The sequence below is a fragment of the Dreissena polymorpha genome, chromosome 9 (genome assembly GCF_020536995.1).
Source record: "Dreissena polymorpha isolate Duluth1 chromosome 9, UMN_Dpol_1.0, whole genome shotgun sequence".
Lineage (NCBI taxonomy): Eukaryota > Metazoa > Mollusca > Bivalvia > Myida > Dreissenidae > Dreissena > Dreissena polymorpha.
In genome coordinates, this window is record NC_068363.1 from 44,426,923 (window position 1) to 44,499,011 (window position 72,089).

Genomic DNA, 72,089 nt, shown 5'->3' on the forward strand with positions numbered 1-72,089 from the left:
TTACACTGGGCAATAAAAGAGAGAACACCGGTGTGCACTGAAAAAGGTTACATTCTACTAGAAAACGGCCGAAAAAAGTTGCACAAACAGTCGATTTTGACTTTTGACAAGTTCTTTCTTGGAAATCAAGATAAATTTTACGAAGAAAATTTAAATTTGATGTTAAGAAGTTGTTGTTTTTTTTCTATCTTTTATATATCCCAATACATATATCATGTACCCTATCAAGCCTTTTCTATAGCCAAGTTGGCTACTTTTCATGCGGGTAAATAGAATTTATAAAAAACTACCGTGAATAATATATTTTCATCAGAATACAAATGCAAAGAAAACGTTGTAAAATATACAAAAAATTTAGAAACAATTATCTTAATTGATATGATAACCCCTACTGATGAATTTCATAATAACACATTGAAATAAAAAAAGTAAAATCTTTGCCTATTATCGAGGTAATTAAAGTGAAAGCAATTCATCAAGAAAAAGTAGAAATAGTAAAATATAATACGATGAGAAAAATGTGTAATACTAATAAGGCACTACTAGATCTATACTGATAAGTGATATATATTATATATTTCTATGAATATATTTAGATAGCTGTAGCGGGAGCTGTAGCTTTAACTATAATTAACCCCGGACTTATCTAAATTTGAAAGAAAAAAACTAACTTAAAATGAATTGACAAACATAAAGGTATTAATCTATTTGGACTATTAAAAGTTTGAAGAATAAAACCTTACCTTAAAACAATTAATTATTGACATTCGTTATTTTTTCTTGTACATTACGTAGATCTAGAAGGTCTAAGGTCTTTAACATTAAAATGAATTGTAAAATCTGAGACCGAAATGAGCACGTTTATTATGAATTCATTTGTTGGAAATCACTTTAGTTTCATTTCTTGGCCAGAAACTGACAGATATATACATAACACTAACTTCCCCACATTCTTCATACAGCATTACGCCTCATGTCGCCACATTACGTAGAAATGTATACATTGCTGTATTTAGGTGTACACGCCGCATTTTTACGCCCCTGAGAATGACTAGAACAAAAGGATGTAACAAATTATGGCAGTATTAGCCGAAAACCAGGGATGTAACTTTCATATATTATAATTATTGAAAAAAATAATTTTTAACATCAAATTTAAATGTCTTCGTAACATTTATCTTGATAACAATTTCCTGTTGCTGATGGTGCTGGCGTGCTACTGTGGCTTGTATGAACTGTATCTCTACCACCAGTTGCTATTTGTCGCAACCTTAAGCGATCCCCAATGGTCTCCACTCCGATTCTACTAAATTCACAATCAGACATTTCTTTCATTATCTTGAAATCAATTTTTTCGCCTATCAATCTCGGTAAAATGGCGCTAAGGCCAACAGCTGCGAGAGCGCCTTCCAACGTGGTTAGGCCACAATATACTAAATAGTTTCCCTATATAATTCAATGTAAAAGCGACATCTTGAGCGAAAATAAATGCAACATTTTGCACATAGAGACGCCCATAACCATACCTTTTCTTAAAGGCCATTCTAAGCGGAGTCGATTTGTGCAATGAAAAAGATATGCCATGTACGAACCAAGAAAAAACTTGTCAAAAGTCAAACTCGACTGTTTTTGCAACTTTTTTCGGCCGTTTTCTAGTGGAATGTAACCTTTTTAGTGCACACCGGTGTTCTCTCTTTTATTGCCCAGTGTAACGTATCCGAACATGATAACGACGTTGGCACATAATGAAATGATGTATGCACAAAACATAATGTCGTTAGTACAGAACGAATTAGTAAATGCACACAACAAAATGACAAATGCACACAACATAATGACAAATGCACACAACATAATGACAAATGCACCCAACATAATGACAAATGCACCTAACATAATGACAAATGCACACAACATAATGACTAATACACACAACAAAATGATAAACGGACATAACATAATGACAAATGTACACAACATAATGACAAATGCACCCAACATAATGACAAATGCACACAACATAATGACAAATGCACCCAACATAATGACAAATGCACACAACATAATGACAAGTGCACACAACATAATGACAAATGCACACAACATAATGTAATGACAAATGCACACAACATAATGACAAATGCACACATCATAATGACAAATGCACGCAACATAATGACAAATGCACACAACATAATGACAAATTCACACAACATAATGACAATTGCACACAACATAATGACAATTGCACACAACATAATGACAAATGCACACAACATAATGACAAATGCACACAACATAATGACAATTGCACACAACATAATGACAAATGCACACAATATAATGACAAATGCACACAACATAATGACAAATGCACACAACATAATGACAAATGCACAGAACGAAATGATGTTTCTACGGGACAAAATGTAGTTTACACAAAACAACTTGGTAAATGCACAGAACATAAAGACCAGTGCCATCAGAAGGCAGCATTGGCGTTCCATAGTCGATTCTCATGTGAGCGTTTTAGTCAAGTGTCGTTGTTAGTAGAATTGCAGGCAAAACCCACTGAAGAGCTAACATAAATAAACTCCACAATGGTGTCTAGAAGTGGGGATAAGTGAAAATTGTGTTTAACGGTTAGGCTCATTCTTTTCGAAATTCGGCATCCTGGGTTTAAAGGGGCCTTTTCACAGATTTTGGCATTTTTTTAACTTACTCATTAAATGCTTTATATTGATAAATGTAAACATTGGATCGTAAAAGCTCCAGTAAAAAATCAAGAAAAAAATTAAAAAAAGGAAAAGAACATTGCCCGGAGCGGGTTTCGAACCAGTGACCTCTGAAGTCCTGCCAGAGTCCTGAAGTAAAAACGCTTTAGCCTACTGAGCTATTCCGCCGAGTACACATTGTTGTCGTATTTTATACCGTATATAAGCAATCTTCGTAGTTTCACAAAATTTAACGACAAAAACAGAACTCTCCAAATTATTCAATCGTTTCGCGTTGCAACGCTTTATAATTTTAAGGTTTTAAAATCGTCAAAAGATGCATATAATGGCTATATTAGAGCATGGTTAATGTTCAGTATTACTGTTTCCTCACAAATATCATAACTAAAACGAAAACTTACGAATCTGAAACAACTTTTTTCAATTTTGTCAATAGAGGATATCCATGAGAGGTAACAATTTTACCCTAACACCGGTTGGAGGCATTCGGACTGCAGCACCGCTTATCGATCGATTGTCAACAAAGGAACAAAGGAATTCGCTAGCGTATTAAGACGGTTATTTGTTCAAATAGTGATAAAATTTGATAGTGTGCTTTTGTTGAGATGTCTAAAAGTCGTGTTCCATACAAAGATGGACTAGATTCTGTGGCAAGGAAGCGCTACGAGGAAAAATTGTCGCTGATAAATGGGTTAGATCCATACGAGGAAAAGGAAGGGTGGTCGGACGAATCCGGGTCCGTTCGCCCTAATTTCTGTTCGCCCTAAATCCTGTTCGCCCTAAAACCTGTTCGCCCTGGGTCCGTTCGCCCTAAATTTTATTATCAAAGCAGGGAAGCAATAAATAAAACGAAATTTGTTATCTTTTATAACATTTTAATATATAAATGACAATTTAAGCTACAAACTTGCCTATATGTGTGAAAAAACAAGAAGGTGCTCTTTAACGTGTAAGCGTGTTTGTAACAAAGCCGTCGAATGCCAGTAATTTTCTCTTATTGTTTAGTTATTTAAAAACGTAAATGATTTATATATCATTCACGTTCCATAAATACATCAGTTCTCTTTGTATATACATATGGAGCCTGTTTTCTGCGGACGATATATACAAATTTCATGAACTTACAATGACATCGGCAAATTTCACTGACAATACGGCTTTATTTGCTTAAAATATAGTTCTGTTATTGGAAGTTGATCAGTTTAGTAAATTGAATATTGATGATGTTTTTTTAGATATAATGATGTTCATATGAATTTTAAATTTATTTGCCTATGCAGGGATCGACAAGAATACAAGAATTTAGATAATCCGACAGACGGTGGTTATATATTGCTGAATTAAAGAACCATAAACAACGCAAGAAGTTACACTCAAAATCTCATAATCTTAATGACTATATTACACATATAAATGTACAAATAATTTATAAATTTAATATATACAGCTTATATATAGAATAATAAATGATGCACTTTATCTTGTGTACATATTTGTAATATTTAAATTTCCATTTTAACTTATTTAATAATTTTAATTAATCATAATTAATAAAGTTTTACTTAATTTCAATTAACAAAATTACTATTGCATATTTTTTAAAGTAACTATTGCATATTGTTTAAAATGACTAGTACATATTGTTTAAAATAACTATTGCATATTGTTTAGAATAACTATTGTATATTGTTAGAAATACTTAAGGAATTGCGCAGTCCGTATCACGCATTAAGCCCATTTTTCACAAAACCACATCGGTATACTTTTTGTGCTAGGTGAGCTACAAACTCTAACATATGGAAAAATACATTGATGTTCTATAATAAAACAGTTTAGTAAGCTAAGAGAGCGAGTAGCAAATTCCAATCTAAATTGTTTACCAAATCAAGAACGCAAACGCAAGCTTCTTTAATTAATTACATCTATAATGGATCAAAGGATATTAGCGCTTAACGCTACTTCGCATAAGTCGAAGAATGGTAGCATTTAATGCTAATTGAAAATGAAATACGATAGAGACAACATTCACTAAGACCGTAATGGACAGAATGATAAATTATTAAGAACTAAATAATTTATCGTACGTAAATGAAGATCCCGTTACCAGTTACATTAGATGGAAATAATGAAATCCTTAAGGAACATTAAAATATATAGAAAAAGTACGTACGATATGTTTTATTATATGCAATTGACAAATTAAATTAAACTAACCAGTTCCACATAGCCGATGCTGCCACCGTTCACAAACGTCGCGTGTAATCGCATGTCGTACCTCCAAATTGCACGAAATGCACAACGGATTATCCATTTTTGAAATAATAGAACCAGACATTTGAGCTCCATTTTATATACTGTGATAATTCACAGTTAGGTTATTCCGAACATATCAAACAAAAAAGTGTTACCGAAATATAAAAGACGGCGCTCTTTAACTTGTAAGCGTATTTGTAACAAAGGCCAGTAATATTCCTTAATTGCTTATTATATTAATTTATGATGAAATCTAAGGTACAAACTTGCTTGCATGTGTGAAAAATCAAAACGGCGCTCTTTAACTTGTAAGCGTGTTTGTAACAAAGGCCAGTTATTTTCACTAATTGCTTACTATATTAATTAATGAAAACTTAAGGTTCAAACTTGCTTATATGTGTGAACAATCAACTGTTCATACCCCGATATGCACATGATAATATAGGGCGAACGAACCCAGGGCGAACGGACCCAGGGCGAACGTGTAACTAGGGCGAACGGACCCGATACCGTGGTCGGACAAAGAGGATATTTTCCCACCCATTACACATCCTGACATTTTTTTCTACCTTATCCACACTCCTAGCGTATACACTCAAGAAGATTTGAAGGCTTGGAAATCCTTGGAGTCAATAAATCAGGTGTGCCAAGGATGGGTGAGAGAGAAAAAGGCCCTTGTGAAAGGAGACCATGTTGTTGTCACAGCAAAGGTGGGTTTATTTTTGTGAATGAGTTTCTGCATCATACATGTATACAACTCTGTCAGCATTGTCACTTTGCCATAATTTACACAACTCATAATGTATTATTCTATTTCTTACTTAATTCAATAGAAAGTAGATTAAAAATCATGTCAATCATTGGCTACTTAACCATCTTGTTTGATTTGTAACTTATAGATCAGCAAAACTTCCTCCTCATCCTGTGTCAAGGGGATGCGGGCTGTTACCGTATCTTTATTTTTATATATCATCATCTTTTTGATAAAACAATTAAACCTGTTTAATTTTTCTGTTTTTAGGTCATGCATTCCCAGAGAATGAGGGAAAAGCCACTTAACCCATGGGTGATTGCGCGGCCAGATGGAGCCATTGCCGGGGCACATTGTGACTGCATGGCTGGACTCGGCGAGGACTGTACTCATGTAGCAGCACTGCTGTTTTCAGTTGCAACATTTGTCCAAATCAGAGACTCAAAAACTGTCACTGAAAAGCCAGCTTACTGGAAGCTGCCTACATCAATGAAGGCTGTTGAGTACAAAGAAGTGTCTGAAATAAACTTTCAATCAGCACGGTCAGCCAAAAAAGAACTGGACTCCATAATTAATGCTGCATGTGTAAGCCAAGTCGCACAGACACCAACTCCGACTAGTAAAGGAACTGTCCCCGAGGCAACCGAAGGAGAGTTTTTGAAATTTTGTGAAGGACTGAGCAAATTGGACAGCAAGCCAGTTTTGCTGTCAACAGTGGAGCCCTATGCTGACCAGTATATTCCAAAGACAGTTACAAAAGACTACCCACAGGATCTGTCTGCACTGAGAGACCCCAAGTGGTTTGACAAGGACTACGATTCATTAGTGACACACTGCCAGACAGTCAAAGTTCAATGCTCTGCAGAACAGGCAAAGAATGCTGAGTTAGAGACCAGAAAGCAGTCGGATTCAGCCCTGTGGTACCGCTTTCGTGCTGGACGCATTACAGCTTCCAATGCGAAAGCAGTATGCACAAGTGCAAGTGAGCCATCTGGATCTCTAGTGAAGAGAATTTGCTATCCAGACTTAAATAGTGCTAAAACAAAGGGCATTCCAGCTTTGACATACGGACGTGATAATGAAAAACAAGCCAGACAAATGTTATTTGACATGCTTCAAATTGATCATGAGAATGCCTTAATCTCAGATAGTGGACTGGTCATCAGCGAAGAACTGCCCTTCCTAGGAGCTTCGCCAGATGGCATTTGGTCATGTGACTGTTGTGGGACAGCATGTGTGGAAATAAAATGTCCATTCAAACCCCATACACAAGAGGAACCTATCTCCGAAAAATCCTGCCCCTTTCTTACACTGCGTGATGGAGAACTGACCCTGAAGAAAAACCATCAATATTACTACCAGATTCAGGCTCAGCTAGGTGTGACACAGAATGACTTATGTGTCTTCTTTGTATGGTCAGAAAAAAATGTTCATCTGGAGCAAATAGAATTCGATGAGGATGTGTGGGATGAAATTTGTGTAAAATCGAAGAATTTCTTCGTCCGCGGTGTTTTGCCTGAATTAATTGGAAAGTACTTTTCAAAATTGCCATGCAATAAAAAGCCAGCAAACGACAAAAATGGTCAGCCCAATGACCAATCTTCGAAAATACTTAAACCGGTCAGCACCAATACTTTGGCATCTGGGAAATCCAAAAAAAGAGGTTGCGGAAACAAGGATGATGATGAAAAATTATACTGTGTGTGCGGACAAGTGGAGTTTGGGCTAATGACCGCATGTGACAATACTGAATGTTCAATGGAATGGTTCCACTGGGGATGTGTGGGCATTGAGAATGAACCCCAAGGAAAATGGTACTGTCCAGAATGCAGGAAATTACCTGCTTTTAAAAGAAAGCGGTGAATTCAAAGTGTTTCTGAGTTGTGAGAGTTAACAAAATAGATTGCACCACTTTTTTATTTTGTCTTAGAGGTTTTATCAGAAATTTAATTATATTTGCCTCACTCTGAAAAAACAGGACCAATTGCATGCGCATAAAGTGTCGTCCCCGACTAGTCTGTTCAGTCATCACAGGCTTATATGGGACAACATTTCGCTTCAAGCATATTTTTCATTTAAAGGAAGGCTCGATATTTATTTAGCAAAATTACAGTCTTGACGGAAAGTGTAGTTCTTTGTTCCTCATTAGCCAGTGTAGATTGCATAGGCTAATCTGAGACGACACTTTACGCACATGCATTTAGACCCGTTTACCCAGAGAATGGCTCATTTGAATATGCTACCATGTGTTGAGTTTTATCAGTGCCATTAAAAACAAATGTTTGTGCAAGTCATTCTATTACTCTGATAAAATTGATAATAAACGCATTGCATAAATATATTTGTGTATTTATTTGTTGTTTCTACTTATAAAATGAGTTGTGTGACAGAAAATATGCCAGTAAAATAATTCTCAGATACACAGTAACTTGTCAGTATGTGAATTAAAATATAGTCAAATTAAAATTGTTTATAAACAAGTTGTTTTCTTCCTTTACTTCATTCAATTGAGCTACAGTTATGTATGATTGAACAAGCTTAAGGTAAAATAACTTAATAGTCTGGCCGAGTTAATTCAAATGATTGATTTGATCTTGGTGATAAATTATTTCAATCGGAACAGATAACAGGATTATTCAAATTAATCAGTGAACAACAAACAACTCCTATTTTGTCAATCATGGTCAATCCATTTTCATCTTTACCCATGATTAGGCGAATAGGGACTGTTCCATTTAATATGGGGTATTTCTGTCTAACTGTCCCAATAATGCGTTCCACATGAATCCTAACATTTGCTAGTTTTCGTGTCGACTCTATATCCGCTGCTGATAGCTGTCGCTGTCCTCTAGTAAAAGCAGGCGTATACACATGTCCACATAATGATCCAACGCTATCCTTTATATCAAATCCTCTGTCTGCTAATATTAAATTGCCTGGAAGAATTTTATCTAAGAAGCCACAATGTTCTGTGATGTATTTGTCACTTACTCTGCCACCCCATGATTTTGAAAGAAAAGACACACTGCCTGTTGGTGTAATTCCAATTAAGAATTTCACAGTATTGTGGTGTTTGTATGCAGACCATGTTTCAGCACGGGCTTTCACATTTGACGGGTTTTCAATAAAAATCTCAAAGCAGTCTATAATGACGGCGCATTTGGTGCCAAAATGTTTACGGAATTGAATTGGCATAGTTTTTACAAGCGTCTCTCTTTCAGGCCAGTTAATGCATCTCTTCAAGCGATAATACATTACATCTATCATAGAGTTTAACAAGCGTGATACTGTTGGTTGTGAGATATTAAATTCATGCGCAAGAAACAGTACAGATAAATTAAAACAACGGCATTTCGTGATCTGCCCTATGCGTACGCCACTGAGCAGGCAGTGACGAAGTTTTGTCACGGTTTGCCTGACAAGGGGGCCGGCAAGCATGTAAGCCTACAGTTACCCACATCGATGGAAGATGCAATGAACATGATGAGGATATATAGCCATGTTCAGTCGGCTTGCGCCGCGGCTCCGAGGGATAGCCAAGAAAGTGAGCGAGAAGAGTCGAGGTGTGTTCATGAGGTGAGAAGAGCACCCTCTCCAGATACGGTAAGTGGGTGGGCGGTCGACAAATTGACCCATGTGGTTGATCGGATGCTGGGTTCTGTGGGGCAATTATTGGACTCTCGTGGGAGCCAGGACGATGATTCTCGCGTCAGACAACCGGTTCAGGTGTTCCGTTCCGATGAAGACGAGGGATTGTATGGCGAGTATGCAGCCGAAGGTTCCAATGAAGACGGCACCCAGAACCGGGGGTTCAACAAGCAACGCAACGTTAGGTGTCACGAGGGTACGGATGGCGGCGGTCCACGTGGGCATCGGGACCAACATGCCTACGAAAGGGGATCCGGCCCAAATGCTTACCAAGGGAGCGCCGGTAACCGGCGAAACAACGGGTACCATAGTGGGTACCAAAATTCAAATGTCCGCCCGAGGGATCGAAGCGCGGCAGGTATGGTTCAAATTGGGGCGAGTATCCCGGGATAGCGAGGCGGGACATATCGTGCTTGTTTGGTGATTTGGAACCTTTCCGGTGTGGTTGTCGTGTGGGCGCCGGGTCCGTTGCCAACAATGAGTCGATACCGATGTCAGTTACCGAGGCGGCTGAGCAGCAGAGTAGACCGTTAGTAGGTCGCGTCAACCAGTTTGGTTCAGCTGCGCAGTTTTGTTTGAAAGTTCAGGTTGGTGACGTAATGGTTGATGCAGTGATTGATTCGGCAGCGGAGGTCAGCCTCATCTCAGATCGGGTCTATAAGGCCATGAAGCAGCCACCTCCCAAGCAGCGTGATGTAAAGCTGTTGATGACAGGAAGGGATGCCTCCATGCAGGGTTTTGTCGTAGGCCCAGTTAAGTTAAAGATTGGTAACTACTGGTATCAGCAGCATTTGTATGTAGCCCCGACAGATGTCGATATGCTACTTGGTTTCGACATTTTATTAATCCGGGCAGGGCCATCAACAACATGGCAGAGGCCACTATTATTTTTGATGGGCAGGTTTTGAGCCTCGAGGGGGGAAGCCTACAGCATACCGACCACGTGCATGACGCAGGTCCGTTTGCGTTGCCGACAGCTTCAGAAGTCGCCCGGGATACACAGATGGTCACCGATGAGAGCACTGAGCGGGACCATGGGGGTTCTAGTTATGTCGGTACGTTTCGCGTGCAGCGGGTGGCGTACCAGTCTAGAGATAGGGCCACTCCGACCGCCGGACATGCAGATCCGGCTGGCGTAACCGCGGAAGACAGCCGGGAGAAAGCGTCCAGTTGTGGTGTCATCGCGGCAGACCGTCGGAAAAGGGCTTCCGGTTATGGCGTAACATCGGAAGTCCGCTGGAACAGTGCGTGCGGTTACCGAGTCTCCACTAGTAACATCAAGCTGCCGACCGTTCAAGAAGTTGTCCGTCACATCGGGGTGTGCACCGACGAGAGCACTGAATGAGGCAACGATGAGACTGTAGGCGTCGATGATGCGGTTCCGTTGGCGCTACCAACAGTTCGCGAAGTTGTCCGTCACATTGGGGTGTGTACCGACATAAGCACTGAAGGAGGCAACGGTAAGACTGGCAACGTCGGCGGCAGAGAAGACGAGTTCACCGAAGGCATCGATGATGCGGTTCCGTTGCAGCTACCTACAGTTTGCGAAGTATTCCGTCACATTGGGGTGTGCACCGACATGAGCACTGTAAGGGGCAACGGTCAGACTGGCGGCGTCGGTGACGGTGAAGCAACAGCGGAGGGAGAAAACAGTTGCAAGCCGTATCCAGTCCAGCAGGGATCTTCCAGATTTGTTTATTTTATTTTTATTTTTTGTTATGCTTGGCTTCGTCATCGGTGTTGCGGAGTATTCACGTTCCCATTTCCTTTCAGTATGGACACTAGCTTTGAGATGAATGAGATTCTGCTTCTAAATGATGTGGATGGGTTGGGCCCTCGATCTAACCCAAGTTGGGCGGCACAGATGGACGACGAAGACAGGGCGGAACAGGAGGTTGTCGAGATGGACACTAGCGAGATCGTCCCGATCGCAGCCTTAGAAGTGTCGTCTAGCTACGGGAGCTCTGTCGGCATAGTCCTTACAGGGTTGCCCAAGAGACCTGCCGGCATAGTCCCGCAGGAGGTGTCCAGTTTGGGCAACGCAGCCCTAGAAGAGTCGTCTAGCTATGGGAACCCTGTCGGCATAGTCCTTACAGGGTTGCCCAAGAGACCTGTCGGCATAGTCCCACAGGAGTTGTCCAGTTTTCGGAGCACGTCAGAAGAATCGTCTAACTACGGGAACCCTGTCGGCATAGTCCTTACAGGGTTGCCCAAGAGACCTGTCGGCATAGTCCCACAGGAGTTGTCCAGCTTTCGGAGCACGTCAGAAGAGTCGTCTAGCTACGGGAACCCTGTCGGCATAGTCCTTACAGGGTTGCCCAAGAGACCTGTCGGCATAGTCCCACAGGAGTTGTCCAGTTTTCGGAGCACGTCAGAAGAATCGTCTAGCTACGGGAACCCTGTCAGCAAAGTCCTTACAGGGTTGCCCAAGAGACCTGTCGGCATAGTCCCACAGGAGTATTCCAGTTTTCGGAGCACGTCAAAAGAATTGTCTAGCTTCGGGAACTCTGTCGGCATAGTCCTAACAGGGTTGTCCAAGAGACCTGTCGGCATAGTCCCACAGGAGTTGTCCAGTCGCCGGTTTCCCTCTGGTAACACCCTGAGGAACCAGTTTAGTCATGGCGACTCCTCGGTTAACCGCCAGAGCGGTGCGTGCGGTTACGTAGTCGCCGCGTGTGTACGCCGGAAGATCTCGGAGGATGGATCTCGGGGACCGTTCAGGCGTGGCTCTGAAGGGTGGCGACCCTCAAGTTCTCGCCGTTGGGAGCGGTCCCAGCGGTGGAAATTAGGTAAGTGCCTGAGCGAGCGTGGGGGCCTGAGGTAATTATCTAGTTAAAGGGCGGGGGTGGGTACCTTTAATAGTTCTCTGTTTTTCTTGTTTTATTTTAGTTGTGTTTCGCTCCATTTAGTGTCAGTGAAGTGTAAATTTGTTATGTGTCTAACAATTCTATTGATAGAATCGATGTGTTTGATTAACCAGGCACGCGTCCACTTATTCGATTAGTCCCTTATTGGCCTCGCCCACCAGTCCATTGTTTGGTTATTATTTAGTAACTTTGAATACATTATTAGACTGGTTACTCTTGGTCTCCGTGACAACGCAGGGTTGATTTCACTGTCATGACATCCGGCAACAGTTTTTCATTTTTCTGTTCATGTTTCCCTGAGTGGGAGTGGAGATGTTTGGGTTGGTATTGCCACCCGTAAATATTTATAAAAAAACCACTATAATTGTTGTAGTGTTGTTGTTAAATAGTAGAAATGCAAGCATTATAGACATATTAACATTTATATTAATTATTATTATTATTTCGTACTTGTACTGATGGTGTGTTTTCACGCGAGTGTAATACGCCTGATGTCGTAATGGGTACACGTCGCCTCGCTGAATACTGGGGGGTAGTTGGCGGCAGGGCGAGGCAGAATACTCTTATCAGATCCAGCTGTGAGCTCTTTCAGCCCACTTTTATTTATATTTCTCTGAATAACCACTCATGGGCATGTCATCATTGTATATTATGCCATTAAAAGATGTAAATTGTTGCATGAAAGAAAATGTGGGGAACTATTGCATGTCAGGAACCGTGGGAAACTGTTGCATGTCACCCAACGTGGTGGTAATTATTACTTAGATAAGTTTTTTAGTGAAATTTTAGTGTAACTGTTCACAGCTGAAGGCTGTCCATGGCTAAAGCTTTGTGGATTTACTGGCTGGGCGAGCCCATTAATCTCTCGGCGTGAGACTGTGAACGGCAATATAAAGCAATACTTAAATGTTAGCATTCTATTTTCATTGTATTACAGACCAGGGATCACTGACATTTTATGGAGGGTATTACACTTAAATTGGGGCATGCATGCATATTAAATTATTCTTGGTGGTCGTACGAAACCGGCCAATGGGTTAAATTAGTTGTGGTCTATCTAGGGTTGAGGCCCCCATTCTGCGCACGTTGTGGCGTGCCTGTAGTTTTGAAACAATTTGGTTGTCCCAACTTATGGGAGTCCGGGCAAGGTCATAGATTCGCAAGGTCGCTGCGTCTAGGCGTACATCGCATGGCGAAGGCGCCCTCCTTGCTTTCGAAAGGGGCATTGGGTCCGAGAGATTGTCAATATACTTCCTTGGGGTGCATAGGACGGCTTGGGCGCAGTGGCTTTAGAGTACGTTGCATGGCGAAATCGCCCTCCTTGCTTACGAAAGGGGCATTGGGGTCCGAGAGATAGTCAATATACTTCCTCGAGTGCGAGGGGACGTCTGTGGCGGACTGACTATGACATTCGGTGGGACGATTCCTTTGTGAGTAGGGGGTCGTCCCTAAAAGAGAAAAGTGAGGGGAGTGTAGTGCCAGTGACATCCGGTGCCACGTCCCCCTGCAGAGTGGTACCCGGCTTGCGTCGTTCATGTGACGGGACCATGCTGCATGATGTGGAGCCAATCGGATGGACGCAGATGCCTGATGGGATGACCATGCTCTCTTGCTACCCGATCCGCGGACGTGTGCAGACGTGTTCCCTGAGGTAAGTATTGCGAGGAGGATAGATGCCCTGATGTAAGTATTTCCAGGAGGATAAGTGTATTAGCCTGTGACGTAAGTATTAGCCTGTGACTTAGTGTCTTGCCCTGGAGGTTTAGCCTGTGCGTGGGGTAGGTATTCCCAGGAGGATCGGTGGTGTGCAGCCGACGACGACAGCAGACGAGTATTTCCCTCGAAGTATGTACTGCCGAGGACGACGTCTGCCATCCTGACAAGGTTTACAGTCGATGCTCATGTGAGTGTTTTTGTCAAGTGTCAAAACCCACTGAAGAGCTAACATAAATAAACACCACAGTATATGATTTGAACACATTTGGCGGAATACGTCAATGTGATTATAAATGCCAAACATAACCTAACGAGTCGTGTACCCTTAGGCCACAGTTGCCTCCGCATACCACTTTTATCTCTAAACTCCACTTTTGTTAAAAAAACACAAGCCGTTTGATGGTGAATTTAGAAATTTTACCTCTGAGTGAGACCTTGACCTTTGAGTTAGGAAGACATATCACACGCGACATAGCACCTTATGATGGTAGACATTTGTTCCAATGTCAAAAGCCGTCAATAAATGATACAGTTATAGCGAAGACTTATTCTAGTCAACTTGGAACTTTGACCTCCACGTGTAATATGGACCTTTGATGTATTTGATTGACAGTCGAACTGGTACCAACGTATACCTAACGGCGGGAGTTTTTGCGAATCCATTCCACAAATCTGATGACCGCTACTTTCACCATATGTTTGCCTTCTACCTCGGCGTTAATAAAGTGTGCCGTCAAGATGTTCACTTGTTGAACAACGAGGCTCACGTTTTCTTTCCGCGGGGCGATCAGCGCGAGGTATACGGCTATGTTCCCACCGGTTGTTAAGTCCGAAATTATTATTGTTATGGATTTTGCGATTACTTTCAATGTTTGATCGGATATTACATCGATTGCCGCATCAGTTTTCGTTCCGCCATTATCAACGCATATTACAACACGTGTGATAACAATCTTAACTTTCTGCAACTAGATGGATGTAGTCAAACATTTGTAAGTCAACATACATGTATATTGTGTAGGTTACCGGTGTAAACGGCATTCGAACCTCGTTTATTTCTCTCCTAACGATACATTTGATTATATCGCATTAAAGCGGGTATATACGATTTTGTCAAATATTTATGAATTTATATAAACTGTGTAAAAAAACTTATTATATATATATATATATATATATATATATATATATATATATATATATATATATATATATATATATATATATATATATTTCAATATTAATTAAAATAAAAGTTATCAACTAAGAAGAACATGTGTCGAAAAATGCAAAATAAGCCAGATATTGAATTCTGAAATTGAAAACGGCTGTACAGCCGATTTCGCCAGCATGTATACCATACATGTACGATGTGCATCTGAACTTACGTAGGTTAACGGTTTATAATACAAAGACGAATGCTTCGGTTATTGTAGGAAAATATGTACGTCACTATCGGCTCGGGGCGCTGATTTGTCTTTGCTGCATTTTATAAAATTCGGCTTTAATGCATTTCTTGCCTATTTTGTGTTATTGTAACATATTTTATCAATATATTACAATTAAACACATATAAAAAATCGTATATACCCGCTTTAACACTAGGCGCATATACAGGGTTTTGTTTGGGTACACGGGTTAATCGGGCGAGATATTAAACCAGTACCAATCGAAACAGCTTACTAAACTTCGCTGAACAATAAACAGCGTGTAAATAGACTGATCCCGGAAAAGCACGAGTTTAGAAAACCCCACTAATCATCTAGTTGCATAAATCCAACTCCCAGCTATTAACCCTCCCGGTCCTGTGAGCTGTACGTATTTACTCATAAAAGCTCAGAGCATTCAAGACGAACTAACTAATCACCCCGGTACAAACAACGCTGGTCCATTACATCAACCAATGCTTGCTTACTTTAAATAATAACGGTTGATACGGTGTGTGATTTTGAAAGGATTATATTAAAATGGGTCGTGTTTATTTGTACCAGCAGATTAGTGGGGTTTTCCAAAAAGTTGCTTTTTCCGGGATACATTATATTACACTGTAATAAGAACAAACTCACCTGCAGAGTTGGTCGCACAGCGACATAATGCCGTTATTAGCGTCGCACTGAAGTGCGGCGACTAGTATGTAATACATTTTTTTTTCGCTTATGGGAGGAGAAGTTATTTTACGGATCAATGTATATATTTTTGTATTCAGAATATCTTGCATAGTGGTGATTTTGTGTGTAAATTAGTGTAAATAAGTACTGCATTTGTGCCTATTATATTGTCAATAATGCAAAGCTAATTATTTTAATTAATATCTGATCACAGGGACTGGTCAATAACAGATCACAAGGACTGGGCAAAAACGCGAACCGGTGAAACTTTCTGGTTTTGTATGAAAACAAAACTTCTTTGTTCCACTATCCTAGCAACCACCTAGTTACTAATGCTCGATTGGTCATTGTCGGCTCGGGTACTACTTACGTGTACCCCGGGTACTCTTAAGTATATTTACATGTACCCCGGGTACGGTAAAGATACTTAAACGTACCCGGTCGATGTATATTAGTCCGTACCAGATTTGTATCCCCGCCCAAAATCCGATGTCGTAAAACAAGCTACCAATTATCGTAAAAAGATTTTGTTTATCTGAAACAAACTTCTCTTAAAAACTGAATCAACATGCTTTTTGAGTATGAGTTTACGTTTAAAAGAAAACTGACATACATGTGAACATAATTAATTTAAAAAAAAATAGCCGACAACGAACGATTTAGCGTTTAAATTCCCGGGTACGTTTTAGTATATTTACCGTACCCGGGGTACATGTAATTATATTAAAAGGGAACCCGGGGTACATGTAAGTTGTACCCGAGCCGACAATGACCAATCGAGCGTTACTAATAAAGGCGCTATAGAGCGCGAAGCGCGACACGTATTATTAATTGTAAAAATGAGTCTTGATAAAGGAAGCAGCCGCTTATCAATGAGGAGCACCATCACAACACCCCAGTATCATTACTATCAAGTCCTCCTACAGGTTATTTTTAAGAACCACATATAGAAGGCCGCAGGCCTGACCCGTATCTTGCCAGTGGTATGGACCCTTTAGTATGGACCTTTAACCCCGCTCACTATCCAGTGTTTAAACTTCCGGGTTTACATTTTAACCGACTATTAATAGCTTATTAATATCTTAGTTAGATGGTGATTTTTCAAGCGGTTCCGTAGTGTAGTGGTTACACGCTCGCTTCTCATGTGAAAGGCCCAAGGTTCGAGCCCCAGTAGAATCAAATTATTTTATTTGTGTTCTATGTTAACTTTTTGTTTTGATGTAGACATTTTAGTTTAAATAAATATGTTGTTTTATTGTAACCATTTTTTGTTTTTATTATGCCCATGAAATATATGTGTGAGAGGGTGGGGGTGGGAGGTGGGGGTTCGTAAACACATTAAAACTTTTACAGTGTTTTCATATCAATGAGTTCTCAACCCCTATCGTAAATGAGCAACGTAAGAATACGTTCAGAATCATCTCCCCTTGAAGTTGAGAAAAATATGAACTTCGCTTGAAGCAGATTTTTTAAAACCTACCCAGTTCTGTTCCATTAATGAAAACTGCACACGGATGCCAGTAAACAAAAAAGAAAACCAATGTAAATAAAATGAACTATGAAATATTTGGGGGTTACGACACAAAATCATAGATAATGGTTATTTGGGGGTTATAACACAACATCATAGATAATGGTTATACTAGTATCTTTTTCTATTTTGTTTAAAATAATCGGCCAATATATTAATATTTACAGTAGAAAAATTCGTTCCATGTAACTTCATTGAGTGCCTTTTACACTGAAATTCCGACGCCCTTTGATGCTTTGCATCAATACTTATCTTGTTTCACTATAAAAGAGCTTAACTTTCGTTTACAAACGAGCATTGCTATAATACTATATTGTCCTGGGAAGTTAATTGGATAACACTAATTCTACTTTACAAGTGTAAGGCTGATGTTTCCGTCTGTCGATTCAATATAAATTAATGATACAATAAACACTAATTTATAAATGTGGTGTCGGTCCTGTGTCGATCCGATATGATACAAAATGTACGTCGATTTCAATATATCGGACCGATTTTTGTGTCGGCTAAATAATCGAATGCATGTTCAACGTTTACCTGTATCCGTTTAAAGGAGCCTTTTCACGTTTTGGTAAATTGACAAAATTTCAAAAAGTACCCAATATTTGCATCTTTTGACGATTTAAAAACCTGAAAACACGAAACGATTAAATTATTTGGGGAGTTATGTTGTTGTCGTTATATTTTGTGAAACTACGAGGATTGCCTGTATATAGTATATGGTATATATAGTATAAAATACAGCGGTCATTGCATGCGGAAGGATGGTCGAATGGTCTAAGAGGTAGACTTTTTACTCCAGAACTCCAGATGTCAGTGGTTCGAGCCCTGTTGAGGGTTACTTTTTTTATTTTTTTTTTAAATTTTTTTCTTGATTTTTTAGCTCCACTGGTCAGAGGCCAGCGGGGCTTATGTCATGGTCCCGTGTCAGTCGTGCGTGCGTGCGTCCGTGCGTGCGTGCGTTAACTTTTTCTTTAAACATCTTCTCCTAAACTACAAGTCCAATTCTGATAAAACTTCTCACAAATGTTCCTGGAGTGAACCTCTTTCAAATTTGTTCAAATTATGCCCCTTGGGTTAAATTTGACCCCGTCCCGGGGGTCAATAAATTGAACATATGCTTATATAAAGCCTATTTTGTGCAAACTTTAAAAATCTTCTTGTCCATAGCTATTGGGCCTAGCGCTACCACATTTGGTATGTAGTGACATCTAATAGTCCTCTACCAAATTTGTTCAAATTATGCCCCTGGGGTCAAATTTGACCCTGCCCCGGGGGTCACAAAAATTAACATATGCTTACATAAAGCCTATTTTGTGCAAACTTTAAAAATCTTCTTGTTCATAACCGTAGGGCCTAGGGCTACCAAATTCAGTATGTAGTGACATCTTATTCTAATAGTTCTCTACTAAGTTTGTTCAAATTATGCCCATGTGGTCAAATTTGACCCTGCCGCGGGGTCACAAAACTGAACATACGCTTAAATAAGGCCTATTTTGTGCAAACATTAAAATCATCATGTCCATAAACGTATGGCATAGGGCTACCAAATTGGTATGTAGTGACATCTAATAGTCCTCTACCAAATTTGTTCAAATTATACCCCTGGGGTCAAATTTGACCCTGCCCCGGGGGTCAAAAAAATGAACATATGCTTATATAAAGCATATTTTGTGCAAACTTTAAAAATCATCTTGTCCATAACCGTATGGCATAGGGCTACCAAATTTGGTATGTAGTGACATCTAACAGTTCTCTACTTAGTTTGTTCAAATTATGCCCCTGGGGTCAAATTTGACTCTGCCCCGGGGTCACAAAATTGAACATATGTTTATATAAAGCCTATTTTGTGCAAACTTTAAAAATCATCTTGTCCATAACCGTAGGGCCTAGGGCTACCAAATTCGGTATGTCGTGACATCTAATAGTTCTCTACATAGTTTGTTCAAATTATGCCCCTGGGGTAAAATTTGACCCTGCCCCGGGGGTCACAAAAATCAACATACGCTTAAATAAGGCCTATTTTGTGCAAACTTTAAAAATCATCATGTCCATAACCATTCGGCCTAGGGCTACCAAATTTAGTATTTAATGACATCTGATAGTTCTCTACCAAGTTTGTTCAAATTATGCCCCTGGGGCCAAATTTATCCCTTGAAGGCTCACATTAAAAAGTTATTCAAGAAAATTTGATTGTAAAAAAACATGGCCACAGGAAGTCGTTGAACTTTGCATGTTTATGCGTTTTTGCTTTTTATTAATTATGGGATGAATAAACTGTTTTCTTCTCAAACTAAAAGTTTATCAAAATACACTTGGGATAACTTTTTAATAATAAGAGATAAATGCATACATGTCGAGCATGAAAGGTATACCAACATGTTAACTATCCATTAATGTTAACCCTTTACCAAACGACACATTTTGGACTGCCCCAAATTGAAAGAGATTGCAGACGATAAATAGTATTGTAAAGGACTATTTATAAATTGGCTGGGTTGGGTAGAAATCATTGTGATAAAAGGAGAAATTGCTCATCATGAGCAATTTCTCCTATTCGAAACCGAAAGTCCTGTTTTCAAAACGAAAACAAACTCTTCAGAAGTAGTTATGGTCTATTGGAAGGTCGAGATTGGCATTTGGCACTTAATCATCCCATATCCACAAAGAAATTACATTTATAAGCTTTTTTTGCCGTTAATATGATAACCCATCAGTTCAAAAGCATGATCGAAAACATTTCTGCATATGCGCGGACCAGTCTAAGACGTTGTTTACATAATTAGTTCCAAGGTCACTACAACAACAACAACAACAAACCTACATGAATGCATGGGAATCAAGTCTTTTTGCGCCCGTTTGTAGACATTATCTTTACTTTTTAAAGCATGGGAGATGTTTATCAATTAAAAATGTATCAATACATGTAAGCAGATGCACAACTATTTATTTATTTTTTTGGAAATTAATGTTTATACAGACCATCGGAAATTGGGTCACTGAGCTGTGGGAAAAAATGTCGCAACACAACATTTACTTTGTTTAACAAACAACCTCTACAAAGTTATCATTCCTACTGCCTTTCGGCACCTCACGAACCTGAAAAACTCGTAACTTTATGTTTCCTCAGGCAAATATCTTCTTTGTACAATAAACAATTTCTTCACCACGTTAACAATCCTGCTGCACTCAATAATGCCTCAAGAATGAAGTTTAAGTTCAGGTGATCTACATCATTAGGTATATTGCATATGTCATGAACTATATAAGTAATAGAAACTTTGAAACCTACAAACACTTTTTGGAATTTTGGAAAAAGATTCATGATTGAATGAAGGAACTTTCATTTATCTTGTAGAACATGCGTAGATTTGATCTTCAGCATCTAAAAATATGTGAAATAGAAAGAACGACAATATCTTTTGGAGAGATAAATGTACCTACGTTATAAGCAAAGGACCTGTGCGAAAATTCCCAGGCTTTTTAGTCTGTTAAATTAACACCGTAGTAACGTTTTCCATATATACAAATGCTCACCCTCCCAACTTTAAGTCACATGCTTGAGTACATTTCAACCCATGCGCAGTGCACGCTTTTTTCGCATAAAAAACAGTGGAGCGATACAGGGCCATCATGGCTCTCTTGTTTACTGGAGCTTTTAAGAGCAAATGTTTACATTTATCAATAGAAAGCATTTAATTACATACTTCAAAACATGCCACAACCTGTGAAAAGGCCCCTTTAACAACTTCTTTTCTACACATTATTGAAATAAAATGGCCAACACATACGCTGATGACAATAGCAATAGTACTAAATAAGCAAATATTTCAAGAAATGTTATCATCCAGCCCACCTTGGGTCAATATGGGCAAGTTAGCTGGACGGACAAGGGAAGATCTAAATCAAAAGGAAGGAGTTCGCCGGGCTTGCATTTTATTTTCTCGGTATTACTGTGTTAAAAATGCCCATAAGCAAGTTCGTTATGTGCCAAATAATTGTAGGACGAAACGTTATGGATTCATCATGAATTAAATATCCAAAGACTAATATTACGTTTATTTTTACTGTTTGCAGCATTCAGTTAGAGATCAAAGTTGTTTTTTTCTTCTTTTTTTTGTAACAAAACTCGACGCGTACTTTGTAAAGTATTTATCATGGTGTACTACCATGCACTATATTTCTATTATCAGATGAAGTGAAGTTTAAATGAAGTCACCGATGATGTCAGCCCTCGTGATAGGTGCGTCACGAGGAATCGGGCGGCAGATCGCTCTGACGCTCGCGCGGAACGGATATGGCGTCACGGTAGCGGCGAAGACGGTGGAATCGACGGAGCGACTTCCGGGCTCCATACACACCGTGGTCGACGAGATCCAAAGAGACGGTGGCGTGGCGTTTCCGGTGCAGTGTGACTGTAGACAAGAATCGGATGTGAGGAACGCTGTGCGTGTCACCCATGAAAGGCAAGACTTCAAAGTGAAATGTATAATTGTGATGTCACTGTTTAAATAAGGATCGTAAGTTAACACATATCGTAAAGGTGAAATTTAAGACATGACTGCTCCCTTCATGGGTATTCTAAAATCAAGTTTATCCATCATACATATTTTGATCTTGATAGCTTCTCTCAGCTAGTCAAATTGAATTTTCAACGGTTTACTGTTTGATATTTACTACCGCAGAGTGCCAAAATAGATCTGGATATAAAACACACATTTGGGAAGTGGGTGGGTTTCATATGAAGAAGATTTCAAGATTGCTTTTAAAGATTTTAATAAGGGAAGCAATGTTCTAAAACTGGATTTCGTGTTGAAGTTTTTTGGAGAATTTATATTAAAAAACACGTTGTATAAAAAATCCTCGATCAAAATTGTGTAAAATGTCAGCAGTCCTAATATATCCACTTCCGGTTCCCAGATTCGGCCGCCTTGACGCCGTTATCTACAACGCCGGGGCCATCACGTGGCAACCAGTGTTAGAAACGCCGTTGAAGCGTCTCGACCTTATGCTTGACGTCAACGTAAGGGGCGCTTACGTCACCGTGCAGGAGTCCGTGCCCGTGATGCTCCAGCAGAAGTTCGGGCGCCTCGTTCTTGTAGCGCCGCCGATTTACAACAGGTATAATATAGATATTATTATATAATTATTATAATAGTGTGTAACTTTTTAAGCGTGTATATTAAAGTAAGCGGCTATCCACTCTACTCATTCTAGCGTTTTTATGCAGGCCATACATTTGTACAGCTTTGAATGAGTCGAAGTTTAAGTAAACCCGCAATAATAGGGGCATTTTGATGAAAAATACGGATTTTTTTACAATAAAAATATCACTTCAATTTTCTTTTTAGTTAAGTGCTTAACACGAATGTCGCGTTTGTTAACGCTCAGTATTATTTAAATACATATACAACATTGTGTCCGTGACACTCATCGCATGCGCGGAATAATCAATGGAAGTATTTAAGTCTTGATGCCATCAAGAACCGGTTCTTCTTTGCCCATGCGCTCTAATGATAACATTACTACAGTGTTGTAAATTCACAATAAAGTGTGCGATTTCTTAAGGCCTGACTTATACCATTGGAAGATTGTAATGAAAATATTTTTTGAGAAGTTGATTTTTTTTTTCTGTATTATATCGTTAACACAAAGTGTTGCTACTTGATTATATTGGTGAACATTTGCACTATGCATTGTTTACAACTTGTCTAACTTTGGAGGACAGTGGCCTCACGTAATGCTGTTTGTTCCTGAAAGACCTCTCACATTTCTTTGCTTGCAGGTACGCCTTGCGACGCAATAATTAATATGCACACATTTGAATCCACAAGTCTTGCAAAAATGCATGACAAATGAGTTTTTTTTATTTTTATATGATCATACTTAAGTTTACATTGGTTTGTGAAAACCAGCAGGTATTTTAATGTTTTGAACGCCGTTTAAGTCCAACATGTGTTTGCATTTACCGTTACATGGCGTCGATTATTTTTGGAAACTTTGTCGATTGTGTGTGCTTCGTGTTGTCACATGTAGAAAACGTGTCAATTAATATCAATGGGCTCAATGTGAAGTTTTGCGCCCATAAAACCGGCTTCAACCCCCAACTGTATACTTACCACTGACCCTAGTTATAGTAATGTATGTTTGTGTTCGTTGTGTGTTCTTGTCTTATTGTGTCTGATTAATGGACAGTCGGTCATAGCCATTTTCCATTAATAAAGGTTGTGATGAGACAAGTTATTTCCTGCTTTTTTCAAATGGAGTTTTACTTTGTGTATATTGTTTTCATTGAGCTAAGGTGATCTAATGCACGTGTGTAAAGTGTCGCCCCATGTTAGCCTGTGCAGTCCCACATGCTAATTAGGCAAGACTCTTGCCGCCTAAACTGTATTTTTGCTAAGAAAAGATTTTCTATAAACGAAACATACAATAACAGCGGAAAGTGTCGTCCCTGATTAGCCTATGCGGACTGCACACGCTAATCTGGGACGATACTATACGCTCATGAATTAAACCCCCTTTTCGCAGAGTAAGGCTCATATGATAACGTTGCAGGTTTTTCAAGGGCAAGACGCCGTACAGCATCACCAAGGTCGGTATGACTGTGCTCGCGATGGGCCTGGCCAATGAGCTGCGGGACACAGGTTATAACAGAGTATCGGCCCCTGAATATATGGTTTACATGCACTGGGACAGAGTAACCACCCCTTAATTTAGATTTACATTAACAAAATTAAACATTTTAATTACATTATAATATAAGTACTTAGCGTTTTGCCGTGTTAGGTTCCCTAACATTACTCACGGACTCTAGATGAGATATATAATATACGCTCCGTGCATTACTTTAACATTTATTTTTCAATTTTGTGTAGAGTAACCTCCACTTTACTACGTTCAACTATTAAGATATAGTGTTTTGTGGAATTATCAACTCTAAAATATAATTTCTCTGATACTGATAGTATGACTAAACGCGAGTTAAAGTTGTTTGCCTGTTATCATGTGGTCATACTCATTAAATATACGTTTGTACTTAGCGCCGCTTCCGCCCCTCAAAATAAGTATTTTAATGTTAGGTATTGTGCATGATGGAACCCTTTTCAGTGTCTGGTTAGTGCCATACTTTCATTTGTAATGCACGTGTCAATACACTTTCCACCCCAAACTGCTCGCTCGATTTGATATACATTCTACTGGATCTTCAACTGAGAGGGATTATACAAATACGCTCTGCTCCAGGATAGGGAAGTACAATATTTGTATTCCCGTGCTACACTGTTGCAGGAGTGTCAATATGCACGTTATGGCCGGCCACAGTAATCCAATCACATGTGACTGACGTCATGCACGTTCCACGTTCGCACATGCGCACTCCAGACATCTTTGCAGACGCCGTGTGTCGCATTGTACAGGAACCTACCGACAAGTAAACACTGCATTATTATATATTCATTATTAAATTGGCCTATAAAATATACATTCTTGTAATAGTTCACTACGATGATACGTTTGTTTTATAGATAATATATTTTTACAGAATTGTTTGTCATGGTATTTAATTAATGTGTCAAAATGATATGATGGTGCGCGATTAAATTTTATCCCATCATCAGACGTGCATTGTCGAAATAAACCACTGTGGAATATATTTTCCTTTATTTCGGCAATGCTGAACTGTCACGCGCGGCGGAGGATTGTCATATTACTCGGAATCAACTATAAAGTAATCATTTTTAGTAAAATCGAATCAGATTCAACAAAACAAACAATTTGATACCAAGATGTAATATTTTTTAACACAAAATGCAACTCAAAAAGCAAAAAACACACATTATTTACAAATATTAAGTGCGCGTACTCGTGACGTCATTATTTACACGTCATACGACACAAGTCATGTTCTTTCACGCTAAAGCTGCAGTTGTTTGGTCAGTTTTTTTCATTATGTCTTAAAAATCGGGGACGTAGAGGTATAATAAACAGAAAAACAGGTTAGTTACTAAACTGGTTGTAATGTATTAGGCTCGGCACGATTAAAATAATGAAAACATGTTTGCTTAAAATAACTTTGGGATTTTCCGTGTAGATCTAGAAATCTAGTTCCATTTTCCGATTATATTTTTAAAGAAATAATATACGACTAAGAAAATTGATGGGATAAATCGAAAACTAGGTCGGTGCCGAATAAAGCAAAGTTTATTTTGCTTGGCACGAAAATCTGAATCAGATTTTCTAAGCCTCGCTAAATAAACTTTGCTTTATTCGGCACCGACCAAGTATTCTCTATATTCAAGATATTATTTATGATTATTCTGGTTTTTTTTCCTTTGTAATCGTTGAATATCAACAATAAATATAAAGTTGCAGTTCAGAAGGAACAGTCACATACGTGACATTCCCTTCGTTCCTTCTGATGTCGTTAGAATCTCCTTGAACGACTTAATAAGTCGTGTAAACTGGTGGGAACGGCGTAGTAAATCTTTGTTAAAAGATAACGTAATCATGAGAAAGACTTGTATTAAGGCGCGGTAATATCTTAGTATCTCATGGGAACGAGGTAACTAAATGTTGGTAACGTCATTATTAAACAATCAGAATTACACGCATATATAAACGCAAATCTGATCGGTTTGCATCACACAAAAGATATCTTATTAACTCTTGTATCAGTCATTTTTAAACATGCGTTATATACTTAGTCGTGGGAACGACTTCAAAAAAACATGCACTTCTATGACACCGTACCTTTCATATTATGATGGCGTTTTACTTCCAATGGCAGTTCTTATGGTTAACACATAAGGGAAGTAACCACTGTGAAAGATTCGGTAGTGAAGTGATTCAACAATGGAGTTACTTTAATTAATGAACGCAAAATGTACAATTGTCATTAAATGGTTTCGCCCTACCCTGTAACTTTATCAACTTGAATTTTTATGAATACTTATCTTCCCTGTATGTTTAACGGAGTGTTGTTGTTGGTTGAATGACAGCATCCTTTTAAAAGTTACATGGCCGAGTGATTTTGTAGGTTAATTGTTATCATAGATAAAAGGGTCGCATGCTGCTGTAGCTTAAATTGATGAGTTTTGTTGTAGGTTACATGGCGGTGTACGTGTTATTTAGTTTTAATGAACTATTGCTGTTGTAGATTAAATTCTGAAGTGTTGGTTTAATGACCGAGTGCCGCCGTTGTAGGTAAAACAGCCAGGGTTGTAGTAGGTGTAATGACAGTGTCTTCTGTATATTAATGATCTGATTTTTCGGGTTTAATGACCGACTGCTGATGTAGGTTAATTGACCATGAAATTTCGTCAGTGAAATAACCGAGTGCTATTGAAGGTTAATTGACCGTGCAATGTTGTCAGTTAAATGACTGAGTTCTGTTGTCGGTTAATTGACCGTGTTATGTTGTCAGTTAAATGACCGAGTGCTGTTGTAGGTTAATTGACAGTGTAAGTTGTCAGTTAAATGACCGAGTGCTGTTGTAGGTTAATTGACCGTGTAATATTGTCAGTTAAAGGACTGAGTGTTATTGTATGTTAATTGACCGTGTAATGATGTCAGTTAAATGACAAAGTGCTGTAGGTTAATTGACCGTGTAATGTTGTCAGTTAAATGACCGAGTGCTGTTGTAGGTTTATTGATCGTGTAATGTGGTCAGTTAAATGACCGAGTGCTGTTGTAGGTTAATTGATCGTGTAATGTTTTCAGTTAAATGACCGAGTGCTGTTGTAGGTTAATTGGCTGTGTAATGTTGTCAGTTAAATGACCGAGTGATGTTGTAGGTTAATTGATCGTGTAATGTTGTCAGTTTAATGACCGAGTGCTGTTGTAGGTTAATTGACCGTGTAATGTTGTCAGCTTAATGACCGAGTGCTGTTGTAGGTTAATTGATCGTGTAATGTTGTCAGTTAAATGACCGAGTGCTGTTGTAGGTTAATTGGCCGTGAAATGTTGTCGGTTAAATGACCGAGTGCTGTTGTAGGTTAATTGATCGTGTAATGTTGTAAGTTAAAGGACTGAGTGTTATTGTAGGTTAATTGACCGTGTAATGTTGTCAGGTAAAGGACTGAGTGTTATTGTAGGATAAATGGTAGAGTGTAAGTTTAAATTAAATTATTAAGTGTTGATATAGGCTAAATGACCAAGTGCTGCAATAAGTTGAATGTCCCGGTGATGTTGTACGTTAAGTGGTCGAGACCTGCTTAAGATTAGATGACAAGTTTGCTATTATATGTTAAAAGGCGATTCTTGTTTAAGGTTAAATGGCAAAGTGCTTTTGGACGAAGATTATCTGCGTAGCGAGGGTGTGACAGACTTTACTCGCTACCGCTGTGACCCGGATGTAGAACCACCGCGCATGATGCCTCGCGCACTTCCGGATCTCACGGTGCAAGAAGAACACGAGCAGTTGAACATTTTGAACAAGGACAGCAAGTTGTGAGAAACCGCTTTGTTCAGTAATCGAGCAGTTTCAACAATCTATTTTTCTTCGCCCTTCTGTTTGTGAAGGCTTTTTTCAATGATGGAATGCTTGGATTATGCTACTATGTGATAATATTTTAAAGACTTTAAACACTAAAAATCAACAAATATTTCGAACGATATTTTTTTTTATTTGAACACATACACAATTATATATTGCTATATCAATAGCCAACATTTAAACGCTAGATGTGGTCTGGTAACATAGATTTAACGCGATACAAAATGCTCGTTTTTATTTTTGTGTCATATTTTATTCCACATGTGGTTTGCGTGTGGCTATGATATTAATTAGTGAAATTATCATTTTGATTGATAAATAATCACATTATAACGAATAATCAACTTTTCTGGAAAAAATATTTCACTATCAAATATATATATTACAAGGTATCCAACTCAAAATCAACCGAAAACGGGGTGCATCGCTTTGAACAGCCATAACTTCATCAATTGTGCAGCGATTATCACGATCTCGGTCTTATTGAATGAAATCTTCACGGAGTAAAGGGCATTTTCCCTGCAAAGTTCACGGACCTCGATACCTTAATTCAATAAAACGTATGAAAAACATTCTTACCGTGCTTTCTGTTGCATTATGCATCAAAACAAACTGTCCAGCGCCGTTTGAAACCTTTGTTTACAGACACTTCAACTAACCGACATTTTAAACACACAAGTGATTTCATTGGTCCAATGCGAAAGTGTGTCTTAACAACTGAAGATTTCATTAATTCTGTCTGATCGGTGTCAAGTAAGTTACGCGAGTTGTGTATTGTGTTATTTCTTAAAATTTGACCCAGCATTTGTAGAAATATAACAAGATTATACATTTGTAGAAAGGAAAATCATTTCTTCGTTGAATAAGACCAAGATCGTGAAAATCGCTGCACAATTGATGAAGTTATGGCTGTTCAAAGCGATGCACCCCGTTTTCGGGTGATATTGAGTTGAATACCTTGTTATATATATATATTTGATAGTGATTTTTTTTTCTGAAAAGTTGATTGTTCGTTAAAATATGATTATTTATCATTCAAAATGATGTTTTTACTAATGAATATCATATCCACACGCTAACCACCTGTGTTATATTTCATGTAAATATCCGGCTACGTTATCCGAACATATATACGGGCGAACGCAAGTTTGGCTTCGGGCAGCTTCGGAAGCACGATGCAGTTCTCATGTCCGTCGCTGCCCGAAGCCAGTCTCGCGTTCGCTCGTAAATATTCGAATATCGTGAAATTCACATGGAATATATTGTAGCACAAAAAACGAGCATTTTGTATCTCGTTAAATCTATGTTACAGGACCACATCTATCGTTAAATTTTGTCTATTTCTATAAGGAACACTATTTTTTATGCGAAATATTTGTTTATTTTGAGTATTTTTATTACTTTAACATTGACATATAAACTGATAATTTTCCATCTCTATCATTGGTGGACATGCCGCTACACTGGTCCATCGTGCATCCCTGATAGCGATTGAAAAAAATAAATATTTGTGTTTGCATTGTTATGATTATTATGATTGGTATCATGTTTGCACGGTTTTATGTTATAAATGTCAAATGAATATAAACCTTAAGAGATCACTTGGTCATGAGGTTCGTAATGGTATATGGCTGGAGTAAATTTGTTTATGATCATATGCCAATGATTGGAAATAAATTCATTCACAAAGAATCGTACCGCAGGTGAGCCTGTATTTAAATGCTATGCTTTATTTTACCGAAGCGACATGATATCCTTCTTACACTATTTTTGTTTTGATATCAGCCGTCTGTTGTTATATCGGTTAAAATGCTCTATATACAAGAATAAAGTAATGTAAATCTACTTTAAATATGTTATTGCTGTGTTATTTTCTGAATCTCACATACCATTTATAGTTCTTATCGGACGTATCATCGCTCAGGTTTGCTATGGCATTCGGTGATGTAGATTTTAGCATGATATGTGGTTTATTAAGTCAGCTTAAGCGGGTATTGGCCGCTGACTTTAAGATTTTGCTGTGTTAAACTAGTTTTCCAATGAACGTGTCTTTATAATTGTATATTAATCTGATTTGGTTCATAGAAATAGGGTGTATACATCAATTATTATGAACAAAACAAAGAACAGTTTAAACATTATTGTTAATTACCAGCGTTACGAATTAAATTTGTATATATTAAAAATGTAAAACATATATAAGGACTTCGAATGATGTGGTTAAGGCGCGGTAATATCTTAGTATCTCATGGGAACGAGGTAACTAAATGTTGGTAACGTCATTATTAAACAATCAGAATTACACGCATATATAAACGCAAATCTGATCGGTTTGCATCACACAAAAGATATCTTATTAACTCTTGTATCAGTCATTTTTAAACATGCGTTATATACTTAGTCGTGGGAACGACTTCAAAAAAACATGCACTTCTATGACACCGTACCTTGCATATTATGATGGCGTTTTACTTCCAATGGCAGTTCTTATGGTTAACACATAAGGGAAGTAACCACTGTGAAAGATTCGGTAGTGAAGTGATTCAACAATGGAGTTACTTTAATTAATGAACGCAAAATGTACAATTGTCATTAAATGGTTTCGCCCTACCCTGTAACTTTATCAACTTGAATTTTTATGAATACTTATCTTCCCTGTATGTTTAACGGAGTGTTGTTGATGGTTGAATGACAGCATCCTTTTAAAAGTTACATGGCCGAGTGATTTTGTAGGTTAATTGTTATCATAGATAAAAGGGTCGCATGCTGCTGTAGCTTAAATTGATGAGTTTTGTTGTAGGTTACATGGCGGTGTACGTGTTATTTAGTTTTAATGAACTATTGCTGTTGTAGATTAAATTCTGAAGTGTTGGTTTAATGACCGAGTGCCGCCGTTGTAGGTAAAACAGCCAGGGTTGTAGTAGGTGTAATGACAGTGTCTTCTGTATATTAATGATCTGATTTTTCGGGTTTAATGACCGACTGCTGATGTAGGTTAATTGACCATGAAATTTCGTCAGTGAAATTACCGAGTGCTATTGAAGGTTAATTGACCGTGCAATGTTGTCAGTTAAATGACTGAGTTCTGTTGTAGGTTAATTGACCGTGTTATGTTGTCAGTTAAATGACCGAGTGCTGTTGTAGGTTAATTGACCGTGTAAGTTGTCAGTTAAATGACCGAGTGCTGTTGTAGGTTAATTGACCGTGTAATATTGTCAGTTAAAGGACTGAGTGTTATTGTATGTTAATTGACCGTGTAATGATGTCAGTTAAATGACAAAGTGCTGTAGGTTAATTGACCGTGTAATGTTGTCAGTTAAATGACCGAGTGCTGTTGTAGGTTTATTGACCGTGTAATGTGGTCAGTTAAATGACCGAGTGCTGTTGTAGGTTAATTGATCGTGTAATGTTTTCAGTTAAATGACCGAGTGCTGTTGTAGGTTAATTGGCCGTGTAATGTTGTCAGTTAAATGACCGAGTGATGTTGTAGGTTAATTGATCGTGTAATGTTGTCAGTTTAATGACCGAGTGCTGTTGTAGGTTAATTGACCGTGTAATGTTGTCAGCTTAATGACCGAGTGCTGTTGTAGGTTAATTGATCGTGTAATGTTGTCAGTTAAATGACCGAGTGCTGTTGTAGGTTAATTGGCCGTGAAATGTTGTCGGTTAAATGACCGAGTGCTGTTGTAGGTTAATTGATCGTGTAATGTTGTAAGTTAAAGGACTGAGTGTTATTGTAGGTTAATTGACCGTGTAATGTTGTCAGGTAAAGGACTGAGTGTTATTGTAGGATAAATGGTAGAGTGTAAGTTTAAATTAAATTATTAAGTGTTGATATAGGCTAAATGACCAAGTGCTGCAATAAGTTGAATGTCCCGGTGATGTTGTACGTTAAGTGGTCGAGACCTGCTTAAGATTAGATGACAAGTTTGCTATTATATGTTAAAAGGCGATTCTTGTTTAAGGTTAAATGGCAAAGTGCTTTTGGACGAAGATTATCTGCGTAGCGAGGGTATGACAGACTTTACTCGCTACCGCTGTGACCCGGATGTAGAACCACCGCGCATGATGCCTCGCGCACTTCCGGATCTCACGGTGCAAGAAGAACACGAGCAGTTGAACATTTTGAACAAGGACAGCAAGTTGTGAGAAACCGCTTTGTTCAGTAATTGAGCAGTTTCAACAATCTATTTTTCTTCGCCCTTCTGTTTGTGAAGGCTTTTTTTAATGATGGAATGCTTGGATTATGCTACTATGTGATAATATTTTAAAGACTTAAACACTAAAAATCAACAAATATTTCGAACAATATTTTTTTTTATTTGAACACATACACAATTATATATTGCTATATCAATAGCCAACATTTAAACGCTAGATGTGGTCTGGTAACATAGATTTAACGCGATACAAAATGCTCGTTTTTATTTTTGTGTCATATTTTATTCCACATGTGGTTTGCGTGTGGCTATGATATTAATTAGTGAAATTATCATTTTGATTGATAAATAATCACATTATAACGAATAATCAACTTTTCTGGAAAAAATATTTCACTATCAAATATATATATTACAAGGTATCCAACTCAAAATCAACCGAAAACGGGGTGCATCGCTTTGAACAGCCATAACTTCATCAATTGTGCAGCGATTATCACGATCTCGGTCTTATTGAATGAAATCTTCACGGAGTCAAGGGCATTTTCCCTGCAAAGTTCACGGACCTCGATACCTTAATTCAATAAAACGTATGAAAAACATTCTTACCGTGCTTTCTGTTGCATTATGCATCAAAACAAACTGTCCAGCGCCGTTTGAAACCTTTGTTTACAGACACTTCAACTAACCGACATTTTAAACACACGAGTGATTTCATTGGTCCAATGCGAAAGTGTGTCTTAACAACTGAAGATTTCATTAATTCTGTCTGATCGGTGTCAAGTAGGTTACGCGAGTTGTGTATTGTGTTATTTCTTAAAATTTGACCCAGCATTTGTAGAAATATAACAAGATTATACATTTGTAGAAAGGAAAATCATTTCTTCGTTGAATAAGACCAAGATCGTGAAAATCGCTGCACAATTGATGAAGTTATGGCTGTTCAAAGCGATGCACCCCGTTTTCGGGTGATATTGAGTTGAATACCTTGTTATATATATATATTTGATAGTGATTTTTTTTTCTGAAAAGTTGATTGTTCGTTAAAATATGATTATTTATCATTCAAAATGATGTTTTTACTAATGAATATCATATCCACACGCTAACCACCTGTGTTATATTTCATGTAAATATCCGGCTACGTTATCCGAACATATATACGGGCGAACGCAAGTTTGGCTTCGGGCAGCTTCGGAAGCACGATGCAGTTCTCATGTCCGTCGCTGCCCGAAGCCAGTCTCGCGTTCGCTCGTAAATATTCGAATATCGTGAAATTCACATGGAATATATTGTAGCACAAAAAACGAGCATTTTGTATCTCGTTAAATCTATGTTACAGGACCACATCTATCGTTAAATTTTGTCTATTTCTATAAGGAACACTATTTTTTATGCGAAATATTTGTTTATTTTGAGTATTTTTATTACTTTAACATTGACATATAAACTGATAATTTTCCATCTCTATCATTGGTGGACATGCCGCTACACTGGTCCATCGTGCATCCCTGATAGCGATTGAAAAAAATAAATATTTGTGTTTGCATTGTTATGATTATTATGATTGGTATCATGTTTGCACGGTTTTATGTTATAAATGTCAAATGAATATAGACCTTAAGAGATCACTTGGTCATGAGGTTCGTAATGGTATATGGCTGGAGTAAATTTGTTTATGATCATATGCCAATGATTGGAAATAAATTCATTCACAAAGAATCGTACCGCAGGTGAGCCTGTATTTAAATGCTATGCTTTATTTTACCGAAGCGACATGATATCCTTCTTACACTATTTTTGTTTTGATATCAGCCGTCTGTTGTTATATCGGTTAAAATGCTCTATATACAAGAATAAAGTAATGTAAATCTACTTTAAATATGTTATTGCTGTGTTATTTTCTGAATCTCACATACCATTTATAGTTCTTATCGGACGTATCATCGTTCAGGTTTGCTATGGCATTCGGTGATGTAGATTTTAGCATGATATGTGGTTTATTAAGTCAGCTTAAGCGGGTATTGGCCGCTGACTTTAAGATTTTGCTGTGTTAAACTAGTTTTCCAATGAACGTGTCTTTATAATTGTATATTAATCTGATTTGGTTCATAGAAATAGGGTGTATACATCAATTATTATGAACAAAACAAAGAACAGTTTAAACATTATTGTTAATTACCAGCGTTACGAATTAAATTTGTATATATTAAAAATGTAAAACATATATAAGGACTTCGAATGATGTGGTTAAGGCGCGGTAATATCTTAGTATCTCATGGGAACGAGGTAACTAAATGTTGGTAACGTCATTATTAAACAATCAGAATTACACGCATATATAAACGCAAATCTGATCGGTTTGCATCACACAAAAGATATCTTATTAACTCTTGTATCAGTCATTTTTAAACATGCGTTATATACTTAGTCGTGGGAACGACTTCAAAAAAACATGCACTTCTATGACACCGTACCTTGCATATTATGATGGCGTTTTACTTCCAATGGCAGTTCTTATGGTTAACACATAAGGGAAGTAACCACTGTGAAAGATTCGGTAGTGAAGTGATTCAACAATGGAGTTACTTTAATTAATCAACGCAAAATGTACAATTGTCATTAAATGGTTTCGCCCTACCCTGTAACTTTATCAACTTGAATTTTTATGAATACTTATCTTCCCTGTATGTTTAACGGAGTGTTGTTGTTGGTTGAATGACAGCATCCTTTTAAAAGTTACATGGCCGAGTGATTTTGTAGGTTAATTGTTATCATAGATAAAAGGGTCGCATGCTGCTGTAGCTTAAATTGATGAGTTTTGTTGTAGGTTACATGGCGGTGTACGTGTTATTTAGTTTTAATGAACTATTGCTGTTGTAGATTAAATTCTGAAGTGTTGGTTTAATGACCGAGTGCCGCCGTTGTAGGTAAAACAGCCAGGGTTGTAGTAGGTGTAATGACAGTGTCTTCTGTATATTAATGATCTGATTTTTCGGGTTTAATGACCGACTGCTGATGTAGGTTAATTGACCATGAAATTTCGTCAGTGAAATTACCGAGTGCTATTGAAGGTTAATTGACCGTGCAATGTTGTCAGTTAAATGACTGAGTTCTGTTGTAGGTTAATTGACCGTGTTATGTTGTCAGTTAAATGACCGAGTGCTGTTGTAGGTTAATTGACCGTGTAAGTTGTCAGTTAAATGACCGAGTGCTGTTGTAGGTTAATTGACCGTGTAATATTGTCAGTTAAAGGACTGAGTGTTATTGTATGTTAATTGACCGTGTAATGTTGTCAGTTAAATGACAAAGTGCTGTAGGTTAATTGACCGTGTAATTTTGTCAGTTAAATGACCGAGTGCTGTTGTAGGTTTATTGACCGTGTAATGTGGTCAGTTAAATGACCGAGTGCTGTTGTAGGTTAATTGATCGTGTAATGTTTTCAGTTAAATGACCGAGTGCTGTTGTAGGTTAATTGGCCGTGTAATGTTGTCAGTTAAATGACCGAGTGATGTTGTAGGTTAATTGATCGTGTAATGTTGTCAGTTTAATGACCGAGTGCTGTTTAGGTTAATTGACCGTGTAATGTTGTCAGCTTAATGACCGAGTGCTGTTGTAGGTTAATTGATCGTGTAATGTTGTCAGTTAAATGACCGAGTGCTGTTGTAGGTTAATTGGCCGTGAAATGTTGTCGGTTAAATGACCGAGTGCTGTTGTAGGTTAATTGATCGTGTAATGTTGTAAGTTAAAGGACTGAGTGTTATTGTAGGTTAATTGACCGTGTAATGTTGTCAGGTAAAGGACTGAGTGTTATTGTAGGATAAATGGTAGAGTGTAAGTTTAAATTAAATTATTAAGTGTTGATATAGGCTAAATGACCAAGTGCTGCAATAAGTTGAATGTCCCGGTGATGTTGTACGTTAAGTGGTCGAGACCTGCTTAAGATTAGATGACAAGTTTGCTATTATATGTTAAAAGGCGATTCTTGTTTAAGGTTAAATGGCAAAGTGCTTTTGGACGAAGATTATCTGCGTAGCGAGGGTGTGACAGACTTTACTCGCTACCGCTGTGACCCGGATGTAGAACCACCGCGCATGATGCCTCGCGCACTTCCGGATCTCACGGTGCAAGAAGAACACGAGCAGTTGAACATTTTGAACAAGGACAGCAAGTTGTGAGAAACCGCTTTGTTCAGTAATTGAGCAGTTTCAACAATCTATTTTTCTTCGCCCTTCTGTTTGTGAAGGCTTTTTTTTAATGATGGAATGCTTGGATTATGCTACTATGTGATAATATTTTAAAGACTTTAAACACTAAAAATCAACAAATATTTCGAACAATATTTTTTTTTATTTGAACACATACACAATTATATATTGCTATATCAATAGCCAACATTTAAACGCTAGATGTGGTCTGGTAACATAGATTTAACGCGATACAAAATGCTCGTTTTTATTTTTGTGTCATATTTTATTCCACATGTGGTTTGCGTGTGGCTATGATATTAATTAGTGAAATTATCATTTTGATTGATAAATAATCACATTATAACGAATAATCAACTTTTCTGGAAAAAATATTTCACTATCAAATATATATATTACAAGGTATCCAACTCAAAATCAACCGAAAACGGGGTGCATCGCTTTGAACAGCCATAACTTCATCAATTGTGCAGCGATTATCACGATCTCGGTCTTATTGAATGAAATCTTCACGGAGTAAAGGGCATTTTCCCTGCAAAGTTCACGGACCTCGATACCTTAATTCAATAAAACGTATGAAAAACATTCTTACCGTGCTTTCTGTTGCATTATGCATCAAAACAAACTGTCCAGCGCCGTTTGAAACCTTTGTTTACAGACACTTCAACTAACCGACATTTTAAACACACGAGTGATTTCATTGGTCCAATGCGAAAGTGTGTCTTAACAACTGAAGATTTCATTAATTCTGTCTGATCGGTGTCAAGTAGGTTACGCGAGTTGTGTATTGTGTTATTTCTTAAAATTTGACCCAGCATTTGTAGAAATATAACAAGATTATACATTTGTAGAAAGGAAAATCATTTCTTCGTTGAATAAGACCAAGATCGTGAAAATCGCTGCACAATTGATGAAGTTATGGCTGTTCAAAGCGATGCACCCCGTTTTCGGGTGATATTGAGTTGAATACCTTGTTATATATATATATTTGATAGTGATTTTTTTTTCTGAAAAGTTGATTGTTCGTTAAAATATGATTATTTATCATTCAAAATGATGTTTTTACTAATGAATATCATATCCACACGCTAACCACCTGTGTTATATTTCATGTAAATATCCGGCTACGTTATCCGAACATATATACGGGCGAACGCAAGTTTGGCTTCGGGCAGCTTCGGAAGCACGATGCAGTTCTCATGTCCGTCGCTGCCCGAAGCCAGTCTCGCGTTCGCTCGTAAATATTCGAATATCGTGAAATTCACATGGAATATATTGTAGCACAAAAAACGAGCATTTTGTATCTCGTTAAATCTATGTTACAGGACCACATCTATCGTTAAATTTTGTCTATTTCTATAAGGAACACTATTTTTTATGCGAAATATTTGTTTATTTTGAGTATTTTTATTACTTTAACATTGACATATAAACTGATAATTTTCCATCTCTATCATTGGTGGACATGCCGCTACACTGGTCCATCGTGCATCCCTGATAGCGATTGAAAAAAATAAATATTTGTGTTTGCATTGTTATGATTATTATGATTGGTATCATGTTTGCACGGTTTTATGTTATAAATGTCAAATGAATATAGACCTTAAGAGATCACTTGGTCATGAGGTTCGTAATGGTATATGGCTGGAGTAAATTTGTTTATGATCATATGCCAATGATTGGAAATAAATTCATTCACAAAGAATCGTACCGCAGGTGAGCCTGTATTTAAATGCTATGCTTTATTTTACCGAAGCGACATGATATCCTTCTTACACTATTTTTGTTTTGATATCAGCCGTCTGTTGTTATATCGGTTAAAATGCTCTATATACAAGAATAAAGTAATGTAAATCTACTTTAAATATGTTATTGCTGTGTTATTTTCTGAATCTCACATACCATTTATAGTTCTTATCGGACGTATCATCGTTCAGGTTTGCTATGGCATTCGGTGATGTAGATTTTAGCATGATATGTGGTTTATTAAGTCAGCTTAAGCGGGTATTGGCCGCTGACTTTAAGATTTTGCTGTGTTAAACTAGTTTTCCAATGAACGTGTCTTTATAATTGTATATTAATCTGATTTGGTTCATAGAAATAGGGTGTATACATCAATTATTATGAACAAAACAAAGAACAGTTTAAACATTATTGTTAATTACCAGCGTTACGAATTAAATTTGTATATATTAAAAATGTAAAACATATATAAGGACTTCGAATGATGTGGTTAAGGCGCGGTAATATCTTAGTATCTCATGGGAACGAGGTAACTAAATGTTGGTAACGTCATTATTAAACAATCAGAATTACACGCATATATAAACGCAAATCTGATCGGTTTGCATCACACAAAAGATATCTTATTAACTCTTGTATCAGTCATTTTTAAACATGCGTTATATACTTAGTCGTGGGAACGACTTCAAAAAAACATGCACTTCTATGACACCGTACCTTGCATATTATGATGGCGTTTTACTTCCAATGGCAGTTCTTATGGTTAACACATAAGGGAAGTAACCACTGTGAAAGATTCGGTAGTGAAGTGATTCAACAATGGAGTTACTTTAATTAATCAACGCAAAATGTACAATTGTCATTAAATGGTTTCGCCCTACCCTGTAACTTTATCAACTTGAATTTTTATGAATACTTATCTTCCCTGTATGTTTAACGGAGTGTTGTTGTTGGTTGAATGACAGCATCCTTTTAAAAGTTACATGGCCGAGTGATTTTGTAGGTTAATTGTTATCATAGATAAAAGGGTCGCATGCTGCTGTAGCTTAAATTGATGAGTTTTGTTGTAGGTTACATGGCGGTGTACGTGTTATTTAGTTTTAATGAACTATTGCTGTTGTAGATTAAATTCTGAAGTGTTGGTTTAATGACCGAGTGCCGCCGTTGTAGGTAAAACAGCCAGGGTTGTAGTAGGTGTAATGACAGTGTCTTCTGTATATTAATGATCTGATTTTTCGGGTTTAATGACCGACTGCTGATGTAGGTTAATTGACCATGAAATTTCGTCAGTGAAATTACCGAGTGCTATTGAAGGTTAATTGACCGTGCAATGTTGTCAGTTAAATGACTGAGTTCTGTTGTAGGTTAATTGACCGTGTTATGTTGTCAGTTAAATGACCGAGTGCTGTTGTAGGTTAATTGACCGTGTAAGTTGTCAGTTAAATGACCGAGTGCTGTTGTAGGTTAATTGACCGTGTAATATTGTCAGTTAAAGGACTGAGTGTTATTGTATGTTAATTGACCGTGTAATGTTGTCAGTTAAATGACAAAGTGCTGTAGGTTAATTGACCGTGTAATGTTGTCAGTTAAATGACCGAGTGCTGTTGTAGGTTTATTGACCGTGTAATGTGGTCAGTTAAATGACCGAGTGCTGTTGTAGGTTAATTGATCGTGTAATGTTTTCAGTTAAATGACCGAGTGCTGTTGTAGGTTAATTGGCCGTGTAATGTTGTCAGTTAAATGACCGAGTGATGTTGTAGGTTAATTGATCGTGTAATGTTGTCAGTTTAATGACCGAGTGCTGTTTAGGTTAATTGACCGTGTAATGTTGTCAGCTTAATGACCGAGTGCTGTTGTAGGTTAATTGATCGTGTAATGTTGTCAGTTAAATGACCGAGTGCTGTTGTAGGTTAATTGGCCGTGAAATGTTGTCGGTTAAATGACCGAGTGCTGTTGTAGGTTAATTGATCGTGTAATGTTGTAAGTTAAAGGACTGAGTGTTATTGTAGGTTAATTGACCGTGTAATGTTGTCAGGTAAAGGACTGAGTGTTATTGTAGGATAAATGGTAGAGTGTAAGTTTAAATTAAATTATTAAGTGTTGATATAGGCTAAATGACCAAGTGCTGCAATAAGTTGAATGTCCCGGTGATGTTGTACGTTAAGTGGTCGAGACCTGCTTAAGATTAGATGACAAGTTTGCTATTATATGTTAAAAGGCGATTCTTGTTTAAGGTTAAATGGCAAAGTGCTTTTGGACGAAGATTATCTGCGTAGCGAGGGTGTGACAGACTTTACTCGCTACCGCTGTGACCCGGATGTAGAACCACCGCGCATGATGCCTCGCGCACTTCCGGATCTCACGGTGCAAGAAGAACACGAGCAGTTGAACATTTTGAACAAGGACAGCAAGTTGTGAGAAACCGCTTTGTTCAGTAATCGAGCAGTTTCAACAATCTATTTTTCTTCGCCCTTCTGTTTGTGAAGGCTTTTTTCAATGATGGAATGCTTGGATTATGCTACTATGTGATAATATTTTAAAGACTTTAAACACTAAAAATCAACAAATATTTCGAACAATATTTTTTTTTATTTGAACACATACACAATTATATATTGCTATATCAATAGACAACATTTAAACGCTAGATGTGGTCTGGTAACATAGATTTAACGCGATACAAAATGCTCGTTTTTATTTTTGTGTCATATTTTATTCCACATGTGGTTTGCGTGTGGCTATGATATTAATTAGTGAAATTATCATTTTGATTGATAAATAATCACATTATAACGAATAATCAACTTTTCTGGAAAAAATATTTCACTATCAAATATATATATTACAAGGTATCCAACTCAAAATCAACCGAAAACGGGGTGCATCGCTTTGAACAGCCATAACGTCATCAATTGTGCAGCGATTATCACGATCTCGGTCTTATTGAATGAAATCTTCACGGAGTAAAGGGCATTTTCCCTGCAAAGTTCACGGACCTCGATACCTTAATTCAATAAAACGTATGAAAAACATTCTTACCGTGCTTTCTGTTGCATTATGCATCAAAACAAACTGTCCAGCGCCGTTTGAAACCTTTGTTTACAGACACTTCAACTAACCGACATTTTAAACACACGAGTGATTTCATTGGTCCAATGCGAAAGTGTGTCTTAACAACTGAAGATTTCATTAATTCTGTCTGATCGGTGTCAAGTAGGTTACGCGAGTTGTGTATTGTGTTATTTCTTAAAATTTGACCCAGCATTTGTAGAAATATAACAAGATTATACATTTGTAGAAAGGAAAATCATTTCTTCGTTGAATAAGACCAAGATCGTGAAAATCGCTGCACAATTGATGAAGTTATGGCTGTTCAAAGTGATGCACCCCGTTTTCGGGTGATATTGAGTTGAATACCTTGTTATATATATATATTTGATAGTGATTTTTTTTTCTGAAAAGTTGATTGTTCGTTAAAATATGATTATTTATCATTCAAAATGATGTTTTTACTAATGAATATCATATCCACACGCTAACCACCTGTGTTATATTTCATGTAAATATCCGGCTACGTTATCCGAACATATATACGGGCGAACGCAAGTTTGGCTTCGGGCAGCTTCGGAAGCACGATGCAGTTCTCATGTCCGTCGCTGCCCGAAGCCAGTCTCGCGTTCGCTCGTAAATATTCGAATATCGTGAAATTCACATGGAATATATTGTAGCACAAAAAACGAGCATTTTGTATCTCGTTAAATCTATGTTACAGGACCACATCTATCGTTAAATTTTGTCTATTTCTATAAGGAACACTATTTTTTATGCGAAATATTTGTTTATTTTGAGTATTTTTATTACTTTAACATTGACATATAAACTGATAATTTTCCATCTCTATCATTGGTGGACATGCCGCTACACTGGTCCATCGTGCATCCCTGATAGCGATTGAAAAAAATAAATATTTGTGTTTGCATTGTTATGATTATTATGATTGGTATCATGTTTGCACGGTTTTATGTTATAAATGTCAAATGAATATAAACCTTAAGAGATCACTTGGTCATGAGGTTCGTAATGGTATATGGCTGGAGTAAATTTGTTTATGATCATATGCCAATGATTGGAAATAAATTCATTCACAAAGAATCGTACCGCAGGTGAGCCTGTATCCAAATGCTATGCTTTATTTTACCGAAGCGACATGATATCCTTCTTACACTATTTTTGTTTTGATATCAGCCGTCTGTTGTTATATCGGTTAAAATGCTCTATATACAAGAATAAAGTAATGTAAATCTACTTTAAATATGTTATTGCTGTGTTATTTTCTGAATCTCACATACCATTTATAGTTCTTATCGGACGTATCATCGCTCAGGTTTGCTATGGCATTCGGTGATGTAGATTTTAGCATGATATGTGGTTTATTAAGTCAGCTTAAGCGGGTATTGGCCGCTGACTTTAAGATTTTGCTGTGTTAAACTAGTTTTCCAATGAACGTGTCTTTATAATTGTATATTAATCTGATTTGGTTCATAGAAATAGGGTGTATACATCAATTATTATGAACAAAACAAAGAACAGTTTAAACATTATTGTTAATTACCAGCGTTACGAATTAAATTTGTATATATTAAAAATGTAAAACATATATAAGGACTTCGAATGATGTGGTTAAACAAACCAGGTCGGTCAAAGAGACGTTTGTCTGTCGTGGATGTACAAGTACAGAAAGCTTTTTATGATTAATGCGTCTGACTGTTTATTCAAGTTACATGTAAGGGATTTTTAGCTCGGCTGTTTTCGGAGAAAACCCGAGGTATTGTCATAGCCAGCTCGTCGTCCGCCTTCCGGCGTCGTGCTTAAACCTTAACTTTGGCTCTAGTGGCTCAGCCGGTGCAGTCTGGTCATTAAAGACCCTCTCCGCTTTTATGGATTTTTTTGTTTGAAGGAAGCTGCTTCTAAATGAAAATCTAGTCTGGGCGGAAAGCTTCGTTCCTGATGTGTCTGTGTGAACTGCACAGGCTTATCTGGAACGACACTAAGCACATGCAATAAGCACCGTTTTCCCAGAGCGAGGCTCAAATTGTTTAGCTCAGAGATATCATTCACAGGAAAGTTGCTATTTGTGCAAGCAATCGTGATTCTTCATTAACCAATATAGCACACAATTTCCTGGTTATATGTTAGCGGCGTACCCTACGTTTGCAACATTTCATCTTTTAGTGCCAACGCCTCTTTATTACGATGCAAGATAATTATTATACAATAATACACACTTTTTCTTGCCGTAGTAGCATTCCTAGCTCAAGAGTTTCCATGGTGACGGATTCCCGAAGTACCTGTGCAGTATTCAAACGAGGGGAAACGAGTATATTGAGTAATTTTCTACTGTCGCACCGGTTGGAAACGCATCGTCTGCTGCTTGGAATAAAATAAACATGGTGACTTGAGTGGATTACGATTTCGTAGAAATTATACGAGAATTGGTGTTAAAATGGATTCTAGAGCTAATGAAGGTATGTATTAAGCAAATATTAGTATCCTGCAGTTTGTTGTATTTATTTGCTAGACATAGCGACTGAATTGTTAATTAGTTTCAAATCCGCATTCCAAGTCAAACGACAAAAATCGATGTGCAGGAATGTTTGTCTTAAATCTGCTCGTTCGTCAGGCAAAAATAGTTAGTATTGTAAAATCCAATTACTGTCTGCGATGAACACGTAACGCACCAGCTTTCAACACATTAAGTGTTGTTTTTATGAGGTGCGCGGGATACGATTTAAAATGTCGATCGAAATTGAATACTGATTGTCGTGTTGATGGGACCATGAAAGTACATAACCAGACTGAAAACGTAAAACATTTTTTTATTTTTTTTTTTCAAATCTTACATTTTGTTTTTAAATCTTGACCTTTACTTCAGTAGTGCTTTACCTGTATTGAGGTCTATACTATAAACTATATATGCTTTTCAGCCTTTCGTATGTTTAAAAACAAAGGACTGTTATGACTATGTTTGTGCTGTCAAAACGTCGAACACCGTGCATATAAATGTTCATCAGCTACAAAAATTATATAACGAAGACATTCACAACAACTATGACACTCTTGAATGTATGAGTATCGGGGCTCGATTTCCTCTTATATTGAAGACTTTCATATTCATTTTCGACTTAATGTGTATATTTAGTTAAAACTAAAGACAAGTATGCATTAAAGACTGAAGGCAAATATTCATTTTAGACGTGACAAAAATATTCATATTCATCTTTCAACTTAAGACACGTTCATCATACGACTTAATCCACTTTTGTCTAACGAATAAAGACAATAAAGACATGTTCGTATTACGACTTAAGCTATGCACGTTATCATCTTACGACTTAAGGCATATCCGTCTTTGACTGAAGACATTTTCATCTTACGACTTAACAAAGAGTGGATACTTTTCTTGTGCTGTTTTCTTTCGATTTATTGTAATCTTGCCTCCGATATTCTCATGTGAATTTAACGTGTATAAAAAGTAGCACATGTATGATCGTCTGTTAGAACTAGAATCTTGTTCTTAAATGGTATGTGTCAGATCAATGTCGATAAGGATTTACTACTTAAAATCGTCGTGATCTTTAACCCATTTATGCCTAGTGGACTCTCACATCCTTCTAAATTAGATCAATTTATTTCCAAAATTAGGGATGTATAGGATATTTATTTCTATATTTAGAATAGTTCTTAAAGAAATTCCTTTAAGTAAACAGCGCAGACCCTGTTGAGACGCCGCATCACGCGGCGTCTCATCTGGGTCTACGCTGTTTGCCAAGGCCTTTTTTTCTAGATACTAGGCATAAATGGGTTAAGCATCAGGTGTTATATTTATGAGTATCTCGGTATTTATTGATCAGCTTTTATTTGAGTTTTCTTGTCAATATCAGGTTATATATGTTTGTGATCTTAATGGATCTGGTTGTGTATTTAATACAATAATATTTTAATAGGAATTTTATTTATGAAGATCCATATTGAGTCGGATCAATACTCGATTTCTCGTCTTGGTCACCAAGACTTCTGGTATATTTCTGACTTCAAAATTCTATGCAGATTTGATCTCGTGCTCCTGTTACATGAGCTATTGGCCTTGAATGGTGTTATTCTACTAACCATTGACCGCTATTATGTCACAGATCGCGTGCAAATATCGCTAACGAAATATGCCAAACAATTGCATGTGCCTTTAAATAACGTTTTACGCGATTTGGTGAAGATTTCGATGTCTACAGGAAGCAATACACGGATTGTACGTATACCGTGACCAAAACAGCCCACACCAGCTGTGAACATCTACAGCAATCGAATTATTTATTGGAGATTCGCGCTTCTTGTGATGAAATAGTTTCTCTATTGATCGGAATGTTCTCTATACTCATTGCTCGATTGCATACCAAGTTGAACACCGTATTTATTTGTAATACAAATGTCGACCCTAAATTACTTAAACTATAAAAAACACAATAAAAACTTATTTCGGCTTTTACAAGATTTTCTCGCAGCATCTAAACGAAATTATTTGGGCACTGCAGTGTGTGTGTGTTATACATTACGCACTTATTTCTTTAAGAATAAATTGTATTTACACAAAATTGAAATTACAACACTACATTTTTATTAACAAGACTTTTCATTATTTTGGTATGATACGTTATGCTTATATATAAAAACAAAACAAATATATTACTTCTTTACAAACCGTCCGCTATTTATATATTAAATCTGCAGCTGTTCAACTCAAGACGGTTTTTATAGCAAATTCAATTATTGGGAAACATTAACGGTTTTTTTTCGTCTAGGCGAACACAATTCTTATATGTGTTTGCGAACCTTCAAGTAAACCTAACCCCATCTAACTTCATGAACGGTTTTAAAATGAAAGCAAATTTAATATAATCGATTACCTGATTTCAGGCATTTGAAAGATTTATATCTGTTTTCTCGTATATCGGTCTTATTACGTTACTTTCAAAATGAAGTGACTTGCGTGGACACATGTTTTCATATAAATATATTTTTATTCTGGTGCGATTGTGATATTAAAGGAAAATTGTTTCCGCCTTTTTAAGGGCAGTTATCGTTTCATCGACTAGGGCGAGTAGTTATGAGTCATCGACGTCGGTCGAGTAGTATTGATGTCATCGACTAGGGACGAGCAGTTATGACTTCATCAAGTAGGGCTGATTAGTTAAAACGGCATCGCCTAGGGCCGAGTAGTTATGATGTCGTCGACTTGGGTCGAGTTATTATGACGCGGGGACAGGGGCCGAATTATTATGACGTCATTGCTTAAGGTAAAAAATTTAAGACTTCGTCGGCTGGGATTATAATGACGCCATTGCATAGGGCCGAGTTATCATGACGTCGTCGACTAGGGCCGAGTTATTATCATGTCAATCAAACAATTTAACGGCACGTTTTGCGAACGTTATTGACGTTTTCATCCTTTTGTTTATGTAACTTAAATGTTAAACAAAAAGCTATATGTTGTATACAAATACAGGTATGCTCAAAATGTTCTAAATATTTGATAATTATTTTGATTTAGAACGAATTTGACTTATTATGTTTCAATTTAAAAGTCTCTTAGCTTGAAATTGTCGTTTAATGTTTGAGCAACCGAGTCCTATTTCTAAAGAAAACAATTATTCTTAAATGTGATTTTTCAATCAAATTACATATCATTGTTAACCAGTATATGGCAATATAAATAAACTGCGAGTATATAGATATACATGTACATAATGTGTGGGTGACAAACTCGCAGAATACTAGTCATGGACTGCAATAGACTTCTTTTCAATAGGCGTACACTGTATATACCAACTTCACATGATGACGATGTTAATGCTGTTGGGTTCAAAAGGGCCCGGCTTCAATAAACAAGAACAGCAAACACTTGATACTCTTGGTTCGGCCTCAAGAAGAATGTTTCTGTATTGCATCTAGATCTATACCTTTACGAGCGGAATGAGCCTCTTATATCCTCTCTCTGAGCCAGACGTTCTGTTATATAATTACGTTTATATTCACTGCTAAGCTCGTTTGTATCATGCCAATTCAAACAGAAGTAGTATGTGATATTATTTATGAAAACAATTCCAAAAGAGCTCATCGGTATCGAGAATCTATCATTTCAAGTGCTAACAGTGTATCGGTGAAACAGGAGATTGACACTAATGAAGTATAAATTTAACGCCGTGGCGTAGTGGCTATGGTGTCCGCCTAGCGGTCTGGGGTCCACGGGTTCGAATCCCACTGGAAGCATTCCTGCGATCTTCTCAAAGACACTAAGTACTGGTTTAATTCCCATTTAACAGAATAGAGAGCGTTTCAATAAGCATTATGCTTTCGATGCAATCGAGCTAAAATAAATAGGTTTAAAAGAATTTGAAAGCACTGGAATGTCGACAGAACATTGAGGTACTTTGTATCGACGCATAGTCTTGAGGTTGCATAAACATGAGTTCAATCGTGCCGCGATGCTCATATATACATGCTCCTCAAGGATAAGCATGCATTACGCCCAGGTTTTTTTCCCCAGACCGAGGCTCAACATTTCTACAGGCCTGCAAGAATCGATTAGAAAAGTATTTTATTAACATCAAATGACTACTAAATTGTCAACACATGCGTGGCAATAACTGCATGTCTTTGTTCAGTATTAAAGCATCTGTTTGTTTTGTTTTGGAATATAACATAACATCATATTGTATATTAGTTTATAGAGTGTCCACTTCGCCCACGCAGGTACGTGTTGGCCAAGGCTACGCATGTCATGGCAAACCTCCTTACGCAAAAATACTTTAACTGAAATCATAAAATGCCTTATGGCTATAACTGCTTTATTTTAGTCAGTTTTTATTTAAAAAAAACAACAACTGGTAGCAAATAGCATTTTTGTTAGGTTGATTAATATTTTACCCGTATGAAAACACAAATTATTCGATGTTATTCGTAGAAAGTTTTAGCGTCTTTTTTTAATTCAGCGTAACTTAAGTTACAAGTTGACTTAGGGGTACTATGAATACCAACATGTCAGATCATGAAACACTTTAGTGGTGTTGATTATCTATTATTGAAACGAACATTTCAACATGTTTGACATGCTTCATTGCGTAGTTATATACGACAAATTCGATTCCGTTTGCTTTCAAACTGATATTCATAAACCACAATTATTCCGGACTCTCAGTGTTACCAGATGTTTAATGTGTTTTAACACCGTCATGCACATGGCACATCATACCTTTAACTTGAACCAATCGTCACCTGCGGCGAAAGTTTCTATCAAATATTTAGCAGGTAATGTTGGCACGAGGTTTACAGAGTGTACGCTTTCTGCGATTGTTTTGACGGATTTCAATGTTCTACTCAGGTGAAGAAAGCAAAACTTCGTCGAAGCCTCGGTCTTGGAAACCGGGCTAAATGCATGCGTGTAAAGTGTCGTCCCAGATAAGCAGTCTGCACAGGCTCATTAGGGACGACACTATGCGAGTTTATTGTATTTGTCGTTAAAAGGAAGTATCTTCTTAGTCATAATCCAGTTAAGGCGGAAAGTGTCGACCCTAGTTACCCTGTGCGAGATGCGCAGGCTGATCTTGGACGACACTTTTTTTTGAATGGTACTGTAAGACTGCAAAACGCGGCATTTGCCATGTTATCGTAGATGGTTATATGTCAAATTGTTACATAAAACTTCGTATCAAAGGTACAAAACTCGATTAACACGTACATGGTAAAGGTCAATAAGTATCTATAATAATTATATCGCAAGCTGTTACTTAAAGGTTAATGCAGTAACTATAGTGATAACATAATATGATTGTTAAACTTCTGTAATGTATTAATATATGTGAACACTTTCAAATATGACAATATTTGTATCGTTTAAACTACTGCAAACTTGGTTTTGACATTCAATACTTGAGTAAAACATATTAAAACAATACTAAATCATACACATACCCGTCATAGGTGTAGTTTTTTTCGTGCGGTAAAGAAATGTATGCACACACTTTTATTTTCTGGAAGGAAGATGCAACAATTTAGTAAGCAAATATGCATTTTTTGGTATACATTTTAATGAGCAACGAGGAACACGTGTGACAGTTGCAGTATGTTAGAGTTTTACCGTTCATACAACAATAGACACCCAAATACATTGTGCAAGTTGTTCGAGAGAACATTAAGACTGTACAACGTTCGATGGCACATTGGGTTACTGCAAGTAGTTTAATAGTAATTAAAGTACTGCACGTTGTTCGATGGTAACATGGAGTACCTGCACGTAGTTCGATAGTACATTGAGGTACTGCACATAGATCGGAAGTAAATCGGGATACTGCACGTTGTTCGATACTAAATTGAGATACTACAAGTAGTTCGATAGTACATGGAGGTACTGCATGTTGTTCGATAGTACATTAAAGTACTGCACTTAGTTCGACTAGTATATTGACATACTGAACGTAGTTCGATGGTACATTAAAGTACTGCACGTAGTGCGATTGTATATTGACATACTGCACGTAGTTCGATAGTAAATTAATGTACTGCACGTAGTTCGATAGGACATCGAGGTACTGCACGTAGTTCGATAGGACATCGAGGTACTGCACGTAGTTCGATAGTACATTGAGATAATGCAGGTAGTTCGATAGGACATCGAGGTACTGCGCGTAGTTCGATAGTACATTGAGATACTGCACGTAGTTCGATAGTACGTTGATATACTACACTTAGTTAGATAGTACATTGAGGTACTGCACGTAGTTCGATAATACATTGAGATACTGCACGTAGTTCGATAGTACATTGAGGTACTGCACGTAGTTAGATAGTAAATTGAGGCCGATAGTACATTGAGGTACTGCACGTAGTTAGATAGTAGGCACTGTACGTAGTTCGAAAGTACATTGAGGTACTGCACGTAGTTCGATAGTACATTGAGATACTGCACGTAGTTAGATGGTACATTGAGGTACTCCACTTAGTTCGAAAGAACATTGAAACACTGCACGTAGTTAAATAGTACATAGGTACTGCAAGTTGTTCGATAGAACGTGGCGATACTGCACGCAGTTCGATAGTACATTGAGATACTACAAGAATTTCGATGTAAAATTTAGGTATTGTACTTAGTGCGATATTACATTCAGTACTGTACCTAGTCCGATAGTACATGGAGGTACTGCAGGTTATTCGATATTACATGATTTAGTTACTGAGCGTAGGTCGTAAAAACATTGAGATACTGCAAATAGTTTGGTATAACATTGAGGTACTGCACTTAGTTAGATAGTATATTTAAGTGCTGCATGTAGTTCGATACTACATAAGGGTACCGCACGTAGTTGGATACTATTTTTAGATACTACACTTAGTTACCTTTAGGTACTACATGTAGTTCGATACTCTATTGAGATACTGAACTTAGTTCGATAATTCATTGAGATTCTTCACGTAGTTTGATTTATTTACTGCACGTAGTTCGATTGTTCGTACTGCATGCATCTCGATCGAACGTACAGCACGTCGTTCGATATTTCTTACTGCAGTTAGTTATGTAGTTCGAACTTCATGTCGTTCGATAGTTCGTTTGATAACTTTTATGATTAACTTCTGTCTTCAGATGATTCATGGCAGCTGCTGCACGATTGGTGCACGAGTCTTCATACCAACACATGCACGCATGTTTCAGACCCAATATCTCACGTTTAGCGCTTCATCAGTTGAACATTAACCGCGGTACATCTTACAACCCATGTGCTGCATATCTTGCTCTATTATTAAAGATAAATGCTAAAAACAACGGTGTCTGGTAAATTTCTCCATTCATGTGTAAGTGTCTGATTGAGATATAACTTCGAGATAACACGCGTTTTTTTTCCTCGTATACTTAACCGTTCGTTAGTGTAAATATGAAACTAGCATATTTTGTATCTCGTATGCTTATCGTAGAACAGTGTTCGGGCCAAAAAGGTGCGCTCTCTACCACCGCATCGCATATCTATCCTCTTCATACCCAATCGCCATACACACTCTATTTGTTTAACAAATATATTAACCCATTTATGCCTAGTGGACTCTCCCATCCTTCTAAATTGGATCAATTTATTAAAAAAATATGGATGTCAAGTATATTTATTTCTATATTTAGAATATTTCTATCAGAAATTCCTGTAAGCAAACAGCGCAGACCCAGATGAGACGCCGCATCATGCGCTGACTGCCAATGCCTTTTTTCTAGACGCAAGGCATAAATGGGTTAACAAATATATGAATTACACAAGGTATTGCGAGTTAGTTGCCTCGTTGTAAATAAAAATATGAACACGTCACATCTGGACCACCGTTATTTATTAAAATAATCATTTGAAAAAAGTTAAAATAATAAAGCGTTTGCAACGCTTTTCGTATACCTTTTTGCAAAAATGTCTATACCTAACATAGTGTTTAAATTGCGCTGTTGTAAAATGTGCATGGCCATTCGATAGGCTTTTAGATTTACCATCGGGGATCCAATCGCGGGGTTTGCAAAAAAGAATTGGCTTTTCTCGCAATTTTATTGTTTACACGTGTTATATATATATATATTATATATATATATATATATATATATATATATATATATATATATATATATATATATATATATATATATATATATATATATATATATATATATGTTAGTAAATACATGAAAATGGAAATATGAGAATCTGTATTTAAGTCACTTTAATTGTTCAGAACGCGATTGACAGGAAATAAGAAAGAAGCACAGAAGAATGTATGTTCATAGCATGTCAAAATGGAATTGCTGCGATTCCAAACGTCATGATATTATAGAGAGACTTGTGAAATATAAAACTGGGTTATGCGTAAATAAGATAGTGATTCGAGAAATATCAGAATGGATTGATTGAAGAATGAGGTATTAATCGCCATATCTGTGGTTTATTTTTACATAAAGTGGAAAATGGTGAGTGAAAAAAAGCATAATATTACCCTATTAATCAAAAGACATTGTTAACTTCAACTAGAGTATTTTATCTCTCATACAACAAAATGCAAAACATAAATAAAGCCTCTTATTAACAAAAGTTCAGTACATTCGGAAAATGTCTTCCAAGATTAGCCTTTGCGGACTGCACAGACCAATAAGGGACGACAAGACTGCACAGACCAATAAGGGACGACAATTGATGCACATGCAGTTAATACTGAACAGACCAATAAGGGACGACAATTGACGCACATGCAGTTAAACCGTGTTTTATTTCTGTTCGTCAGAGTCCGCCCGACGGTGCGTTATGCGCGCCTATGGAGCCGTGTCGCTACTGCAGCTCTGTCTTGGCCTCCTGCTCATCATTTCCGGAATGCTGGCCATCAAGTACTCGCAAGAGGAGTTCCACATTTCCCGTCCCCCGTACTTTGTTGGGGCCTTCCTCGTAGGCGTCATCGTAGGTACCCGTTGTAATGACGTCATTGTTGTGGTTACGTTATCATAGTTTATACTTCATCCTTGTAATGGCGTCATCGTAGGTACGCGAAGTTATGACGCAATTCTTGTGCTGACGTAATCATAGCGTAGACGTCATTTTTGAGTTGGCGTCATCGCAGGTACCCGGTGTGATGAGATAATTCTTGTTTATAAGTCAGCGTAGTGCAGACTTCATACTTGTGTTGACGTCATTGTAAGAATATGTGAATGTTTTAATGACGTCATTATCGTACGCATTTGGGTTACGTATTTTTTGTACTTTAGAAATCTAAGTTAAGACTTCATCACTTTAGATACCAGTTATTATGACGTCATAGCATATGTATATGTTTAGCTGATTTATTAGTTGTGTTGGAGTCATCATAGTGTTGAGATCATCGTTTGTACCTTCTGTGTTGAACTCATCCATATATTGACGTCGCAATATGTTACCATATTGTGATGTCATAATAGCTTTTACGTCATCCTTGTTCCTTGTACCAAAGATCTTGAGATCATCGTACTTACCCATTGGGGTGACGTGGTTGTAGGAACGACTTTTTCTTAGCATGCCAATGTGTGGCCGTCATCGTGGTTATTCTTGCGGGTTGAAGGTAACCATAATGTTGATGCTATCGTATGTAACTATTGAATTATTCCATCAAAGTCGTTAAGTTACCGATTGTGTTCACGTCATCGTAGTGTACTAATTGTGTTTACGTTATCGACACTAACTATTGCATTGACGTCTAAGAAGTTACCAATTGAGTTTACGTTTTCGTAGTTACCAATTACTAGTATACCGACGTAAATGTTTATACCAAAGTGTGTAAAGAATTACTTGACGTCTTTTTAGTTATCAATTGTGTTTACGTCATAGTATTTAAACACCCCGTGGATGTCACAGTATGTTTTCTTTGTAAGTGGAATTATATATGGCAGTCATTATATATTTATATACCCTCAGCTTTGACGCCATCCAAGGTGTAAAATGTGTTAGAATTGCTGCCGCCCGCTGTAATGACGTTTTCTTAGTTAAATATTCTGTTAAAATCAGCGTGTTTATCCAGTTGGTAATTGGTACCAATTATTGACGTCTCTATTTTTTATAAACACAGGGCATGTCCTTTTATTGCATTATCGCAGTATTTTGCCTTATAACATATGACCTACGCTCCAGGAGTGAAATAACGTAATGCTCAATTTTGTTTATTACACTGCTGTAATTACACTAGTTATATAACTGTGAAAAGACGTCATTTTTGACGATATGGGGTCATTATTCCAGCTAATTTCTTCAGTTAAACTCTTTTACAATGTGAATAAACAGTAAAAAGAGCATAAAATAAAAATTAAATTTGTTGGTCATGTTATAAATAGAATCTTAGGTTCGTGGTCATTTTGTATTGAATTTATTAAACTCGTCATCTAAATGAAGATAAAAACTCGGCAAGCCTCGATTTATCTTTATTTAGATGACTTGTTTAATGAATTAAATACAAAACTATGGCAAGCGGTTCGACGCATAATCCCAAGAAACTAGGTTTCTCATGAGAACCTAGGTTCTCAAAATGAGAACCTAGGTTCTCAGAATGAGATCCTAGGTTCTCGCTTGAAGATTGCACATGGCGTCAAGAACCCAAGTTTTCAAATGAGAACCTAGGTTTTCATGAGAACCTAGGTTCTTATTTGAAAACCTAGGTTCTCATGAGAACCTAGGTTCTCATTTGAAAACCTAGGCTTTCATGAGAACCTAGGTTCTCAGAATGAGAACCTAGGTTCTCATGAGAAACCTAGTTTCTTGGGATTATGCGTCTAGCTGCTTGCCATATCCGTGGTTTTCATTTGGGAACCATAGGTTCTCTGAGAACCTAGGTTCTCTGAGAACCTAGGTTTTCAGAGAACCTAGGTTCTCTTGAGAACCTAGGTTTTCATTATGAGAACCAAGGTTCTTATAGAACCTAGGTTCTCATGAGAACCTAGGTTCTTTGAAAACCTAGGTTCTCTGAGAACCTAGGTTCTCTGAAAACCTAGGTTCTCTGAAAACCTAGGTTCTCTGAGAACCTAGGTTCTCAGAGAACCTAGGTTCCATGAGAACCTAGGTTATCAGAGAACCTAGGTTTTTAGATCCCTAGGTTTTCAGAATTACGCGTCGGACGGCGTAAACTTGCTCGTTTGGAATACGGGACACATTATTCAGGGCGCAGGATCACTGGGGTTCACATATGATTACACAAGGGCTGGACAGAATGAAAACACGCCGTTAAGAACTTTATTTTTGCAGATATCTCAAGTTATTGAAATATGTTTGCAAAGTCTTTAGCGCATAAGTTTTTCTTGTAATGTTGCCGATATCTTACGATTGAATAAAACATTATTACACATAATCAATAGAGATAAAACTTTATACCATAATGATTGCTTCCTACATGTAGGTCACAGACGTACCTAAAATAGAAAACTGTACCGTACAGTCGTTTGAGGCCCGAACAAGGGAACTGAATATTTGAAACTCATTCAATGCTGTAACAATGTATTATGTAACGATTGATCTGAATTTTTAGTCTCAAAATAATATTTACAATTAAAGATGTATTTCATAAACAGTTAAATTTTTTATTAACGTGTTCAGACCAATGTCGACCGATTACTTTACTAATTTCATTCCTCAAGAACACCCATGCACGGAAACATGAACAAGAAGCGGTCACCGACGGCTAATGCCTGTTGTCACAAATATTCAACAGATAAGTTTCGTAGAATATTACTGAGCATTGTCTGAACATTGTTCAGAAAATGCTCTTGGGGAGAAACATTCACGGTTTCACGCCTATTTCTATTCATTTTACACATATGCCGCCAGCGTGTACCAAGCAATGGGAGACAACTGGAGGTTAATTATGGCAAGCGATTCGACGCATAATCCCAAGAAACTAGGTTTCTCATGAGAACCTAGGTTCTCATGAGAACCTTGGTTTACGAAATCCCAAGAAACCAGGTTTCTCACGAGAACCTAGGTTCTCATGAGAACCTAGGTTCTCATGAGAACCAAGGTTTATGAAATCCCAAGAAACCAGGTTTCTCATGAGAACCTAGGTTCTCATTTGAAAACCTTGGTTTACGCTTGAGAACCTAGGTTCTCATGAGAAACTAGGTTTTTCATGAGAACCTAGGTTCTCATAGAACTTAGGTTCTCATGAGAACCTAGGTTCTCATGAGAACCTAGGTTCTCATTCTGAGAACTTAAGTTCTCGTTTGGTATCCTAGGTTTTCACAAGAACCTAGGTTCTCATTTGAAAACCTAGGTTCTCATGAGAACCAAGGTTCTCATTTGAAAACCTAGGTTCTCATGAGAACCTAGGTTCTCATTCTGAGAACCAAGGTTCCCATTGTGAGAACCTAGGTTCTCATGAGAAACCTAGTTTCTTGGGATTATGCGTCGAACCGCTTGCCATACAAAACGACCACTCATGCAAGATCCTATATTATTTATTTTCAGAAATGTCTACTTAGTTTACAGTTTCTGTATTTAATTTATATAAGTTAGCAATGCAAATTAAGGAAATTAAAAATTCGTAAAATCAGCACATGTAAATGGATGTACGTTATAAACAATTTCATGTACATAGGAATATTTAACATGCGTTTATGGTTGCTTCACAATATTTATATTTTCTAAAATATCAAGAATAAACTAACTAAATATAAGATTGGTTAAAGAAAACGGGGATTAATGCATACGCGTAAGGTGTCGTCCCAGATAAGCATGTGCAATCCGCTCAGGCTAATCAGGGATGACACTGTCCGTGCAAAGTGGCTTTTGCTAATAATAGACCTCCTTCAAACGAAATATTTCCATAAAAGAGGAAAGGGTCGTCCCTGGTTGACCTGTGCTGGCTGCACAGTCTTAACTGGGGTGCGCGTTACACACATGAATAAAGACTGCACAGTCTAAACTGGGGTGCGCGTTACGCACATGAATAAAGACTGCACAGTCTAAACTGGGGTGCGCGTTACGCACATGAATAAAGACTGCACAGTCTAAACTAGGGTGCGCGTTACGCACATAAATAAAGACTGCACAGTTTAAACTGGGGTGCGCGTTACGCACATGAATAAAGACTGCACAGTCTAAACTGGGGTGCGCGTTACGCACATGAATAAAGACTGCACAGTCTAAACTGGGGTGCGCGTTACGCACATGAATAAAGACTGCACAGTCTAAACTGGGGTGCGCGTTACGCACATGAATAAAGACTGCACAGTCTAAACTGGGGTGCGCGTTACGCACATGAATAAAGCCACGTTTTCCAAGAGCAAGGCTCAGATATCGATTTTTGCAATGTTTTTCAGATGATCTGCGGCGGGATCTGTTCTCTGTACGTGTTCATGACGGAAGCTCCTCTGCTTGACTACTATTATCTGGACTTACCGTCTGCCGTCAAGATCAAGCGAGCGGTAAAGACTTTGTTTTTGTTTTTCAAAATGGCTATAAATCATAATGACATTGATTGCGTCAACATATATATACATGTATATATTGTATAATGTATAATATATTATATAATTGCTAAGAAAAATTCTACGGAAACGATTTTTTAGTTATAACAATAAGCAATGGGTGGTGCGGTAGTCGAGTGGTAACACTCTGGTCTACCATTCCAGAGGTCCCCGGTTCAATTCCTGGGTGGGACACTGGAAATTTCAGAAATGCTTCAAGTGTTTCCCACCTTACAAGAGATGTACTGGTATGAAACCCAGGTAATTCTCGCGTGTATCGGTGCTATACACTGAGCACGTAAAAGAACCAAGGAGTCTATTCGCAAAGAGTTAGGGTATCGCACCCTGATCCCTTGTATATCAATACTGTCTCTTCTGCATGCTGTCTCTCTAGCAAAAAAACAACAACAACAAAGGACCCCATTGGAAATAAGTGCTTGCACTTTCATGGGTTATCCTTGACTGCAAGGTCAAAATAAATGAATAAAAAAGATACGGACAATGTATCTCTCACTACGGTTGTATTGCTGTCCAAAGGGGTAAAATTAAGAACACAAAATGTAAGGCGAGTTGCGCACGGACTCTTTGATTTGTATTTTTTTTAACAAAAGACAATAACTCCTTTAGAAAGTCTATCGCGAAATTTTCACAATACAAGCTGTAGCACTTCGAAATAATCATGTTGTGAACGATTGACGAGAATTGCATTAAGGAGGTGTTAACCACATATTGTTTATTGTTTATTGTTATTCTACATGTAAGACAATGACTCCTTAAAATAACCTCGACAATATGCGCTTTAGCACTTGTTATTTAAAAGTTTAACGATCACCGCAAGCAAAAATGTAACTGGAGTGTCGCACTTAAGCTTTTACACGTATGTGTCATTTTAAACAAAGGGCAATAACTCCACAAAAAAATAAACTGAATCGTAAAAACTTGACAGTATGCGTTGCAGTACTTGGAAATAATCATTCTGTAAACGTCTGACAAATATTGCATAAAAAATGTAAAAATAGTTGTGCACAGAAGTTTGCGACGGACAGAAGCACGGACATACGCACACGAACGGAATGACGTCTGCAATATCCTTGCGCTGTTACGGCGATGGATTAAGATAAAGACATGTCGGTTGCAACATGTGTTTAATAGTTATAAATTGTTACCAATCATTTATAAAGATTTGCGGCTGTTGAAAGCTTGACTGTCAACACTGCATTAAATATGCTCATCGGCAGGAGTTTGTGGTTAACATTAAAGTAATCTGTCAAATTAATTATTAATAAATTATTAAGAACACGTTGAAACTAGCTTGCCATCAGCATATTATTATTTTCCCAGTGTTTCTTACTGCTTAGTTCGCATATGTATGTATGTCTATGACATTAAGTGGTATTCATTTTTAACGATTAAGATAAATTTCTTTCTGAATGAAAACTCACCATCAAAAAACGTGTATTGACTTTCATTATGAATCAACTTGAGTTATGGTTTATGCTTGTTTAAAATTATGCACATTTTAGTGCCATTCGAGATCAATAAATGTATTTCGATTAACTGTAAGTTTCATTCTAGGTCACCGGAAACACCGTGACGTCAGTGCTATCGCTGATAGGTTGTGTGGCGGGGCTGTTGGTGTGTGTGGTGTTCGCGGTGGGGCCCTGCGACACGGACATGTGGTTCTCTAAATGCAGCTACACTGAAAATAAGACTGAGCACAGACTCCTGGCCATATTTATTACCATCTTTCTTTGCTCATGCACAATTCTGTCTGTGTATTCCTCCATAATGTCGTGCGTTCATGGTTGGGTGTTTGACTTCGGCGCATGCGCTGTGGAGATGCGCAGACTGGAGTCGCATGAAAACAAAACCGAGAGTAGACCGGCGTCTTCGTTTCAGCCCGCGTTTCAGCCAGTGCCAATGTTCGATGCGGACGAAAACGGCAGTCGGAGCGACGACGAAATGAAAATTTCCAGCAAATACACTGCTACATCGTCATTTAAACAGCACAATGATCACAATAACGATCGAAATTGGGACGGTAACCATGACGACGGTCACGTGGCCGCCAGGAAGCAGCACATACAGGCCACGCAGCCGCAGTGCTACATCGCAGTCCTCAATGATCCGGCAATGAAACAGAAACTGAAAGAGCGAAATAGTCGCCTGCAAGAGCAATAACTTGTATGTGGATACCGTGATAAGACCCATTGTGATCCCATGTTAATGTAATGTAACAAGCAAAAATCGTTGTTTCTATATGAATCGTATTGCATAGCGTCATGTTGCCAACGATTGAAAATTGACTGCACGAGAGATATGGATGTTATTGTAATATTGTATAAGGTGTGGTATATTCATTTATAATGGCTTACGCACCAAATTATAATATAGATGGTTGGTTGCAAACCAGCAGATGCAGATCTTTTGTTATTTCACACGCAGTTAGAATTTGAGTGTTAGTCCACATAAATACTCAAAATCAACGAATATTTCGTTAACGTTTTCGTAAAATGAAGAACACCAATAAAAAATCATTGTTCCTTATAGCAATAACCAAAATTTCAACGCTAGATGCGGTATGGTAACATAGACTTAACGAGATACACAATGCTCGCTTTTATACTTGGGTCACAATATATTCCATGTGAATTTTGCGCGAGGATATCCGAACATTTACGAGCAATCGCGTATGTGTCAACTTTATTTTGTCGAAATATTTTACGAAATGTTCGTCGATTTTGAGCTTTAATGGGCTTTTAAATTTGATATTGGTGATGTGGATTCATTTCCTTATAACTGCTTTATCTTAAGTATTGCTCCGAATATTGCTCGTCAAATCGATGCGATGCTTTAATAGTACACAACAAGAGAAGCTTCGCTTGTAATATTCTGTTTTATGATAGGCGATATACTTGGACAATGTTAATGCCATTACTAGCCACTTTTGGATGACTTTAACAATGTGTTAATTGCAGCTTTTATACAATACTAACGTCTCGCTAAACGATCACCCAATATTATGATCAATTGCTAAATATATCAAATTAAATTATAAAAACTGGAGGATAAATATTTTAAAATATTTACGCTACTCTCCACCCTACCCCCCGCCCCTCCTCAGACCTCGCATAATCACAAAATCTTCTTACGTAGAAAAATGTTTATGTATTTTTTTTAATGCGCATTATTACAATATAACCTATCGATCCCAAAATGCATTTACAAATAAAATGGTATTTTACCACTTATAAGCACTAATACTGATTTAATAAGACGAATTTGCAAAGATACTTCCAAATCTGGAAAAATTATACTTGTGACGATAGTAGTTACCATTTACCTATAAGGGAGGTAATCTGATCGCGGCAAACGTTTGAAATGGTCTCAAACTTTTGAAAATGAACCTCGCTTTCGGAAAATGAGCTGAATGCATGTGCGTAAAGTTTAGTCCCGGATTAGCCATGCAGTCCGCCCAGGCTCATCAGGTACATGTATGATACTTTTCTCTTTTGGGAACTTTTCATTTAAAAAAAGTAAATTTTTAGCGAAAATCCAGTTAAGACGGAAAGCGTTGTCCCTGATTAGCCTGTGCGGACTGCACATGCTAATCTAGAACGAAATTTTAAGCCCACGCATTAAACATTGTTTTCCCAGAGCGAGGTTCAAATATTTTTATTATAATTTATATAAACTACACAATCAACTTACTAAAGATGTCATCTCCTGCAAAGACAAAATATTTTTTTAAATATACATAATAAAAAGTGAACGGTTTTCTCAATTGTAAATGCATGTTTTGATCGTTTTTTTCGGTGCAATATCAAATACGAGCTATGTTTTACTTTTTATGCCCCCCTTCGAAGAAGTGGGGATATATTGTTTTGCACATGTCGGTCCATCCGTATGTCCGTCCGTATGTCCGTCCACCAGATGGTTTCCGGATGATAACTCAAGAACGCTTAGGCCTAGGATCATGAAACTTCATAGGTACATTGATCATGACTCGCAGATGACCCCTATTGATTTTGAGGTCACTAGGTAAAGGTCAAGGTCACGGTGACCGAAAATAGTAAAATGGTTTCCGGATGATAAATCAAGAACGCTTATACCTTGGATCATGAAACTTCATAGGTACATTGATCATGACTCGCAGATGACCCCTATAGATTTTCAGGTCACTAGGTCAAAGGTCAAGGTCACGGTGACCCAAAATAGTAAAATGGTTTCCGGATGATAACTCAAGAACGCTTATGCCTAGGATCATGAAACTTCATAGGTACATTGATCATGACTCGCAGATGACCCCTATTGATTTTTAGGTCACTAGATCAAAGGTCAAGGTCATGGTGACCCGTAATAGTAAAATGGTTTCCGGATGATAACTCAATAACGCTTATGCCCAGGATCATGAAACTTCATAGGTACATTGATCATAACTCGCAGATGACCCCTATAGATTTTCAGTTCACTAGGTCAAAGGTCAAGGTCACGGTGACCCGAACTAGTTAAATGGTTTCTGGATGATAACTCAAGAACACTTATGCCTAGGATCATGAAACTTCATAGGTACATTGATCATGGCTCGCAGATGACCCCTATTGATTTTCAGATCACTAGGTCAAAGATCAAGGTCACGGTGACTCAACGTAGAAAAATGGTTTCCGGATGATAACTCAAGAACGCTTACGCCTAGGATCATGAAACTTCATAGGTACATTGATCATTACTCGCAGATGACCTCTATTGACTTTAAGGTCACTAGGTCAAAGGTCAAGGTCACGGTGACTTGACACAGTAAAATGGTTTCCGGTTGATAACTCAAGAAAGCTTACGCCTATGATCATGAAACTTCATAGGTACATTGATCATGACTCGCAGATGACCCCTATTGATTTTCAGGACACTAGGTCAAAGGTCAAGGTCACAGTGCCAAAATACGTATTCACACAATGGCTACCACTACAACTGACAGCCCATATGGGGGGCATGCATGTTTTACAAACAGCCCTTGTTATTGTTTGATTTTACCATTAAAGTCGTAAATCATAATAGTGCTTTATATACTTATTATAGAAAGTGATCGAATATTTTATAAAGTGCTTGATAATAACTATAATTTGTGAAGTTTCATTGGACGGTGCATGATACAATTTAAAACAATACAAACAGTTTATGGGAATAGCAATGGCATAAAGTAATTTTTAATTTACATAAAGCCCTATACATTAAAATTTGCAATATCAATAAACCTATAGCACGCAAATCTGTCATTTCAGCACTGTCATAAAGAAGCATCGAAATGTTTTGACAAAGTTTCAATGGGTGTAGATTTAAGTAGAAGATTTGTATATTAGAACAGATATTTTCATTGCGGTTTCTTCTGTTTTTGTTAAAATGTTAAAGTTTGGTTATCAATATTGCAACTTTATCATCATCATCATCATCATCATCATCGTCATCATCATCATTATTATTATTATTATTATTATTATTTTTATTTTTTTTATTTTTTTTATATATTATTATTATTATTATTATAATTATTATTATTATCATTATCAGTACAATATATTTATTATTATTATTGTTATTAAAAAGTATTATTTTAAGTCACTTTTATTACCCATCTCCTAAAAAAATAATTCAACATGTGTTTAAAAACTACAAATTTAATTTGGCCATGCTTTGTTTGGCGTCGCATTTTCTTGCAGTGTAATTTAATTTCATAATATATGCCTACAACATTAAATAAATGCTCTTATTTAAGCAACTGATTTGTTATATCTTGAATTTTCTATTTTTCTGAAATTGTATGCTGTTTCTTCGAATGTACTTACCCATAGACATCATCATCATCATCATCATCATCATCATCATCATCATCATCATCATCATCATCATCATCATCATCATCATCATCATTTTTATCTTCTAACCCCGTATTGAAAAATCGTTACTATAAAGAAAAGCTTTAAAGGTAGCACAGACAGACGCGCAAAACGACATTTAGAAAAACATGTCTTTCAGTACGATGACTTATATTATCATAATTTCTTCCTGTTATGCAAGTTTAAGATTATTTCAATGTACAATATTCCCTTTTACCATCAATAAAAAGGAAAAATACTTTGCTGCAGTGTCTAAAATAATCGTAAAACCGGTGTTGTTCGGATTAAATACGCCGATGCCCATAACCTTCTCCTAATTAACCAATCTGAGGACCGGTGATATCAGCCTAGAGAATAGAGGAAATAACAACCGTAATTGCCATCGACTTAATTAAGTGTCGCTCTTTTAAAGGTTAACCACGATATTTTGCTTGATGTTATCCGATCCTGGTACGGTCTTCAAGCCACAGCACTCGAAGTATATTTTCCGTACCCGGGGTACATTTAATTAGTACCCGAGCCGACAATGACCAATCGAGCGTTAGTCATCGTTTAAAAGAAACGCATATTTTAAAAGTCTGTCCTTATTTGTCTGCCCTTCTCAAGATAAGCGATGGCTGATGCAATACGTTTCAAGTTTTAGAAATATTATCTCCCTGGCCATTATCACTTTTCTAAATGACAGTAATATCCACTGAAAATTTTCTATTACGGTAAACACGTTTGAGTAAAAAAGTGTTGATTGGGTGTCTAATTTGTGACAATAATTCGCAACATGTGTAGTCAACGATCGAAACCATTTAACACCTTATCTTTAATAGCATGAACAAAATAAACGCCTTTCTTTGTTAACAGACGGACGGACGGACGGACGGACGGACGTACGGACGGACGAACAGACAGACAGACAGACAGACAGACAGACAGACAGACAGACAGACAGACAGACAGACAGACAGACAGACAGACAGACAGACAGACAGACAGACAGACAGACAGACAGACAGACAGACAGACAGACAGACAGACAGACAGACAGACAGACAGACAGTTGTCAACTAGTTTAATAAAATATTAAAACTTTATCAAGTCAAACCACTGACCCATGGAGTAAAAGTCTATCGCTTAGACCACTCGGCCATCCGCGCTCTTGTAATGAGTGATGAATTTTATACTCTATATAATGAATTTTCGAAGTATCACAAAATATAACGACAACAACAAAACTCTCCAAACTGTTGCAACGTTTTATAATTTTCAGGTTTTAAATCATCAAAAGATGCATATAATGGTTATTTTAGAGTATGTTTAATGTTCAGTATTACTGTTTCCTCACAAATATCATAACTACAACGAACATTTATAAATCTGATTGTTTTTTAATTTTTGTCAAATTACCAAAACGTGAAAAAGCACAGTCGTGAAAAGGCACAGTGAAAGGAACCTGTAGACATACTGACTCATTTTTAAACCAAGTATGATTATACAATCTTACTTTTTTTCTCAAAAGCGATAAACAGTTGATACATATACAAATATACTACAACGAAGGAGAAGGTGTTCACAACATCATCATGTTTTGTACAAATTCAAATACTTTTCATTTTTAAAGTCGAAACCTCATTCATGTACATAAACATATACACAGATGTGAAATCCCAAGTATATTGTGCAGATATGCTCATACAACAGTCAACACACAGACAAATTATTTGTATTAGCATCAATTACGTGTAAACGCGTCGGTTTCGGCGTAACCTTGTTAGTTCTGTATTTTATTGAAGTAAACAATATAATATTTATAGTATCATTAAAATATAATCGATTTATTGAATTCTTAGATCATATTCACTTGCCGCTTTAAGATTTAGTGAATGTTTAAATTGACATTTAAAACGTATATTCACTTTAAACATTTAAACAGGAAATGTATTTAATATTTAAATGATAAGTTTGGAATCAGTGTAATGCGAATGAACGAAGAGGCATGTGTATATCACCATTCGGTCAACATATCTGTCTCGGACACTAGTTATTTTTGGACACCACACTATCACCACTTATAATACAAAATTGAATCGGCAATTATTTTAAGGAAACACACATATGTTAAGCTTAAAATGATTTTTTTCAATTGATCTGCTCTTAAAACTCATGTCAAATTTACATTCTATCAAATATATATGCCCTTCGCATAGTTTGCAATTTGTGGGCTCATGTTGAAACCATTGAATCCAATGCGTCCCATAATCATGTCGAGGATGTACCGAGCGTGATCATAGTTTATCAGCTACACTGAATGTAGAACATTGTATCTCTTATATCCACGTCAGCAGTGTCACTCTTCTGTATGTGTCTTGTTCGATTAGCACGTAAGTTTGGGTTTGGCTTCTTTCGTGACGGTCTATATTGTTTTGTTTTTTACATTATAATAAAACAAATGCTTGAAAAAGACATAAAGTATATATATATGCTTCTGAGTTTGTTTTATCGCGATAAAGTATATATATGCTTTTGAATTCGTTTTATCGCGTCATTACCTCTTTCTTTCGCTTCTGAACTATTGTTTTTGTATATCGAATGCGTTAACCTTTCAGAATGAAAGTTCCTACAGAATTGGTTGCCATCTGGTCAATCTGCATATTCGAGCAAAATGGTACAAACGTTTATCGCATATTTATATTTCATACAACTTTATTAATTTCCAGTACACATTTAAAAGTAAAGATTTGAATTCTTTATCATGTTTGGGCGACAGTTGTAATTTCTCTAACATTCTTTTTGCACAGTTGAAGCGCTGACCTGCCTGAAGTGCGACTACGTGGTGCAGCCACGACACTGTAAAACGGTTGTCTCATGTCCGGACGATGATGTAAATAATATATAGCGTTTTTGTATTTTTGTAAAATCCCCGCCTCAAAGCGGATTGGGAATTAAAGGAAAGCCCTCTTCTGTCCGTCTTAGCGTAACACTTAAGTACGTACTACATATATCCTCTACCATTTTGTATCAAACCTTTCTAGAATGTTTAGGTTACTAAGACGATCTGCTAATAACATAATTGCGTAATATTGGCGAATGTCACATTCTAACTTGAAGGTCAATAACTAGAACCTCCCTTTTCGAAGCCGGTCCATAACAATTATGCTCGTTGAAGAACATTCACGAAATTTGGAGAATATAAAGGTCATTGAGATAATGTGAAGAAGTCATAAGTCTTTCTCACCGGCTGTATGTCTTTGTCACAATTGAAGGTCTATTATGTGAGTTTTCATTGTATGTATGTCTGTTGTATATTATGACAGATTATATTTGTGTTAAAACAGACATTTAAATCATGATTGGAGTCGATTATGTCGTCAAAACAAATGCAAACTATCTAGCTAATAGTGTTTATGCCTTGTAACTATCAGTAGCTGGTATCTATTAAAGATATTTACTAAAATTCCGATTTTTATTTCAATTTTCGTACATGTAGACGTATTATCAAGAGTTACAATAACGTGACTGTATTAATAATTTTTTATATGTGTTAAACCAAATAATACTGATCTTTATACCAGTTTGTTTACTTCAAAGCGCCATTTATCGTGTTAATTCAAGCGCCGTCGAAGAAGGTCAGAGTAAAATAGTACTATAACAGGTGCTTAATTATCATGGGAGTCAAGAAGTATGATATCCCAATTTTGGAATGATAAATAAGCATGTTATTTTGAGAAGTAACGAACTTCTGATTCCAACATGAACTAAAAAATGCAGTATAGTTGTAAAAACTAACTCCAAAATTCGCCATTGGCAAGTTGTAATGATAAAATTGATTTCGAAATATTCAACGTGGTTCCTTCATTTTATTTTCAGTCGTGCTTTGTTGAGAGACAGACGAATGCCTTTGGTGAAATAGGCTTCAAACTTGGATGTCTCGCAAAACGCGTATGTGTAAAAAACCTTTTAATAAATATTGCAAAGAAAAAAATGTAAGCATTAACTGATTACATTTCCACGTCTGTGCTCATTCTCATTTTGTTGTTGTTTTCTGGGAATTCATGGTAACAGGTAAATGTTGAGTACATATATTGTATCAGTAGATGATTTTGATATATAGTCCTTGAATGGCATAATGTTTATAAGTGCGATGAGGTATTCTCCATAATGCAAGTTTTTTACTTTTGTTTTTTACTTTTAATAAAAGTCGTGCAGAAATTCAACCTCCAGTTCGAGTCATTGTACCCAATGTTGTGACAAGGATATGTGTAACCAAGCCGGATGCGGCGAAGAAGGTAAAGTGAAAATAATAATCTTTAAAATGAGATACATTGTCGTGGGAACGAAACAACTCTTATAACGAGGAATTATCACTTTTTATTATGCGATTAGTATTGCATGTTTACTTTTGTTGAAACCCCAACCCTTCCAAGCACCAATACCTTTCATCTTTTTAAAAATCACGTCAACAGCATCGTTTATTAAGATCTAGAACTTTGAACTAAAATGACATACTACATACAAAGGATCAATTAAGTCAGATAGCTAATAATACACAAATGCAAACTTATCACAATACGGATCTAAAACGGCGTCAAATGTAAACTTTCAAATGAAATACTGTAACAGCCCATGTTATGACTAAACACATAACACATATCGTAGCTTTACACAATATACATTTAATCAAATAAAGTTATTTTTTAATGGGTTTTATTCAGGATATCCTTCTCAACGTGGACCCGTGTGCTATAGTTGTGATAATCCGTTACCTGAAGGTCGTTGCCATAGTATTGACGTTTGTCAAAAAGGGGAGGTATGTTTAGAAAGGAAAATGAATAATTGAGGACAATTGATAAACCTACATTCTTTACATTAGCAAGTTTTGTTTTAAAGCGCGTGTTGTGTTATTCTCATTCCATATTAAGTACCGTCTAATAAAAATATGGTTCCGTTTCCAACCAACCAATTTTTGCAACTAACACTACATTTTAACGTGTTATGTTCTTCCCATGAACTATGTTCCAAAGTCAAGGATGAAATAGTTGTTTAAACTCTGGTCTGATAACTAACTAACCAGCTCAAATATTAGACTAAATGAAGAATGATGAAGCTTCAATTAGCTGGTAGTTTCGATCGAACGATTTATCAGGGAGCTTTTTCACTCTAATTACATATATGAAATTATGTGAAGAATTACTCGTTTACTTGCGAAATTTAGTAAACTAATGATCCGGCTTTGATGAAACTGTTTTTGAATAAGTCATACAAAGAAGTTATTTGTAAAATCTCATGAATAAATGTTCATTGATAAAATATCATTTATGTTAACGACATTTTATTATGTTATTACTTCATCGCATTATCGTAAGACTTCAAAATTCATCACCTTCGTGTTTGTTAGAACAGTTTGCTGCAAATTGTCTTCTCAATGCATGTCGAAACAACGTTTTACATGCTGTGTTATTCTGGTTTTGCATGCTGGTTGACCAGTGTGAGATGATTGTTTAGCTATAATCCAAACATTATTAATTTCTATTATACCATCGTAACAGAAGCCGATCAAAGCACTCCGATACACTTGTCCTGTTGTCTTTTGGGCAAGGAGACCGGGTGGAATACATGTATAATTCGCTTGGTACAATCGAAATGAGCAGTCTGATTCACTTACCCAATTCTGCTTAAATTAGATAATGATTTACATCATAAATTGTTTTTGAAAACATACAGTCACAAAGTCACAAAGCCCATTACTATTGTACTTCTCTTCAATACATTAGGAGTACATAACAATATAAAGTATAGTCAACTTTAAAGCGTAAATGACCTTTCAAGGAAATCAAATGTCCCAAGCTAGTTATCCCGCTTTTTCCGTCGTGCATATGTGATTTATCTCTCCTCTTGTAAGTAAAACACAACCATCACATATTTGATGTTTCATTAACACGTGATTATGTTAGTTCACTCTTTGTTGACACAAACGTACATTTAACATAGGTGTGAAGTGTTAATGGTGAGGACACTTTTGGATCCATTCTCTTTACATCCGGATGCATGCCAAAGACGTACGTATTATAGATAATATGTTTATTTATTTATTTGCTTAATTACGTTTGCGTACTGAAGTCTTCTAATGCACACATATATACCCGTTTATTCTTTAAACTCGTCAAATACTGACCTCTAAATTGAAAATGGTGGTATATTAATATGCATGTATCACAATTGTTGAATGAAAATTAAAGTATGTATTATATATAATATAGACGCATTAAATCTTGAAAAGTCGACACAAGTTCTTTTTTTTTCTCCTATGTATATATGTATATATTTGTAAGTTCGATGTTTAAGGAAGATTGTTTTAATGTTTATTTTACTCCGATATCCCTTTCATAAAAAGACAGAAATATTTCAGCACTGCGTGTCTCACCCTGGAGGCGTCCTAATTGGTAGACGCAGTCAAATTACATCCACACTTACTGGGTCACATGGTCTGCATGGTTGTTTCCACTGTTGCGATGGTGAACTGTGTAACAAGAATTGCCAAACTAGAGGTACTTATATGTTTAGCTCACTTGAGCACGAACTGCTCATGATGAGCTATTGAGGCGGATGGTTGTCAGGCGTCCGAAGCCGTGTGTCGTTTATTGTCTGTCTTGTGGTTTTTGTCGTCAATAATTTGCTTCAAAAGACGTTTCGTCCTTTAGATCTTGGAATATGTACAAGAATCTTAACAGGAATATTGCTTGGGTTGTTCAAATGGTCCGTTTTAAATCTAGGTCACACGAGCTAAAATATTTTTTTACATTAGATAATAAAGAAATTTCCGAAACCGCGACTCTCAGTGGTTCAAATATGTGTTATACCGAATCGTATAGAAGTCCTATAAACAGTTTGTTCAAATCATGACCTGAGGGTAAAAACTAAGCTGGATTACCTACTTTATGTAGACTTTTCCTTAAACGACAAAGCCGAGAAATTAAGCCTATAATGTAACATGGTTTTACACTACAAGATTCGTTCAAAATATGCATCTGGGGTCAAATTGGCTCCGCCCTAAGTTTTACTTGTTTTCTTTACATGCACACAGTGAACTGAACAAATCTTCTCTACCACCACAAGGCCGATGGTGGTATTTGACTTGAAGCATTGTATGGAGGTCCTCTATGAAGATTGTTCAAATCGTGTCGAATTCGGCCCTACCATGTGTTGTAACTTGTTTTCGTTCCTAATCTGTTAACAATATATCAGGAACATGTTTTGATATATTTTTGTTGCTCTTCACTCAGTGGAAGACTGCTCCGAGCTACTACGCAGTGGTGTTGCTCGTCTCAGTGGCGGGTACAACATCACCACTCCTATCACTCGTATCAAGATTCAGGTGTATTGTGACATGGAGACGGATGGAGGAGGATGGACGGTAGTATCAGTTTAATTATTAATAGTCTGGATATAAATATATATAGTTGTCTATTTTATATATATAACGCGTTTTTTTAAATAAACAACTACAGAATGTACGTGTTTTTATTGAAATAATACCTTTTAAATAACATACTTAGTGTAATCTGGTATAAGTTCTTACCTTATTGGAATTAAAAATAGGTTAACATATGCGAGGCTGAAAATCAATTAGAATAAAAAGATGGCAACCATTGGTCGCTTTCTTTAAGCTTTAATATATAAAAGCAACATTGATATTTGTTACGTCTTAGCTGATAACGATAAATTTATCAGTAAGTTCAAACCATGATCTGTTATCACCATCTAATTCTTAGACTGATAATAAAGAAAATAGTAAGAGTTAAATTAACAAACACACAACAAGCTCGTTTTAGATATGCCTGGCGGCTGTTCTGGCTCTATCGCCGCCTCGAATTAAAAAGACTTATGTTTGAAATAATACAACTATTTTGATTTTCATTATTTGTCTTAAATATAAAAACAAACTATAGAAAAAAAAGTTTTTATTCAAATGACAACACATGCGTTGGTAGGTGCAGCCCTGGTAAAAACTGTCCAAGCATATTCGAGAGTGTCGCTCGATGTAAGCAAATGTATCCCAGAGAAAAGAAATCACGCAATTTTTCAAAACAGAAGTACACTGATATTTTACGATTATGACAGGTTAACAGTGTGCATGGTAGCCATTAACGTCATCAGCAGATTAGCTTTTCCATGAAATACCTACTATTTTACACTGTACATGTATAAACATTCAATATAAGCCGATACTAGCCAAACGTCCTTCTCAAAATATATACTTCCAAGCCAAAAAATATCATTTACAATGAATTAATTTGGATCTTCATCATTTTTCTGCCGATGGGTGCTTTCTAAAAAACTGCTCATTATCAAACCGTTACCCTGCTGTCAGAACTTGTGGTTTGCGCGTACGTGAGGCGCACCCCGTAAAATCGCAACCTATCGAAAAACTAGACCGACAAATACCGATGTGGATACGACAAAAATATTTTATTTGATCATGCCTGCATTTTGGTGACTTATTAAATTGTTAAAGTGGCAAAACAACATAGCAAAAGATCCTTCTACTACATGTAAAAGTATATTTTGTCAAAGGAAAAATCATACATATCTCACGTTTGGGTGTCAATTATTTGGCATGTTTGCGCCTCATTATTGTCGTTCACACGCCAAAATGGCAGACATGAGTTACTATATATAACAAGAAAAACATATGCACACATGCTTAACATATTTTTTTTAATTACTCAAGCTTGCTTGAATTATTGAACTGAAACATTTTTAAAGCCGAAGAACGGCTGGATTACACATGTACATGTGCTCCGTTCGTGCAATAGGAGTTAGTCTAAATTACAATTTACCTTAGAAATAAAGCGATTGGTAACATCTGTTTTATATTTTCATAAATTTATCATAAATAGGCTGCACAAAACGCATAGATTTACAATAATATTGCATTCTGAATATCTTATGGGGC

General features: G+C 37.0%; 4 protein-coding genes across 11 annotated transcripts in view; all 4 read left to right on the top strand.

The window, feature by feature from the left end:
• The first annotated feature begins 4,345 nt into the window (after window positions 1-4,345).
• LOC127846525 (uncharacterized) lies at window positions 4,346-8,188 on the top strand. Its single transcript, XM_052377825.1, has 2 exons — window positions 4,346-5,698; window positions 6,010-8,188. The coding sequence occupies exon 2, from the start codon at window positions 6,013-6,015 to the stop codon at window positions 7,600-7,602; it is 1,590 nt and encodes a 529-aa protein (XP_052233785.1). The 5' UTR covers window positions 4,346-5,698; window positions 6,010-6,012; the 3' UTR covers window positions 7,603-8,188.
• A 6,559-nt stretch (window positions 8,189-14,747) lies between these two features.
• On the top strand, window positions 14,748-41,018 carry LOC127846531 (hydroxysteroid dehydrogenase-like protein 2). 7 transcript variants are annotated; one of them, XM_052377884.1, is made up of 8 exons: window positions 14,748-14,962; window positions 21,803-22,075; window positions 22,530-22,730; window positions 24,168-24,256; window positions 24,900-25,041; window positions 32,070-32,249; window positions 36,259-36,438; window positions 40,450-41,018. In XM_052377884.1, the coding sequence occupies exons 2-8, from the start codon at window positions 21,819-21,821 to the stop codon at window positions 40,631-40,633; spliced, it is 1,233 nt and encodes a 410-aa protein (XP_052233844.1). In that variant the 5' UTR covers window positions 14,748-14,962; window positions 21,803-21,818; the 3' UTR covers window positions 40,634-41,018. The 7 variants fall into 7 exon arrangements, 4 of the variants coding, with proteins under 4 accessions (XP_052233844.1, XP_052233846.1, XP_052233845.1 ...); XM_052377886.1 differs by lacking the exon at window positions 36,259-36,438; XM_052377885.1 differs by lacking the exon at window positions 32,070-32,249 and having other exon boundaries at window positions 40,450-41,015.
• A 2,570-nt stretch (window positions 41,019-43,588) lies between these two features.
• On the top strand, window positions 43,589-59,671 carry LOC127846536 (uncharacterized). 2 transcript variants are annotated; one of them, XM_052377894.1, is made up of 4 exons: window positions 43,589-43,740; window positions 52,565-52,734; window positions 57,108-57,212; window positions 58,830-59,671. In XM_052377894.1, the coding sequence occupies exons 1-4, from the start codon at window positions 43,719-43,721 to the stop codon at window positions 59,433-59,435; spliced, it is 903 nt and encodes a 300-aa protein (XP_052233854.1). In that variant the 5' UTR covers window positions 43,589-43,718; the 3' UTR covers window positions 59,436-59,671. The 2 variants fall into 2 exon arrangements, with proteins under 2 accessions (XP_052233854.1, XP_052233855.1); XM_052377895.1 differs by lacking the exons at window positions 43,589-43,740; window positions 52,565-52,734 and adding an exon at window positions 53,232-53,368.
• Window positions 59,672-65,399: 5,728 nt separating this feature from the next.
• LOC127846530 (uncharacterized) overlaps window positions 65,400-72,089 on the top strand; it is a 34,385-nt gene continuing 27,695 nt past the window's right edge. Inside the window, exons 1-8 of the mRNA XM_052377883.1 lie at window positions 65,400-65,517; window positions 65,743-65,801; window positions 65,935-66,017; window positions 67,004-67,075; window positions 67,335-67,422; window positions 67,849-67,943; window positions 69,543-69,681; window positions 70,417-70,547. Of these exons, the coding sequence (XP_052233843.1) occupies window positions 65,744-65,801; window positions 65,935-66,017; window positions 67,004-67,075; window positions 67,335-67,422; window positions 67,849-67,943; window positions 69,543-69,681; window positions 70,417-70,547 (666 nt within the window). The 5' untranslated portion in view covers window positions 65,400-65,517; window position 65,743. The remainder of the gene's footprint in view (window positions 65,518-65,742; window positions 65,802-65,934; window positions 66,018-67,003; window positions 67,076-67,334; window positions 67,423-67,848; window positions 67,944-69,542; window positions 69,682-70,416; window positions 70,548-72,089) is intronic.

Coding starts and splice junctions, on each gene's coding strand:
- LOC127846525 (XM_052377825.1), top strand. CDS start 6,013: ATGCATTCCCAGAGAATGAGGGAAAAGCCACTTAACCCATGGGTGATT.
- LOC127846531 (XM_052377884.1), top strand. CDS start 21,819: ATGAAGTCACCGATGATGTCAGCCCTCGTGATAGGTGCGTCACGAGGA. Junction 24,257..24,899: donor CAATGAGCTGCGGGACACAG/GTTATAACAGAG, acceptor ACACTGTTGCAG/GAGTGTCAATATGCACGTTA. Junction 36,439..40,449: donor TTGAACAAGGACAGCAAGTT/GTGAGAAACCGC, acceptor TTCTTGTTTAAG/GTTAAATGGCAAAGTGCTTT.
- LOC127846536 (XM_052377894.1), top strand. CDS start 43,719: ATGGATTCTAGAGCTAATGAAG. Junction 43,741..52,564: donor GGATTCTAGAGCTAATGAAG/GTATGTATTAAG, acceptor TCTGTTCGTCAG/AGTCCGCCCGACGGTGCGTT. Junction 57,213..58,829: donor CCGTCAAGATCAAGCGAGCG/GTAAAGACTTTG, acceptor GTTTCATTCTAG/GTCACCGGAAACACCGTGAC.